Genomic DNA, 72,089 nt, shown 5'->3' with positions numbered 1-72,089 from the left:
AATGTGGATAAATGTCTGGTTATCCACTTTGGTGGCAAGAACAGGAAGGCAGATTACTACCTCAATGGTATCAAATTAGGTAAAGGGGCTGTTCAGAGAGATCTGGGTGTTCTTGTCCACCAGTCAATGAAGGCAAGCATGCAGGTACAGCAGGTCGTGAAGAAGGCTAATAGCATGCTGGCCTTCATAACAAGAGGGATTGAGTATAGAAGCAAAGGGGTGCTTCTGCAGCTGTACAGGGCCCTAGTGAGACCACACCTGGAGTACTGTGTACAGTTCTGGTCTCCAAATTTGAGGAAAAACATTCTGGCTATTGAGGGAGTGCAGCGTAGGTTCACGAGGTCAATTCCTGGAATGGCAGGATTGCCTTACACGGAAAGACTGAAGCGACTGGGCTTGTATACCCTTGAGTTTAGAAGACTGAGAGGGGATCTGATTGAAACGTATAGGCTTATGAAAGGACTGGACACTCTGGCAGGAGGGAACATATTTCCATTGATGGGGGAGTGCCGAACCAGAGGACACAACTTAAAAATACGGGGTAGACCATTTAGGACAGAGATGAGGAGAAACTACTTCACCCAGAGAGTGGTGGCTGTGTGGAATGCTCTGCCCCAGAGGGCAGTGGAGGCCCAGTCTCTGGATTCTTTTAAGAAAGAATTGGATAGAGCTCTTAAAGATAGTGGAGTCAAGGGGTATGGAGATAAGGCTGGAACAGGATACTAATTAGGAATGATCAGCCATGATCATATTGAATGGCGGTGCAGGCTCGAAGGGCAGAATGGCCTACTCCTGCATCTATTGTCTATTGTCTATTGTCTATTGTCTATAAACTTAGTCTATTGTGTATCATTCGGTGTCCCAATCTAAGAAAGAATATACTGACTACAGAGGAACTGCAAAAGGTATTCTCCAAATTAACCCCTAAGTTGGCAAGGTTGTCTGACGGGGTAACTCAGACTGTAATCTCGAGTTTCGAAACATGAGAGGCGATTGTAGTCAATTTTAGAAACATCGAAAGGACTGAATAACAGAGGGACATGAGGAAGTACAAGTAGGCGAGATCTGGGAGAATCCCACGATATTCTACATGGACAAGTAGAACAGAATAATCAGCAGTTAGTGTATATGAGAAACCAAATGGGCAATCTGAGTGTCAAGCGGGAGAACATTGATGGATTGTTACATGAGACCTTCACATCTATTTTACTTGGGAGAAGGAGGATGCAGGTACAGAATTCAAGAAGATGAACTGGAAAATTCTTGAACAGATTGATGTAAAATACAAGCAGGGATTTGAGGTTTTGTTCTGTATAAATTTGGATCAATCTCCATGTCTGAAAGAGTTGGATCACAGGCGGCTGTTGGGGTCAAGGAAGGAATGACCCTGATTGAATATTTTAATTAGAATCTGACCATAGGGGAGGTCCCAGAGAACTGGAGGACTTCTAATACGATTACACTTCACAGTAAGAGTGGGAGAGATAGCCTAGGTGAATCTCGACGAACGAGTATCGATCACTGTTCAGGAAACTACAGGATAAAATATGGAAGGAGAAAATTGAACTCCAATCAGAGTCACAAGGTTTGATTAGGGATAATTATCATGACTTTGTCAGAAGCGAGTCGCATCGAATGGATTTGATTGAATTAGTTTGAGGAGGTCGATTATTTTGTTTTGTAGGAAGGCCTTTGACAAATTTCCAGCTGGGATACTGAGAAATAATGTAAAATCTCACAGTATGAAGGATACCTTGACAGGTTACAAGGAGAATTGTCTTAGTGTCAGGAGGCAGAGGGTGGTGGGAGAAGGCTGTTTGAGCGACTGGAGACCAGTGTCCCCTCGTGTACCACAGGGATCAGTCTTGTGTCCCTTATTGTTTGTGTTATTCATAAAAAAAGATGTGAATGTGGAGGAAGCTAGGTGGAGAGTGGGGGAGGTGTGATAAGTAAGTATATGTTTGACATAAAGATTGACCGGTTGGTTCGCAGTGAGGAGGAAGGCCTTAAGTTACAGGAAGATGCAGATGATTGGTCAGATGGGCAGATCAATGGCAGATGGAATGTAACCCTGATAAATATGAGGTGATGCACTTTGGGAGAAGGAACCAGGCAGGGGAGTACTCAATGAATGGCAGCACACTGGGAAGTTCAGATTGTGCTTCTCCACACATCCCTGAATGTGACTGGACAGGTTAATGGACTCGTTAAGAATTGGACCTTGGGTGTAGCATTTCCTAATCAGGATGTAGATTATAAGAATAATACAGGGCTTTGGTGAGGCCAAAATGGAGTACTGTATGTAACGCTGGGAGCCAAATTCCAGGAAGGATGTGATTGTACTGGAGAGGGTGCAGAGGTGATTCACCAGGATGTTCCCTGGGATGGAGCATATCAGCTATGGAGAGAGGCTGGATAAGCTCGGGTTGTTTACTTTGGAGCAGAGAAATCTGAGGGGTCCGTGATTCAGGAGGATAAGGTTATGAGGGACATGGACAGGGTGGATAGACAGCAGCTGTTCCTTTTAGTCAGAGGGTCAAGAACAAATGAGCACACTTTTAAAGTGAAGAGTTTGAGGTTGAGAGAGGACTTAAATATTTTTTCACCTCGAGGATGGGGGGTTCTGGGATTACTTCCTGAGAGCGAAATTATCACGGGTAACCTCACAATCATTAAAAAGTACTTGGACGAGCACTTGGAAGTGAAATAACATTCCAGGCTATGGGCCTGGTGTAGGAATGTGGGACTAATATAGATCGTGCTGTACTTCTGTTGGCAGAGAGCCTATGCTCCTGTGAGTGTACGGTGTGGAAGGTCAATTATTGAGCAGTTCTAGGCAGGAATTGATGGCTTGGAAATATATCACCGCTCCTTCACAGTCACTGGGTCAGAATCCTGGGATTTCCTCCCTAATGGAATTGGAGGTAAACCACAGCAGGTGGACTGCAGCGTTCAACAAGGCAGCTCACCACCACCTTCTCAAGGGCAACTAGGGGCAAGCAATAAATGCTGGCCCATCCAGTGACTCCGAGATTCACGAAATAAATAAATTTAAATTAACAGAGGACGGTTGCTGAAGTGTCACAGAGATCAGTGTTTGGGGCCCAGCTGTTCACAATGCCCTTCAAACATTTGGTTGCTGGATTCAGATACTATATATCCCAGCCTGCTGACAGCACTAACGGATGTGGGACTGTGAGTGGGTGAGGAGGATGTAAAAAAGCACGGTGAAGACGAAGGTAAGTGGAGTGAATGGGTAAATACGTGACAGATGGAGAACAATGTGGATAGAGATGACGCTGAGCCCTTTGGTGGAAACTATAAATTGGCAGCCTACCAGTTGAAAGGGATTGGTTGAAAAATGTTGATTTACAAAGTGACGTATGCTCCTGTTTGTTGTTTACTTCTGCACAAACATCTGAGGCCCATGCAGTGCAGTGAGTTCTTTAACCAGAAGTTAATACTGGGCATGGAGATTGGCACGCTGCCCAGAAGTACACAGATCCACCAAGTGGGGAGCTGTAACATTGAAATGGATCTGCATCTCCTTGTACACCAGTCGCTGAAAGTAATATTGCAGGAACAGAAAACAGTGAGGAAGATAAATGGTGTGTTGACCTTCATTTCAGGGGGATTTGAGTCCAGGAAAAAAGGTGTCTTACTGCAGCTGTACAGGGCCTTGGTGAGATATCATCTTGAACATTGTGTTGTATTGTGTGCAGTCTTGGTCTCCTGACCTAATAAAGGACAAACCCGACATTGATGGAGAGCAGCGAAGGATGACCAGACTGATCTCTCGGATGACGGGCTTGTGGGAGCAGAATTTGGGGCGGCTATGCCAGTATTCCATGCTGTTTAGGAAAATGAGTGGAGATCTCAGTGAAATATATAACACTCTGACAGGGTGAGACAGATTGGAAAAAGGGGTGACAATTCCCCTGGCTGGGGCTTCTAAAACAAGGGGCCACAGTATAAGGTACAGACAGGCCATTCTTAATTGAGATGAGAATAAATGTCTGCACTCATTGACTGGGGAACCTGGGGAATTCGCTCGCACCTGGAAACCGAGACATTGATTATAGATAATGATTTAGAGACAGTAAAGGGATGGTGGGAGAGCAGGAGTACGGTATGGAAATGAAGGGCCAACCATCATTATATTGAATTGGGTAGCAAACTCGATGGACCAAACGTACTACTGCACCACCTATTTTATAGCTTCCCAAGGTTACTCACATTAACGGATATGTATATCGTGTGGGGTAAGTGCATTGAGATTTTTTTTCCATGAACTAGAATGGGGAGGCTAACTGTGTTTTCCATTCCTGATGTTTCTGTGCAGTATGTGGGAAAGCTCTGTAAATGTTGTCACAAGCTCTCAGATGTTAGGAAGCAGGTCTCGGCAGGGTCGACCAGACTGTGTTCCCATTTCCTTTTCCGACACTGATGCTGAGGCCGGGAGTTCTGTCCGGGTTTCATCCTTTCAGACCTCGGAGTAGTTTGATACAAATGAGTGCCCTTGCTTGGCCGTTTCAGAGACCATTGAAATGTTTATCACATGTCAGGGTCTTTGGAGTCAGTTTTAGGCCAGCCCAGGAAATCAGGGGAGATTCATTTCCTAAAACTACATTGGAGAAGGGAATTCTGTTTACAATCCATTTTGGCTTCAAGGTCACTGTTACTGATCCCAGATATTAGATCTCGATATTTTATTAATTGTCTTTAACTTCCACCTGCTGCCAGATCATTCATCTGGTCTGGATTAGTAATCCAGTAACATTTCCACAACAGCACCATCTCCACATGGGGACCTGTCAAAAACCACACTGAGCAGGTTATTTCTGTGCTGCTTGACAGCTCTGTCAAAAAGAACTCCCACCAATTTGACTGTCATGATTGGACTGAGGAGGTGGTAATTGGTCAGATTGTAGTTATTCCCGTTTTAGGGGACTGGAAATAGCTGAGTAATTTTCCACACTGCCAGGGAGATGTCAGAGTTGGAGCTGGAATGAAACAGCTTCCCCAGCGACACAGCTTGTTGTGCAGCACATGTCTTCAGTCCTATTGCAGGAATGGAGTCAGGGCTCATTGCCTGTGTCATATCTACTCTGTTCAGGTGTTTCTTCATGTCACGTGCAGCAATTGAAATTGGTTGAAGACTGACATCTGTGATTCTGTGAGCATCATGATGAGGGTGAGGTGTATCATCGACTCAACATTCTGGTAGAGGATGCCGCAGATGAAACAACCTTCTCTTTTACACTGATGTGCAGATCTGTTCCATTATTTAGGAGGGAATGTTTGTGGAGCCCTCTCCTCCAGTCATTTGTTTAATCGTCCATCATAATTTATGTCTGAATGTGACAGGACTGCAGTGCTTCGATCAGATCTGTTGGTCAAGTCTTGTAGCTTCAATGAGTGAGCATCAGGTCAAACTTCATGTGATTCTGACTCTGACATCTTCACCCACACTCATCACTGAGCCATAGGTGGTGTTGATGGTAATGATAGACTGAGATGTTATCGTGGCAAAAAGTTACAGGTTGTGGTTTAATGCATGTCTGCTTCTCCTGCTGCTGTGGTCAACAGCACTACATGAATACGCAGTTTTGAGCTGCAATATCTGCAATGCAATTTTGCTATCGGTTCTCCAATTCTCACTGAGACCCATTCACCCATCAGCCCTGCACTCAGTGACCCAACCTGGTTTCTGACATCGAAATACTTCCATTTTCAAACTCTCATTCTGCTGAGGGTCTCTCCCTGGGTCATGCTTCCAATCTGACACATTCCGCAAAAGAATTTAACTGATCTTAATGCGAATGTTTAATTCACCTGATTCTTTTTCCTTGAGAAATACCATATTCTGTGTTTAAAGAGAATGTTTTTCCTCTGTTTCTTTCCCTGACCATGATTAAGAGTTCTGTAGTGTCAGTGTTGCCAGCGTTATGTAATTGCAGAGCCAATGAATTCTCTGGATTCCCATTCATTCTTACCACATTGTTTATTTTCTCTTTTGGTTTGATGCCTTATCACTCATGGCTGCCTTGGCCTCCCATGAGTATGTTTCATCTTCTTGGGGTTGCATTTCTGGTATTATCTTCCGAATTATCCCCAGAACCTCCTCGCTTTGCTGCTCCATGGTCTTTCCTGTTCAGCTCCCCTTCAAATTAACTCTGGCCAGCTCCTCCCGTATGTCCTGGTAGTTACATTGCTTAATTATAATCACATAACATCTTGAAGAGAGCATTAGATATAAACTGAAAGAAGGAGTTTTGGGAGGTGGGACACGAAGAATAATTGGTGGATTTCTTAACTAGATACAAAGGGAGAACGAGAGACAGGATATCGATCTGGAGATGTGGAAAATGAGAAAACTGCATTATCGAAAGCAGTAGATGAACATCCCCCAATGTTTTGGCAATGCCTGTGTGCTGTGGTCCTTTGTACAGTGCATGTACAACAGAGTAATATGCTTAAATGCTGAGTCTGATGCCAGAATATTTATCTCCAATAATATGACAGACACTAGCTTTGGAAAGAACCCAGTAGGCCAACATATTGAAGTCCCGGTAGAAAGGGGATTAACTGAAATAAGTTGGGACACCAGAATCAAGACTTTGGAGCACACATCCTGGTAAGAATGAGAGATTAGAGTTGGGAATTCCAGAAAAGGAGGGAACCTTGAGAGGATCCAATCATGTTTTAATGTTTTATCAATTTTATACATCATATGCATCATTTTTCGTTTACTGTGTCTATGTTGTTCATTTACAATGTGTTGTGCACATATGAAAAATGCAACTTATCTGCACACACACTTTGATTAAACAGTACATATAAAATCATTTTTCCAGCATTGAAACTATCCTGTTGTCGTGTTACGAGGATACATGAACACCAACTAGCAACCAAAAGACATGACGCAGTATCACTATGTTCCATACATACAGACAAAGAAGGGCACCACTTTGACTGGGACAAAGCACACACACATACTAAAACACGCAAGGACCTTCTTAGAGGAATGGTATTCCAACCAGAAGTCCGTCAATAAACGCATCAATTTAAATCCTGTCTACATTGTCTTGTTAAAATAACCGGAAATGACATCACCCACTTTAAGAATCCAAACCCAACATATAGAAAGGCGGGACATACCACCAGCACTTCAGCAGATACTCTCATTGATGATGTCACCTAGTCATGATGACAAAACTGCTGAAAACATACCTTCAAGCTCAACGAGCTAACTTGCACACATATAAATTGTTATTTCTTGTTTATTAGTGGAATTTAGGAGTTCTCTGTCCCTTACGTTTTGACAGAATATGATGTGAGGTGAGCTTTTCTAGGTGTGTGATTTTAATTAAGAAAGGGTTTCGACATTGATGTCACAACAGTTTGGGGACTTGTCGTGTGGCACTTGGACCGACTTGAACAGATTTGAGATACAAGTCCCAGCAAATTCCAACTCATTGCAATTAGTGACTTTGATCTTCAAATAAAACCAGTGGGAAAATTCGTTTAATTTTGTTACTTGTGGTTGGTTAAATGAAAAGTGAGGGAAATGGCTTTTAACATTACTAAAGAGGTTCCCAAATTCTCCAAGGAAGTTTAGAAAGACAGAAAGAGGACATTTTTTAGAATTAGCAAATAGGTTGGAATTGGGTGTAACAGGGAGAAAAGAGAAGTAGAAATTGTAATGGAGTTAGTTAAGCACTTTGATATATCAGAGAAATAGGTAATTGCAGTAGAATTATAAAAACTTAAATTGCAAATGTGGCAACTGGAGTTAGAAGATAAATAAAGGGACGGAAACAGAGAGAGGCGAAAGAGAAAGAGAGGAAAAAGAAAGAGAGAGGGGATTTTAAATTCAGAAGTTGGGAATTAGACAAGTAAGTTAAATTAACAGGATGGAGGTGAAGGGAGAATGTAGGGATGTATACAACTAGGTTAGTAACTTGCCATACTTCGATGAGAAAAATTTCAAAACCCTTTTTATTTCATTTGAAAAAATGGCTAGGCAGATGACGTGTCCAGTGAACTTGTGGGTAATGCTAGTTCAGACTAAGCTGGTGGGCACAGATGGTGAGGTTTGTGCAGCGCTGTCAGATGAGGGATCAAGAGGTTATCAAGATGTCAAATTGGCTATAGAAGTATGTAGACAGAAGTTCAGAAAAATAGAGACGGAACCAGGTCAGACTTATATTGAGTTTGAAAGAATTAACCACAGTCATTTTAACAGGTGGGTGCTGGTCTTAAAAATGGATAAGACCTGTGAGGCTTGAAGGGAAAGTAATCTGCTGGAGAATTTAAATGAATTACTTCCCGAGATAGTAAGAATTCATGTGAATGAATAGAAAGTTCAAGAAGTGAGAAACGCGCAGAAAGGTAAATATGCATTGTGGCATGTGATGAAATTTAGTTTCTGGCAGGAATTTCATCCTGTGAGGGATAGAGATTGGGAGAAGGGACGATCACACATTACAAAGCGAACAGTAGCTCACAATAGTTTACCACAGGTGAAGAAAGAAGCCCAAGGGGGTTGAAAGGTGGTGAAAGGCCACAGGTGTTCTCACTATAAGGGAGTGGAACACAGAAAATTACAGTGTTGGTGGTTTATGAAGGGCTCAGGGAAAAAGTTGTTTTCACTGCAGTAAGCTGGGACACACCGTGCTGGCCGTTAAAGGAAGACACTTTGGGGAAAGATGTGGTAGAAGAGGCTAAGCCCAGTGTCATTAGTGAAACTGGTAAAGGAGACCCCAAGTGGAGCCGAGGAGCTGCAGGAAATTGCACAGTCTAGGCAAGGGCTGGGTATGGAGGCAGTGCCTGATCTCTCTAAAGAATTCACCTCTGTAGATAAAGTTTACTCAGAAAGAACAGGGGGAGAAGAACAAGAAATTATAATTTTGTGGGATATGGGATCTGCTCAGTCTCTAATAGTTGAGAAGTGAGGCGCCGGAAAAGCACAACAGATCAGGCAGTATCCAAATAGCAGGACAATCGAATATCAGGCAGAAACCCATCGTCAGGAATGTGGTGGGGGGACAAGGGGGCTGAAAGATAAATATGAGGGTAGTAGCTGAGCTGGTGGGAGGGTCACTGGGAAGGCAATAAGAAGATGTAAGTGGGAGTGATAGTGATATGTCGGAGGGTAGGGTGGAGTCGATATGTGGAAAGAAAGATGGCTAGTTAGGGCAGTCCAAGAGGGCAGTGCTAGATTGAAGGGTTGGATCTGGGAGAGGTTGGTGGAGGGGAGATTTGGAATTTGGTGAAGTCAACTTTGATGCTGTACAATTTGAGGGTTCGAGCTGTCCTACCACCGATAGGAGTCCTATCACCCTCCTCTCTGCCCTACCACCATCGCACCCCACTTCCATCTTGCACTCTAAGCTCCCTTCCACCCCAGCTTTAACCCCACCCTCCCATTTATTTCTCAACCTCCATCCCCCTCCCTTACCTCCCACTTTCCTGATGAAGCATTTATGCCTGAAACGACAACGCTCCTGCCCCTCGGATGCTGCCGACGTGCTGTGCTTTTCCAGCCCCACACTTTTCAACTCTCATCTCCCGCATCTGCAGCCCTCACTTTCACTCACCCTCTCATAGTAAGAGATGAAAGTTTTTTTTCACTCTTTCTGGCATGTTAATCAAGAGTGTGTTAATTTGTGGAATGGGGACACAATCTAAGCATTCCCTTGTGTAACATCAGGATGGAATGCCAAATCAAGATTAGGGAAGTAACAGTGACAGTTAGTAATAGTGTCAGTTCCAGGAATACAGTTTGTTCTTGGGCACGATTTAGCAGGACGCGAGGTGGGATAGGCACCCCTTGTGGTGGAGAAGCCAAAGGAAGACTAGGGAATTTGGTGATTTAAAAGAAAATTTCCCAGGAAGTTTTCCAGACTGTGTAGTAACAAGATTCCACTGTCATAAGTTACAGCAGGAAGGAAAAACCAACAAAAAAGACAATTGGGTTGATGCTCGGTGAACTGACACCCTGTTTGATGTAACGGTGCAGGAAAACCCTGAACAGGCAGAGGATCAGGCAGAGGTGTTTAGTCCAGAAAGGCTAATGGACTTACAACAGATATATACACACACATTCACACACACATACACATGCGCACACACAGAAAAGGAATCAGAATATATTGTTGAATGTTATTTACTTAAAGATAGAATCATAAAATTAAAATGGAGACCCCCGATAGGTGACTGCAGAAGGGAAATGGGCCGAAGTGCACCAGATTGTGTTAGCAGTAACGTACAGTGTTCTAGGTAGCTCATAAACTAACTGCAGGCGGACACTTGGGTGTACAGAAGACTCAGTCTAAGGTACAGAAGCATTTCCACTGGCCTGGAATGCACAAGGACGCTGTTAATTTTTTTTTGTACGTGACATACATACCAACTGGTAGGTAAGTCACAGGTAGTAATAAAACCAGCACCGTTCTTGCCAATTGCTGCATTTGAAGAACCTTGCACGTGGGTTATGGTTAATTGTGTAGCTCCCCTTTCTAAGGTAAAACTGGAAACCAATATTTGCTGACCATATTGGATGTGTTTACCAGATTTCTAGAGGCAATTCCATTATTGGAGTGTCAAGGCAAACATGGAGGTGAAGGAGTTGGTAGCTTTCTTTACTCGCTGTGGACTACCCAGAGAGATTCAGTCAGACCAAGGGTCTCATTTTACCGCTCAGCTGTTTAAGGAAGTCATGGATGGCTTAGGCATACAGCACTTCAAATCAAGGGCATCCCATCCTGAATCCCAGGAAGCCTTGGAAATTTAGCACCAGACGCTGAAGACTATGTTAACAGCGTACTGTCAGGGTTGGCCAAATGATTGGGATAAAGGTGCCCCATTAAATTGTTTGCCATTAGAGATGCCCCAAATAAATCTACTCACTAAACTTCCTTTGAGTTAATATTCATAGATGATCTGAGAGGTCATTTGAAATTAATTAAATATAAATTGACAGGACCGAAGTCAGAAATCTCACACCTGGATTATGTGTATGAGGTGAAGGAGAGAGTAGACGCAGTAGGTGAGTTTGCTAAACAGTATCTGAAGAGCACAGCATAGAGTGAAGCATTTGGCAGATAAAAACACTGAAACTTTGTCGATTTCCCATGGGATGACGTATTAGTATTGCCACCAGTGGTAAGAAATCTCTTCAAAGCCAGGTTTAGTGGCCCCTTTCAAATTAAAAAAAATGTGGAGTCAGTTAAACTATCTAGTAAAGATACTAGAGATGACAAAAAATTTATCGAGTATTTCATATGGATGAATAATGCACCAGCAACATTTAAGACTCAGAAACAGAGTTGTGACCATATGAAGCTTATCTGTATGATGAAGTGATTTTAGCAAGTGATTGAATGATCACATGTTACAGTTGACTGAGCATGTTGAATGATTACAAGAAGCATAATTGGCAATAAACTTAAAGAAAATAGAATTCGTGAAGGCAGTGGTGACGTTGTTGGGACATTACATTGGACATGGAAGGTTGACCCCATGGAACACAAAGGCGAAGGGCTTTGAGGAATTTCCACAACCATCCTCGAAGAAAGTGGTGCTTCAATTTTTAAAACTGAGTGGATTCTATCGGAAGATTGTTGCAAAATGCAGCAGCGTATTGGCACGACTGATGGATTTACTAAAGAAGAACACAGAATTGTGGTGGACAGAAAAATGCCAGGCGGCATTTGAGAATTTTGAGGCAGGATAAATCACCGCACCAGTTTTAGCTACACCAAATATTCTGAAACCCTTTGAAAATTGTGTTTGATGCTCGGGATATAGGGGTCGGAGATGTATTGATACAGAAAGAGGATGATGGAATTGAATGGCTAATTGGCTACTTGTCCATAAAAACTCAATATCCACCAGAATAAAAATACAAAATCTCCCTTATCGAACAAGAATGATTAAGTTTAACACTGGCCTGACAATATTTTAATGTGTATATGACAAACAAATTGTCGGATATGGTTGTGGGAGACGACAAATCTCTCGCATTTCTTGGAATATTTAAAGACCAGAATATGAGACTACTTAATTGGAGTCTTACCTCACCGACTTTAAACTCATAAAATGTACATGCTGTGGCTCCGACAATGTGATAGCAGATGTGTTTTTACGAATTTAAAGGAAAACAGTGGAGATAAGATTTGACTTATTCCAGTGTTGTATTGGTGTGCAGAATTAATATGAATGATATAACTGAGATTAATACTTATGTATTTCATATAATTGGGATTAAGAATGAGAGGAAAAGGAATGATGCCATCTTTTCATTCTGCTGGTTCATTTTATTTTCTGAAGTGGGAAGATGTTATGAAGCCAAAAACATGTATGGGCACTTTCAGACAGATCGGGTTTTGTTGAATAGACATTAAAGTCACACTATTCCACATGTCACCATTATCTGTGAAATGGATACCCGAGTTTTGGTTGCTGTTTTGACAGCCATTCAAATGCAACCAAAGAGTTTAAATAACACTCAGGATACCAGAAACCAACAGAATTTGAATATTATTGTTTGGACACCTGGACAACAATCAAATTATGAGAATTATTATATCATTGGGAGTATACAAACCCAGCATTTTGAACACTGGTGGGAGAGCTACTGCCATCCACCAGCAGAGCAACTGCTGTCGAGCAGGAGTGGTAACTGGCCATCTCAAACACTCTCTATCAAAGACACATGTTCATGTAAACCTACGTGCAATTAAAAAAAAATGACCCACGGAGATCAGCAGCTGAAAGAGTGAACACAGCGGGGAAGATAGAGACTGTATGGTCTTGAGATTTTAATGTTTCATATGTGGGTTTTTGGAACAGCATATTTTTACAGAGTTGGAGTCAGATAGTAAGTAGCTAAGAAAAGTGGGGCTTGTATTTGTGAATTGTTGTTGTTCAGTGTTCACAATTAAAGTAAAGAAACTATCTTGATAATTTTTGTTTAAATAATGGAATGTAGGAGATCTGTGTCGCTCATATTTTAACAGATTACGAGATGAGGCGAGCTATTCTGGGTGTTTGGATTTAATTAACAGAGGGGTTCGAGTCCACCTTGTAAATATCGATCCACACGAACCCCATTTCCCTGCAGTTGGCCCATATGCTTCCAGACGTTTCCTATGCACATATTTATCCAAATATTTCTGAAATGTTGTTAATGTACCCCCCCCCCCCCCCGCCCTCAACCATAACTGCTAGCAGCTCATCCACGTACCAGCCTTCTGTGTAAAGAAGTGGCCCCTCAGGTTGCCTTTTATTACTTCCCCTTTAACCTAAAACTGATCCCCTGTAATCCTCGATTCACTGCACCTTGGAAAAACACTGAGAGGAATTAACCCTATCCATACCCCTCGTGACTTTATACAGCTCTATATGGACTCCCTCAGTTTCTTACACGCTAAAGAAAAGGTCCTAGCTTGTCCACCTTCTCCCTATAACTCAGACCATTGGGTCCTGGCAACGTCTTTGTAAATTTCTTCTGCTCTCTTTCTAATTTAATAAAATCCTCCCTATAACAAGGTGACAAAACTGAACACAATACTCCAAGTGCGGCCTTACCAAAGTCCTGTGTAACTGCAACATAAATTCCCAACTTCTATACTCAATGTCCTGCCTGACGAAGGCCAATGTGCCAAACGCCTTCTTCACTCTCCTCTCTACCTGTGTCTCATGAGAACTGTGCACCTGAACACCAAGGTCCCTCTGCCCACTACACCCCTTAAGGCCCTCCCCTTCACCATGAAACTGCTACCTTGAATTGAGTTTCCAAAATTCAAGACCTCACGCTTCTATATTAAATTATATTTGCCATTTCTCGGCCCATTTCCCACCTGATTAAGGTCCTGCTGCAATTTCTGATAAACTTCCTCACTAATCATGCTCCCAATTAGATTAGATTACTTACAGTGTGGAAACAGGCCCTTCGACCCAACAAGTCCACACCACCCCGCCGAAGCGTAACCCACCCATATCCCTACATCTACATCTACCCCTTACCTAACACTACGGGCAATTTAGCATGGCCAATTCACCTGACCTGCACATCTTTGGACTGTGGGAGGAAACCGGAGCACCCGGAGGAAACCCACGCAGACACGTGTCATCTGCAAACTTACTAATCATGCCTTGTACACTCTCAACCAAATCATAGATAACAAACAGCAATAGACCAAGCCTCCAGTCTGACAACATCCTTCCACTCAACCCTCTGCCTTCTACCATCAAGCCAACTGTGTATCCAATTGGCCAGTTCCCCCCGCATTCTACGAGATGTAACCTTCCTGAGCAGCCTGCTATGTGGAACCTTATCAAAGGCTTACTGAAATCCATAGAGACTACGTCTATCACTCTGCCCTCATCAAACGTCCTGGTAACTTCATCAAAGGGCTTTAAGAAATTTGGGACGGATGATCGCCCACTCACAAGTCTATGCTGACTGCTCTGAAACAAACTCTGTGTACGTAATGGGTGCAGTCAATGGTATGCTGTCCTTCATTTTAAGATGATTCGAGTACATACGTAAAGCCATCTTCCTGCTGTTGTAGAGCCTTGCTGAGAGAGCATTTGGGGCACTCTCTGCAGATTTGATCTCCTTTGTTAGGAATGATCTCCTTACCACAAACACCGGTGATGGTAGCATGAGTATGGAATGAATAAGCTGAGTGTTTAATCTGTAGAGCTGTGAGAGACGAAGAAATGGTGATGCTGAAACACGAGGAGTGGCAGCGATCACTTATTTCCAAAACAGACATTGACAGGGACAGAAATTTCATACTTTACCCAGGATTGATTGGTTTGATTTATTGCCACGTTTACCTCAGTTCAGGGAAATACTTTATTTATGAGCAGTGGAGGCAGATCATAGTAAGCATGGCCAGACAGATCATAGGGTGGAAATAGACTTGGACAGAGTAAGGCATACAGGTTACACTGAACAGGACGTGCACTAGACAAGATCAACATGAATAAGATCAACATTATTTGAACTTAGAGAGTCAATTCATCAGTCTAACGTGACGTTCCTAATAGTTTATATGCCTAAATTAACTCTCCCCACATTATTGTGCAGTCAGTGAGTGAACCCTGTAATGAACGTCAGTTATTCACAATCCCCAACAGCAGTCACAATACCTTCCATCTGAAACAGGTAGCCATTCCGACCAGCTTCCACCCTTAATAGAGAACACCAGGCTGTCTTCTCAGAGATGGAAGATGCCTTCATGAGACTTCGCACAAGACATTTGGCTTCCCTGCTCACCACTAGAAAAGCACTTTAAAGTCCCACATGTGTATCATAAGCAACAGAGCCAAGAGGAACAACGTGGAACAGTCTGTTTGTGCAGCCTCTGCCCCACTTGTTCATCATGTTAGAGAGACACTTAAGACCGCTGATGCTGGAGATCAGACTCGAGCATCAATTGCTGGAAAAGCACAGCGGGTCAGGCAGCATCAGGAATCAGCAAAAATTACCTCATTCTGCCCCTGTGCAAGTGCATTGAGGTGGGAATGGCCTCCTGCCACTCCTGTATAAATGAGTCAAGGGAGTGATTGGTTTCAACCTCGTCCGATTGGACAGGGCCAAGGGCCTGACTGGTTACCCCTGGTTCCTGTTTGACAGCTCATTGTACTGACTAGTGTGACAATGCGGCAGCTTTAAGAGGTTATTTTGTCCGTGTTTCTTTTCAGAGAGAGATTGAACGATCATTATCAAGCTGGCTAGTTAAGACCACTCGAGTAACAGCTCGGGAGGCCTTGTGTTTATTTTCATGCAACCTGAATGGGTGTGGCCAGCTCTCACAGATTAGGATCACTGGGTTTTGGTTTCTCAGTGACATCAGAAACTATTGGCGTCTCCACAGAGTTGGAAGCTTCAGTGAATGTTTCCTGGTTGCTACTCTCTCTGAAATTTCTCTTGATGCTGTTTTTAATTCCTGGATTGGAGAAATGTTTGTGACAATCTGTGTCTGAATATCTCTTTTTGCCAAGGCCTTTGTTTATGGGATTTTCCTAAATTGGAACAGTTCATTAGCAATAGTTCCTAGATCCATTATTCTGTTAACTAGTCCAATAGAATTATGTTATTCTAAATTCCTCTTTCTTTGGTTTCATTTTCTCTTTCGTATTTAAGTAGATGGTTTTTTGCTTCACAGAGTAGTTTGACCATTCACATTGCATCTGGAACAGACACTTTACATTTCCTTTAAAATAAAAAAACCTAAAAGTCTAGGCTACTGCCTTCAAATATTTTCGAGGGCCTCTGGTGTGGCCCATCACACTAGACTCCTTCTCTTCCTGAGTAATAGGTTGGAGGCACTGAATAGGCTGTCCCTGTTCTTCTCCAATAGTGTCAATGGGCTGAATGACTTCCTCATATTCCTGTGAAACCAGCGTGAGATGCTGAATTAACTCTTGTTTTACTTTGGCAATGTGCAGTGTCAGGCAGTGCTGTTACGTGAATGTTATAGACACTTTAACAGCACAAGTCTCAATGGAGTCTGGATCCTGCTACACACGAACAAAGACCAGTTCAGGAGCTGACGGGGGACAAAATGTTTAAAACATTGTGGAAATCTCAGCGACCATCCCAACTTCTGATCTTATGGTGGGGAGGGTGGGAACGGGGAGACATTGATGAAGCAGCTGAAGATGTTTGTGAAGGGGAAGCTAAACTGATGATCTCGCACAGATGTGACCCAGAACTGAGATGATGAACATCTTCCTTTGTGCCATGTTTGATCCCAAACACTGGAGAGTCTACTCTGATTCCCATTAAGTTCAGTTTTGTTAAGCTCCTTTATGTCAACAGAAGTCAACCACTGCCTTCATATCGGGGCCAGTAATTTTTATCTGAACCTTTGTCTCAACCTCTTTTGTTCACATCAATAGGCCATGATATAGGAGCAGCAAGCGTTTTCTTCAAACAGGTGGTATCGAATGTCAGGATTTCTCTCCTCAAGGGTGTACGGGGAGCTAGATGACTGAACGTATTTGAAGAGGAGGTAGATGTACATTGACCTGTCAGAGAGTTGAGGGCTATGAAAAATTGGATATGAAAGAGGATTTGAGACGAAGAGCAGATCAGTCTTGATCTTAAAGCACGGCAAGGCAGGCTTGGGGGGTGAACAACATGCCCCTGTTTCTGATATTCTCCCATTCTGTTATTGGAAAGTTAGTGGGTGTTATTTTCTTGAATGTTCTGTTATTGAATGTTGCAGACAGGGAGACCAGAGGATTTTGTGAGCCATCCCTGAGTGAGCTATGGGGGCTGTATTCACACTGAATCTGGGTGTACAACATGACCAACAAATGAAGCACAAGTTGCAGACAGGGGAAGCTCTGTGAAGAGAGATGAGGGGCCTCTTTCGTACCCAGCCTGGGTTTTCCAATTACATTTCCCAATTCACTTCAAATCTTGTGGGACAGTACTGAGGGGCTGAATGGTCTCCTGTGTTTCTGTGCAACAGGTTATAGGAGTAAGTAGCCTCCAACTGCTCCTGTCTCGCAGGTTTGAGGGGCTGAATGAAACACAGGAACAAGGGACTGAGGAGCAGGAGTGGGTCATTAGATACTTTGAGCCTTCTCCACCAGGCACTAAAATTGTAGCTGATCAGGTTGTGGTCTCAGCCCCACTTTCCTGCCTGCGACCCATTGTGCATGACTCACTTCTGTGTCAAATATTTAACTAACGCAGCTTTCAATCAATGTGAACATAGATAACCTTCCAGTGAAGAGAATTCCGACTTGAAAGGTCCTTTCAGAATTATTCGTCATACCTCTTATAGAATCAGAATGGAAACAGACCCATTAGTCCAATCTGTTCACTCCGAGCAGATATCAAACCTGATTTAGTCCCATTTGCCAGCATTTGACCAATATTCCTCCTGTGATTGTAACCGCCTTGACCACTTCCTCTGACTGCACTTTCTGTACACACACCACTCTCTGTGTGAAATATTTAGCTTCAGGTCCCTTCTAAATCATTCGCCCTCTCCCCTTCAACCTATGCTGTCTTGTTTTGGAGCCCCCTATCCTTGGGAGCCGAACATGGCTGTACAGAATATCCATGCCCCAGATGATTTTATAAATCTCTATAATGTTGCCTCTCAACCTCTGACACTCCGGGGGCAACACCTCAATGTAATCAGTCTCTCCCTATAGCCTCACGCTTCCAGTCCAGGAACATACTTGTAAGTCATTTCCGCAGAAAACCAAGTTGTACGCAGTATTCTTAAAGTGGCCTCACCAACATCCTGTACAGATGCACCATACCACCACAACTCCTATACTCAATGCTCTGACTGATTCAGGCAAATGTGCCAAATGTGTTCAGCACCAATCTGTCTACCTGCGACTCACTGCTACATGTAATCATGCATGTAAACATCAGATGGTAGTGCTAGCGGATAGGAGGGCCAGTGATACATTGATCATTATTGGGATTAGATTGCGTTGGGAACATGAGTTTAACATGTCAGGAAGAGAAATCAAATCAATGGGTTCAGGGTGGTTAATATACGAAATAACAGAAAAAGCCCGGAGTGATTTACAGAATGGAATCTAATCGAGGGGTTCGGGTGGTTAATATACAGAATACCAGATACCCCGGAGTGAGTTACAATCTGCAATCTAATCAAGAGGTTCAGGGTGGTTTATATACGAATAACAGATACCCCGGAGCGAGTTACAGCCTAGAATCTAATCGAGGGGTTCAGGGTGGTTTATTTACAGAATAACAGATAGCCTGGAATATGTTATAGGTTGGAACCTAATCGAGGGATTTAGGATGGTTTATGTACAGAATAACAGTTGCCATGGAGTGGGTTACAGTCTGGAATCTAATCGAGGAGTTCAGGGAGGTTTAGATACAGAATAACACATAGCCTGGAGTGTGTTACAGATTGGAAACTAATCGAGGGATTTAGGATGGTTTATGTACAGAATAACAGATACCCTGGAGTTAGTTACAGCCTGGAATCTAATCGAGGGTTTCAGAGAGTTTTAGATACAGAATAAGAGATAGCCTGGAGTGTGTTGCAGACTGGAATCTAATCGAGGAGTTCAATGTGGTTTTTATACAGAATAACAGATAGCCCGGAGTGAGTTACAGCCTGGAATCTAATCGAGGGATATGTTAACCTTTTTATGTGTAATAACTTGTAACTGGGAGTGAGTCACAAAGTGTACTATTGGTCAAGTGGTTTCAAATCTTCACTACCACAAACATAATGCAGTCACAAACTACACAACTTGACTGACTCCCAACTTTCCTAGTTTGAGAACTATCCTCCTCTGTTTTCCCCTTTCACTGAAGATATTAATATACCTTTTATAATGCACTGCCATTCTGGTTACAGTGCTACCTATCTCTCACTGTCTCAGTTATCTTCAATCCTGTTGAAAGATACTTAAACCAACAGACACACAAAGTTCCAGAAAGAGCTTTGTTCAATTGCAGGTGCATTATTTCTTTTATTTGTAGATAACACACAATTTGAACCCACAGAAGGTCAGTGTGGGGTTTGAGAAACCCTTCAATTTGGATTAAGGCCTAGCCAGGCAGGATTCTGATCCAACGCTGCACATCTACAATTCAGTGGCTGAGCCCTTTCAGGTTTTGTATATTATGTTTCTCTCATATATTAGGAGCTTGGAAAGTAAGGCTGACCTTACTGGAATGTCACATTGTCTCTCTGCATTCACTGTCAACAGGTTCTGGGATTTGCATTTTACGCACCTTCAAAAAGTTGTCTCCATTTCTTATCTCTGCTAGCATCAATGAATGGAAATGGCTTTTGACACATTGCCCCCTCTCCCTTGCTGAAAGTATTTCTGACACAAATCAGTCAGGCAGACATTTTAGATTTGTCCACAGCCATCATATATCAACAAAACGATGACATTGAGATTATAAATAAGGAAAATCAAGAGAGACTGGCAACATCAATACAGTTCGAAAATATATGAAACATTGAACACGCACACAGAATCACACACACACAGAATCACATATACAGGGATGCAGACACCTCCCAGGAGCTGCCTCCATTTCCTATCTTTCAAGAGAATTCATGTTAGAATGATTCATTCATGCAGGACAGTAAACAGCTTTTGAGACTTTCCCCATTGTGATAGAAATTCAGCCCCAATCTGAAACTTTGAGATATGTAACAGAACAGAAATGAACCAGCAGCTTTCTGTGTTCCTGCTCCCAATGTAACATTTGAACATTTAGTTTATCTTGTCTTCAGTCTAACATCCAACAAGGATCACTTCACAGATCCAATAACCGATCCCCAGGAGTGAGTTCCAGACTGGAATCTAATTGAGGGGTTTAGGGTTTACATACAGCATAACAGACACCCAGGAGTGAGGGACAGAGTGGAATCTAATCGAGAGGTTTGAGGTGGTTGACATACAGAATAATAGATAACAAGTAGTGAGTCACAAAATCGCGGAGTCATGCAGTCATAGAGATGTACAGCATGGAAACAGACCCTTTGGTCCAACCCATCCATGCCGACCAGATATCCTAACCTACTCTAGTCTCTTTTTCAAGCACTTGGCCCATCTCCCTCCAAACCTTCCCTTTCATATACCCATTGGGCTGCATTTTAAATGTTGCAATTGTACCAGCCTCCACCACTTCCTCTGACAGTTCATTCCATTCATGTACCACCCTCTGAGTGAACAGTTTGCCCCTTAGGTCTCTTTCATATTACCTCTCACACTAAACATATGCCCTCTAGTTATGGACTACCCACCCCAAGGAAAATACTTTGTCTATTTATCCTATCCATGCCCGTCATGATTTTATAAACCTCGATAAGGTCACCCCTCAGCCTCTGATGCTTCAGGGAAAACAACCCAAGCTTATTCAGCCTCTTCCTGTAGCTCAAATCCTCTAACCCTGGCATCCTCCTTGTAAATCATTTCTGAACCCTTCCAAGTTTCACAACATCCTTCCGATAGGAAGGAGACCGCAATTGCATGCCATATTCTAACAGTGTCCTAGCCCATGTCCAGTCCAGCCACAACATGACCTCTCAAAGCCTATTCTCAAAACTCTGAACAATAAAGGAAAGCATACCAAACGCTGCCTTCATTATCTTATCCACCTGCCACTGTACTTTCAAGGAGCTACGAACCTGCACTTCAAAGTCCCTTTGTTCAGCAACTCTCTCTCGGACCTCACCATTAAGGTATAAGTCCTGCTCAAATTTGCTTTCCCAAAATGCAGCATCTTGTGTTTATCGAAATTAAACTCCATCAAGTGGAATAGAATTGAAGGTTTTGGGGTGTTTTTGAAACATGCCAGTCATGGAAGTGAGTTTCACGTTGGAATCTAATCGAGAGGGTTCCAGGTGATTCATATAATCCCGAAAGTGGGGAAACAAGCCCTTCAGCCCAACAAGACCACACTGACCCTCAGAAGAATAACCCATCCAGATCCATTTCCCCACATTTACCCCTGACTAATGCACCTCGCATACACATCCCTGAACACTGTGGACAATTTTAACAGGGTTTGGATTGGATCATTAATATACAGAATAACAGATACCCAGGAGTGTGATGCAGACTGGAATCTAATCAAAGGTTTCAAGTGGCTAATGTACAGAGTCTCTTAAAATTGGAAGTCAGTTACAGATTGGAATTTTATCAAGGGGATATGGGACGATTATGTGTGCAATAACAGATACCCCAGAGTGAGTTACAGACTGGAATCTAATCGAAGGTTTCAGGGTGGTTTATATGCAGAATAACAGGTAGCCCGGAGTGAGTTATGGAGTCATAGAACCATAGAGATGTACAGCATGCCAACAGACCCTTTGGTCCAACCTGTCCATGCCGACCAGATATCCTAAACTAATCTAGTTCCACCTGCCAGCATCTGGCCTATGTCCCTCCAATCCCTTCCTATTCATATACTCATCCAAATTCCTCTTAAATGTTGCAATTGTATCAGCCTCCACCACTTCCTCTGGCAGCTCACTCCACACACGTACCACCTACTGCGTGAAAACGTTGTCCCTTAGGTCTCTTTCATATCTTTCCCCTCTAGCTTTGAGCGAGTTCTTTATCTAAATGACTATTTCTCCCTGTATTCCATGAGATCTAACCTGCTAATCAGTCTCCCATGGGGAACCTTGTCGAACGCCTTACTGAAGTTCACATGGATCACATCTTCTGCACTGCCATCATTAATCTTCTTTGTTACTTCTTCAAAAAACTCAATCAAGTTTGTGAGACATGATTTCATACATACAAAGCCATGTTCACTATCCCGCATCAGTCCTTGCCTTTCCAACTTCATGTACATCCTGTCCCTCAGGATTCCCTCCAACAACTTGCCCACCACTGAGGTCAGGCTCACCGGACTATAGATCCTTGGCTTGTCTTTACCGCCCTTCTTAAACATTGGCACCACGTTTGCCAACCTCCAGTCTTCCAGCATCACACCTGTGACTATTGATGATACAAATATGTCAGCAAGAGGCCCAGCAATCACTTCTCTAGCTTCCCACAGAGTCCTCAGGTACACCTGGTCAGGTCCCGGGAATTTACCCACCTTTAACCATTTCAAGACATTTTGCAAGATGTCACCATCGATTTCCCTGCAGTCTATATCTTCCATATTCTTTTCCACAGTAAATACTGATGCAAAATATTCATTTAATATCTCCCCCATTTTCTGTGGCTACACACAAAGGCCGCTTTGCTGATCTTTGAGGGACCATATTCTCTCCCTAGTTACCCTTTGTCCTTAATATATTTGTAAAAGCACTTTGGATTCTCCTTAATTCTATTTGCCAAAGCTATCTCATATCCGCGTTTTGTCTTCCTGATTTCCCTCTTAAGTGTACTCCAACTTCCTTTATACTCGTCTAAGGATTCACTTGATCTATCCTGTCTATACCTGACATATGCTTCCTTCTTTTTCTGAACGAAACCCTCAATTTCTTTAGTCTGCCAGTATTCCCTATAACTACCAGCCTGCCATTTCAAACCTGACAGGAAGTTACTGCCTGGAATCTAATCGCAGGGTTCAGGGTGGTTTATATACAGAATAACAGATAGCCCGGAGTGAGTTACAGCCTGGAATCGAATCGAGGTGTTCAAAGTGGGTTATATACAGAATAACAGATAGACCGGAGTGAGTTACAGCCTGGAATCAAATCTAGGGGTTCAGGGTGGTTTATATACAGAATAACAGATAGCCCGAAGTGCGTTACAGCCTGGAATCTAATTGTGGGTTTCAGGGTGGTTTATATACAGAACAGCAGACACCCCGGAGTGAGTTACAGCCTGGAATCTAATCGAGGTGTTCAGGGTGGTTTATATACAGAATAACAGATAGCCCGGAGTGAGTTACAGCCTGGAATCTAATCGAGGTGTTCAGGGTGGGTTATATACAGAATAACAGATAGCCCGGAGTGAATTACAGCCTGCTATATAATCAAGGTGTTCTGGGCGACTTATATACGGAATAACAGATATTCTGGGGTGTGTTACAGCCTGGAATCTAATTGAGGGGTTCAGGGTGATTTATATGCAGAATAGCAGATAGCCCGGACTGACTTCCAGCCTGGAATGTAATCGAGCGGTTCAGGGTTGTTTATATACAGAATAACGGATACCCTGGAGTGAGTTACAGCCTGGAGTCAAATCGAAGTATTCAGGGTGGGTTATATACAGAATAACAGATAGCCCAGAGTGAGTTATAGCCTGGAATCTAATCAATATCTGTTCACTTTAAGATAGGACGGGTTTTGCTGAATCGAAAGTACAGCCACAGATGCCAGCTAAAGGCCAGACTGTTCCAAATGTAACAATTCGCTGCGAAATGGAAACCTGAGTTTTGGTTGCTGTTTTGACAACAATTAAAATGCAACCAAAGAGTTTAAATAACGCTCAGGATACCAGAAGCCAATGGAATTTGAATATTATTGTTTGTACACCTGGAAAGCAATCAAATTATGAGAATTATTGTATGATGGGAAGTATATAATCCCCGCATTTTGAACACTAGAGGGAGAGCCACTGCCATCCAACAGCAGAGTAACTGCAGTAGAGCAGGGGTGCTAACAGACCATCTCAAACACTCTCTATCAAAGACACATGTTCATGTCAAACCTACTTGAATTAAAATAAAACATGACCCAGGGAGATCAGCAGCTGAAAGAGTGAACACAGCTGGGAAGATAGAGACTGTGTGGTCTTGAGATTGTAACGTTTAATCTGTGGGTTGTTGGAACAACATATTTTTACAGAGTTGGAGTCAGATAGTAAGTAGCTAAGAAAAGAGGGGCTTGTATTTGCGAATAGGTTTTGTTTCATGTTCACTATTAAAGTTAAGAAACTAACTTGCTAATTTTTGTTTAAATAGTGGAATGTAGGATATCTGTGTCACTCGTATGTTAACAGACTACGATGTGAGGCGAGCTTTTCTGGGTGTTTGGTTTTAATTAACAAAGTGGTTCGACTGCACCTTGTAAATGTCCATTCACACTAGCCCCATTTCCCTGCAGTTGACCCATATCCTTCTAGTCCTCTCCTATCCACATATTTATCCAAATGATTTTCAAATATTGTTAATATACCCCCTCAGCTACATCTTCTGGCAGCTCATCCACGTACCAGCCATTTATATAAATAAATGGTCCCTCAGGTTCCCTTTTATTCCTTTCCCTTTAACCTTAAACTGATCCCCTCTCGTCCTCGATTCTCTAAACTTTGGAAAAGACTGAGAGCATTCACCCTATCCATATCCCTCATGATCTTATACAGCTCTATAAGGTCCCCCCCTCAGTATCCTACAGTCTAAAGAAAAGGTCCGAGCTTATCCAACCTCTCCCCATAACTCTGACCATTGGGTCCTGGCAATGTCCTTGTAAATTTCTTCTGCACTCTTTCTAATTTCATTATATCCTCACTATAACATGGTGACAAAACTGAACACTCTCCTCCAAGTGCGGCCTTACCAAAGTCCTGTTAACTGCAACATAAATTTCCAACTTCTATATGCAATGTCCTGCCTGATGAAGGCCAGTGTGCCAAAAGCATTCTTCACTGCCCTGCCTACCTGAGACTCCACTCTCAGGGAACCGTGCACCTGAACGTCAAAGGTCCCCCTGCCCACTACACCCCTTACGGCCCTCCCCTTCACCGTGAAACTCCTACCTTGATTTGAGATTCCAAGCTGCAAGACCTCACACATCTATATTAAATTACATTTGCCATTTCTCAGCCCACTTTCCCAGCTGATTAAGGTCCTGCTGCAATTTCTGATAAACTTCCTCACTGATCATGATCCCACTTATTTTAGTGTCATCTGCAAACTTACTAATCATGCTTTGTACATTCTCAACCAAATCGTAGATAACAAACAGATATGGACCCAACATCCAGTCTGACAAGCATCCTTCCACTAAACCCTCTGCTTCCTATCAACAAGCCAACTGTGTATCCAATTGGCCAGGTCCCCCAGTATTCTACGTGATGGAACCTTCCAGAGCAGCCTGCCATGTGGAACCTTATCAAAGGCCTTACTGAAATACATAGAAACTACGTTTACCGCTCTGCCCTCATTAACCTTCTTGGTCACTTCATCAAAGGACGCTAAGAAATTTGGGCAGCATGATCTTCCAATCACAAGTCTATGCTGACTGCTCCGAATCAAACTCTGTGTACGTAATGGGTGCAGTCAATGGTATGCTGTCCTTCATTTTAAGATGATTCGAGTGCATAAGTAAAGCCATCTTCCTGCTGTTGTAGAGCCTTGCTGAGAAAGCATTTGGGGCACTCTACAGATTTGATCTCCTTTGTAAGGAATGATCTCATTACCAAAGACACCGGTGATGGTAACATGAGTATAGAATGAATAAGCTGAGTGTTTAATCTGTAGAGCTGTGAGAGACGAAGAAATGGTGATGCTGAAACACGAGGAGTGGCAGCGATCACTTATTTCCAAAACAGACATTGACAGGGAGAGGAATTCCATACTTTACCCAGGATTGATTGGTTTGATTTATTGTTACGTGTACCTCAGTACAGGGAAACACCTTATTTATGAGCAGCAGATCACAGTAAACATGGCCAGACAGATCATAGGGTGGAAACAGACTTGGACAGAGTAAGGCATACAGGATACACTGAACAGGACGTGACAAGACCAACATGAGAAAGATCAGCATTATTTGATCTTGGAGGGTCCATTCATCAGTCTAATGTGACTTACCTAATAGTTTATATGCCTTAATTAATTCTCCCCATGTTATTGTGCAGTCGGCGTGTGAACTCATACTGAACGTCAGGTTGCTCACAACAGCAGCCACAATACCTTCCGTCTGAAGCAGGTATCCATTCCCACCAGCTTCCGCTCTACATAGAGAACACCAGGATGTCTTCTCGGAGATGAAAGATGCCTTCTTGAGACTTCACACAAGACATATTGCTTCCCTTTTCACCACGAAAAAACCATGTTAAAGTCCCACGTGTGTATCATGAGCAACGGAGCCAGGAGGAACAATTTGGAGCAGTCTGTCTGTGCAGCCTCTGCTCCACTTGTTCATCATGTTCGGGCATCAGTTAGGAGACAGTGAGGAATGCCCATGCTGTAGATTGGAGTGGAGTGTGGATTGATGGAAAAACACAGCAGGTCAGGCTGCATCCGAGAAGCAGGAGAATCGACGTTTCAGGCATAAGCCATTCATCAGGAATCAGCATCAATTAACTCATTCTGTCCCCTTGAAAGTGTGTTGAGGGGAGAATGTCCTCCTCCTGTTCCTGTACAAGTGACTTAAGGGGCTGAATGGCCTCATCCTGTTCCTGTGTAAGAGACTCAAGGGCTGAATGGCCTCATCCTGATCCTGTGTAAGAGACTGAAGGGGCTGAATGGAAGTGACGTAAGGGCCTAAATGGCCTCCTCCTGTTCCTGTATAAGTAACTCAAGGGAGTGATTGGCTTCAACCTCGTCCGATTGGATGGGGCCAAGGGACTGACTGGTTACCCCGGTTCCTGTTTGACAACTCATTGCACTGACGAGTGTGACAATGCTGCAGCTTTAAGAGGTTATTTTCTCCGGGTTTCTTTTAAGTGAGAGATTGAATGATCATTACCAAGCTAGCTAGTTAAGACCACTTGAGTGACAGCTAGGGAGGCCTTGTGTTTATTTTCATGCAGCCTGAATGGGTGTGGCCAGCTCTCACAGATTAGGATCACTGGGTTTTCGTTTCTCAGTGACATCAGGAACTGTTGGTGTCTCCACAGAGTTGGAAGCTTCAGTGAATGTTTCCTAGTTGCTAACTTCTCTGAAATTTCTCTTGATGCTGTTTTTAATTCCTGGATTGGAGAAATGTTTGTGACATTGTGTGTCTGAATATTCCTTTTTGACAGGGGCTGTGTTTATGGGATTTTCCTATGTTGGAACAGTTCATTAGTAATAGTTCCTAGATCCATTATTCTGTTAACTTGGCCAATAGAATTACATTATTCTAAATTCCTCTTTCTTTGGTTTCATTTTCTCTTTCGTATTTAAGTAGATGGTTTTTTGCTTCACAGCGAGTAGTTTGACCAGTCACATTGCATCTGGAACAGACACTTTACATTTCCTTTAAAATAAGAAAACATTAGAGTCTAGGCTACCGCCTTCAAATATTTTCGAGGGTCTCTGGTGTGGTCCATCACACTAGACTCCTTCTCTTCCTGAGTAATAGGCTGTAGGTACTGCATGGTCTGTCTCTGTTCTTCTCCAATAATGTCAATGGGCTGAACGACTTCCTCATATTCCTGTGAAACCAGCGTGAGGTGCTGAATGAACTCTTGTTTTACTGTGGCAATGTGCAGTGTCAGGCAGTGCTGTTACATGAATGTTATGAACCTTTTAACAGCACATTCCTCAATGGAGTCTGGGTCTTGCTGCACACGGACTAAGTCCAGTTCAGGAGCTGATGGGGGACAAAACATTCTGAACATTGTGGAATCTTCAGTGACCATCCCCACTTCTGATCTTATGGTGGGGAGGGTGGGGGCAGGGAGACATTGATGAAGCAGCTGAAGATGTTTGTGAAGAGGAAGCTACCCTGAGGATCTCCCACAGAGGTGACCCAGGACTGAGATGATGAAAATCTCCCTTTGTGACATGTTTGACTCCAAACCCTGGAGAGTTTACTCTGATTCCCATTAAGTCCAGTTTTGTTAAGCTCCTTGATGTCAACAGAAGTTAACCATTACCTTGATATCAGAGCCATTCATTTTTACCTGAACTCTTGTGTCAACCTCTTTTGTTCACTTCGATCGGCCATGATATATCGGAGCAGCAAGTGTTTTCTTCAAACAGGTGGTATTGAATGTCAGGAGTTCTCTTCTCAAGAGTGTTGGGGTAGCTAAATGTCAGAAAGTCTTTGAAAAGGATATAGATGGATATTGACCTGTCAGAGGCACAAATTGGAGAGGGGGATGCTCTGTAAAGAGAAATGAGGGGCCTCTTTCATAGCTGTGCCTAGATTTTCCAATGATATTTCCCAAATCACCTCAAAGCGTGTGTGTCAGTCTTGAGGGGCTGAATGAAACACAGAAACATGGGACTGAGGAGCAGGAGTTGGTCATTGGATACTTTAAGACTTCTCCACCAGGCACTAAGATTGTGGCTGATCAGGTTGGGGTCTCAGCCCCACTTTCCTGTCTGTGTCCCATTATCTGTGACTCACTTCCCTGTAAAATATTTAACTAATTCAGCTTTCAATCAATGTGAACATAGAGGCACGATAAACTTCCAGTGAAGAGAATTCCCACCTGAAAGGTCCTTTCAGAATTTTTCATCATTCCTCTTATAGAATCAAAGAGTCATGCAGAATGGGAACAGACCGGTTAGTCCAATCTGTTCACTCGATCAGACATCAAATCTGATCCAGTCCCATTTGCCAACATTTGGTAAATATCCCTCCTCTTTCAGATACTTTTTAAATGTGCGATTGTAACCACTTTCACCACTTCCGCTGAGAGCATTTTCTGTAGACACACCACTCTCTGTGTGAAACATTTTTCTTCAGGTCCCTTCTAAATCATTCGCCCTCCCGCCTTCAGCCTATGCCCTCTTGTTCTGGATTCCCCTATCCCGAGGAGCAGAACGTGGCTATTCAGAATATCCATGCCCCTGATGGTTTTATAAACCTCTTTTCTGTCTTACCCCAGCCTTTACCACTCCAGGGGGGAAGTACCACAACCTGATCACCCTCTCCCTAAAGCTCAAACCTCCAGTCCGGGAACAACCATGTCCATGTTTTCTGCAGACAACCAAGTTGTACACAGTATTCTTAAAGTGGCTTCACCAACATCTTGCACGGATGCAACATGCCACGTCAACTCCTACACTCAAAGCTCTGACTGATAAGGCAAATGTGCCAAATATGTTCTGTCCCACACTGTCTACCTGCGACTCCACTTTCAAGGAACTATGCACCTGCGGCCCCAGGTCCCTTTGTTCCACAACACTCCACAGGACATTACCATCAAATGTATATTTTCAGCACTATTTGACTTCCGAAAATGCAAAACCTCATATTTATTTAAATTAAACTTCAACTGTCACTCCTTGCCTCGTCTAATTATAGTCTCCTTGTACTGATTAGATTACTGTGTGGAAACAGGCCCTTCAGCCCAACGAGTCCCCACCGACCCACCAAAGCGAAACCCACCCATACCACTACATTTACCCCTTTCCTAACACTACAGGCAATTTTGCATGGCCAATTCACCTGACCTGCATATCTTTGGACTGTGGGAGGAAACCGGAGCACCTGGAGTAATCCACGCAGACACGGGGAGAACGTGCCAACTCCACAGTCAGTCGCCAGAAGCGGGAATTGCATCCGGGTCTCTGGCACTGTGAGTCAGCAGTGCTAACGACTGTGCCACCGTGCCGCCAATGTGAGATAATCTACTACACCACCTTTCTGATGTAATCTGTTAATTTACTAAATATGGCCCCGATAATCAGATCCAAATCCTTTACATAAATGATGAAATGCAGTGACCTCAGTACTGATTCTTACAGCACCCTGCTGTTCAAATGCCTCCGGTCTGAAAAATACCCCTCTTCGTTCAAGCCAATTTTGACTATCTTCCTCTGTATCCAATGTCACCAATTCTGTGCACCAATCGGAATATCATGAACACCTTGCTGAAGTCCACATGGACAATGTCTACCAAACTGCCTTCATCAATCTTCTTTGCCCCCTCTTCATAAAACTCAATCAAATTAATGAGACATGATTTCCCATGCAGAAAGCCATGTTGTCTACTCCATCAGCCCTTGACTTCCCAAATGTATGTAAATTCTGTCCCTCAGCATCCCCTCCAAAAACTTACCCACCACTGACATCAGGCTCACAGGTTTATAGTTCCCCGGCTTTTTGGGTCACTGTTTCCTTTTCTATTCCCACTCCTCCATTCTCACAACAAATGTTAAATGTAACCAGGTTGGTGATATGGCCGATCATATCAGTCACAGACTGGGTCAGGGTCAGTTTTAGGAACAAGTCAGGCTAGTTTCTTTAATCTGTTAAAACAACACGTTTATGATCCAGAGAAATGTTACTCAAACTATGGTGGAAAGATGAATGGCAAACTGTTTGGATATTGCAATTATAGAATCAATTTTTCCATTTCTAAAAACACTGACTGACACACACACATACACACACACACACACACACACACACACACGAAAATCTCTGCAATTTCAAGTTGAAAGAACTTAGTCCGGATATTTCTGTAACTCATGACAAAAGGGAAAATTGCGAGATTGTCCAAAATGTGATTCTGCTTCTGAAGATATTCTACTCACACAGCTGCGAGCAATGGGATTTCATCCTGGAACAGTTGGATTTGGCTGAATTCCCTTTGCATTAGGCAGTGAGGATAATCCAATGAATTCTGTTCAGGAATCCTCTATTAGGTAGCACAGTGGCTCAGTGATTAGCATTGCTGCCTCACAGTACCAGGGACCTGGGTTTAATTTCAGGCTCCATTTTATCGGTGTGAAGTTTCCACATTCTTCCCTTGTCTGTGTGAGATTCTCATGGGTGTTCCAGTTTCCACCCACAGTCCAAAGCTGTGCATGTTAGGTGGATTGGTCATGCTAAATTGTCCACAGTGTTTAGGGGTTTCGAGGTTAGGTGCATTAGTCAGGGTTAAATACAAGGGAATGGGCCTGGGAAGGTTAATCTTTGAAAGTTTGGCATGGACTTGTTGCGCCGAAGGGCTTGTTTCCACACTGTAGGGATTCGATAAAAATAAGAATGGTAATGATGACTGCAGGGCTCCTTTTTAGATCGCACACATTGCTGTAATGAAGAACAATGAAGGAGAGAGAGAGTGCAATAGGCAGTCCCCTCTCTGGCAGATTGCATTTTCTCCCTCTCTGAGCTGAATCACACAGTAATGTCATCCTCTCTCAAACTGGACCATGTGAGGTCTCCTTGTACATTGTCCAAGCTATGTCTTCATCACATTCCCTGTTCCATGTAGGTGCATCATTGCTGCTGTCATACACAGTGCCATACCCTTCGCATAAAATGTTCTCGCTCGATTTAATGATATGTTTATATGTCCCTGCTTTACTAAAAACATAACATGTTTAATGTATTCAGAATACCTGTGCCAAAATGAATGCATTTTTTAACAAATACAGAAATTGCTGGAAAAGCTCAGCAGGTCTGTCAGCAACGAGATGCCTTTCACATGCTGTAGTTGTACCAGCCTCCATCACTTCTCTGATATCATTCCATACGCACACCACTCTATGTGTGAAATGGTACCCCTTAGATGTCTTGAAAACCTTTCCCCTCTCACTTTCAACCAATGCCCTCTAGTTTTGGACACCCCTAACCTGGGGAAAAACCCTGACTACTCACCATACCCGTGACCATTATGATTTTATAAACCTCTACTGCTGCGAAGTGTAACTCCAATCAACACGAATGGCTGTACTTTCAGTCATCCCGGGCGTAAATTCTGAAATTCAATACTGTCACCTCTTCCTTCTCCATCAAGTCACAATTCTAAATCCATTTTAATCAGTTTGTTTAGATGCATCATGAGACACCTCTGTGGATTTTACGCCTGGACCTTTGTGCCCAGAGGTAGGGACACTAGCATCCAATCCATTAGATTGGATAGAGAATTGGTTGGCGAATAGGAAACAAAGGGTAGTGATTAACGGCTCCATTTCGGAATGGCAGGCAGTGACCAGTGGGGTACCACAGGGATCCGTGCTGGGACCGCAGCTTTTTACAATATATGTAAATGATATAGAAGATGGTATCAGCAATAACATTAGCTAATGACACAAAGCTGGGTGGTAGGGTGAAATGTGATGAGGATGTTAGGAGATTACAGGGTGACCTGGACAAGTTAGGTGAGTGGGCAGATGCATGGCAGATGCAGTTTAATGTGGATAAATGTCTGGTTATTCACTTTGGTGGAAAGAACAGGAAGGCAGATTACTACCTCAATGGTATCAAATTAGGTAAAGGGGCTGTTCAGAGAGATCTGGGTGTTCTTGTCCACCAGTCAATGAAGGCAAGCATGCGGGTACAGAAGGTCGTGAAGAAGGCTAATAACTTGCTGGCCTTCATAACAAGAGGAATTGAGTATAGAAGCAAAGAGGTGCTTCTGCAGCTGTACAGGGCCCTGGTGAGACCACACCTGGAGTACTGTGTACAGTTTTGGTCTCCAAATTTGAGGAAAGACATTCTGGCTATTGAGGGAGTGCAGCGTAGGTTCACGAGGTCAATTCCTGGAATGGCAGGATTGTCTTACACGGAAAGACTGAAGCGACTGGGCTTGTATACCCTTGAGTTTAGAAGACTGAGAGGGGATCTGATTGAAACGTATAGGATTATGAAAGGACTGGACACTCTAGCTGGAGGGAACATATTTCCGTTGATGGGGGAGTGCCAAACCAGAGGACACAACTTAAAAATACGGGGTAGACCATTTAGGACAGAGATGAGGAGAAACTACTTCACCCAGAGAGTGGTGGCTGTGTGGAATGCTCTGCCCCAGAGGGCAGTGGAGGCCCAGTCTCTGGATTCATTTAAGAAAGAATTGGATAGAGCTCTTAAAGATAGTGGAGTCAAGGGGTATGGAGATAAGGCTGGAACAGGATACTGATTAGGAATGATCAGCCATGATCATATTGAATGGCGGTGCAGGCTCGAAGGGCTGAATGGCCTACTCCTGCATCTATTGTCTATTGTCTATTGTCACTCAGCAATACCCATAAAGCTGTAACAGTATTCTCCTGTGTATTTGTTCATCAGACTGTCCTGACATGCTGGGACATACCTCTGCAACAGGCAGGACTTCAATCCAGGCCTTCCAATCCAGAGCTAGGAACACTACCACACAAGTTCAGGAATTGGAATCAAATCCAGAGTTCTGGTTCAGAAACAGGGATAATACCCACTACACTACCATACCCAGATTTTGGGTCATATTTTAAGTGCCAGCTTTCAGCTCAGTGTGGATTTATTATAATCAGGTTATCATGACTGAACTACACAAAACACTTTGTATTGTCAAACAAATGCAAGATATTTGAATCAACTGCAGGTTGTTGAGTGCACGTGCTGTGCCATTGAAATTAACTATGAACATCTTTAATCGCTGTTATCTGTAGTCTGCAATATTCGGGAAAGAAATCCTGCAGGCACACTCTGCACACTGAACGGACTCGAATTGATATTTATTACTGATCACCAGAGACGGAGAAAGACCATAATTTCTGGCCCCAAAACACCAATCAGTATTACCCAACTCTCACGTTTGTCTGCCCTCTGCCTAAAACCATGAAATGTTACCTGGCCGCTGATGACATTCCAGCCACCCTCCCCACGCCCATGACTGTCTCTGCAATCTGTCCCTCCTCCCCCTAATCACACAAGGTAAACCAAGCTCAGGTTCTTTGTTAAAATCAAGGCCAGAGTATGCAAGCTTCCTGGAGATCGGGAGGGAATTTTAAAATTGAAGGGGGAGGGTGAGGAGGCAGCAATATCACACACTGGGCTGAGGGGTGGCAGATGGAGTTTAGTTTGGATTAATGCGAGGGATTGGATTTCGTAAATCAAACAAGAGCAGGACCTATACAATTAAAAGTAGGGCCTTTGGTAGTGTTGTAGTACAGAGACCTAGGCCGTCAGGTAAAGTCCTTGAAAATTTGCATCTCAAACAGATAGTGTGGTTATGAAGGTGTTTAGCACAATTGTCTTCATTGGTCAGACCTATGTGTATCGGAATTGTGACGTCATGATGAGGTTGTACAGGATATTGGTGAGACCTCTCCTGGAACACTGTGTCCAGCCTGGTCATCCTGCCCACTCATTCCATAGGCACACCACCCTCTGGGTGAAAAAGCTGCCTTTTAGGTCACTTTTAAATGTTTGCCGTAACACCTTAAAGCTATGCCCTCTAGTTTTGGTCCCCGTACCCTTAGAAAAGGACGTGACTATTCGCTTTGATATTATTGACCTTGATATTATTAAGCTGCAGAGGGTTCAGAAGAGATTAATCTGGATGTTGCTGGGAATGGAGAGAGTGATCAATAAGGAGAGGCTGGATAGGACTGGAGAGTATGAGATTAAGGGGTAACTTTACAGAGGTTTATAAAATCATGAGGGGTACAGATAAGCTGAAGGGCTGATGTCTTTTCCAGAGAGTCGGGGTATTCAAGACTGGAGGATAGTTTAATATGCGCAGAAAAAGATTTACAAAAGATATGAGAGGTAAATATTTTAGACAGAAGCTGGCTTGTGTATGGAATGAACTTCCAGAGGAAGTGGTGAAAGCAGGGACAGTTACAACGTTTAAAGGACATTTAGATCAGTCCATGGATAATACATCAGTTTGGATGGTGCTGTGAGCAGCTGCCCTCTCCCTCCCCCTCTCTGAATGAATCTCTGTTGGTTTTCACCCTCTGCAAATGCCTGTGCAGTGGCGTGTGGAGGCCAGCAGGGGGTGGCATTGCATCACTTTAAGCACCACAGAGACTGCCAGACCTGCCCCACACAGAGACACACAGATACACCCACAGGAATGGTTAGGACATGGCGTGAAGCACATCTCGGAATTTAAACTAAATATAAAGAAATGCTCAATTCACCTCATAGAATATTAAAAAAGAGTGACAGAGAACTCCCAAATTCCACTTTTTCAATAAGAAAACATCAATTTTTTTTTACTCTGAAAGTAAACATTTTACATCAACTATTCACAACTCTGAGACCCTCTTTCTTTAAACTGCTTATTAGCCAACTCCAAGCTCTATAGCAATATACTGTTTCAATAGCTGCTTATTGAAATTGCATTAACTTAATTTCAAAACCATACAGCAGCTATTGTTTTCGACGTCTTCTTCGCTATAGATCTCCCTGGGTCATCTTCTTTCTCTTTACTGCGGCTATGTTCCATATGAAAAGATACTTTTGATGGAGAGTGTTTCCTAATCGCTCGGATCTATGTTGATGGCATTTGCTCTGTCTGCAATTTTCAAAATGCCTGCAGTTTTAATATCCACAACATTGTATTATCTCATTGGTTCGATTTTCTAAAAACAATAAATTCAAACGTGATTTGGTTTTAGTATCCTGGGGCATAATTTAAACTGATTGGTAAAATTCGAATTATTGTCCAAACAGCAACCATCTCAGGGATCTATTTCACAGCCAAATGTGATATATTTTCAGTTGTCTTTGACACTCAGGGTCTGCCATCCTTTCATACCACAGGCGCTTGGCAGCTCTCAGTTCAGAACAGCTTTCCCTCTCTCTTAAAGGTGCAGTACGCACTTTCAACTTCATAACATTAATACACTGTTGTCAATGAAGATAGGTGGAGCCTATCCGGATTTCTACGTGATTTGTCAACATTTCATTCACTCTATGTTGTTTGTGTCAGGACCTTTGTTGCTTCATTGACAGCATATCATTATTCGACTCTGTCCGTGGGAATATAGAGGTATTTCACTTACTCATACTCATGAGTGTGGCAGGATTTCATTTCTTTCATGGGGACTGTGACACGACAACAATCTCAACGTTTGCAGATGGCACCAAACGTGGACGAACTGTGAAGTTTATGGAGGACAGTGTGCAACTCAAACAGGACAATCACAAAATGGTGTAGTTTTCGGGCAGATGGGGATCAATGCAAGGCAGTGTGAGGTGATGCACTTTAGTAGGAAGGACATTGAAAAACGATATAAAACAGGCCGTACCATTATAATAGTGGTGAGGGAGCAGTGGGCCCTGGGTGTAAATGAGCACAGGTTATTGAGGATGTCAGGACAGATGAGTAGAGTAGTAAATCTCACAGATTAGTTTCAGTATCTGAGCTGTTTATAGGAAGAGGTGTAGGAGGGAGTCTCCGTGCTGCCTTCCTGGGAGGTGATGTTGACGATGTGTGGTGAGCCCACCCTCCTGCCCACCAAGACCGTGGTGATTCCAATTTGTACCAGCTCGACACAAAAGGGAGATGGTATCAGGGCCATGGCTTCTAAGTTGTGCTGGGGGGAAACTGAGCTGCCAGTGGGTTTAAAGTGAGAATTGCCCTTCACTGAACATTGCTCCTTAATCGGTCGGTGGGAAGTGGATATTTCAGAATCTCCACACGAGGTGTCCCGATCCTCTCCGGCTCCTACCAGGGTCCTCCCACTTGGAGGAGGGAGAGGGGGTGAGGGAACAGATATCAGGCACTCCACCACCTGGTTTGGCCCTTTCTGTCCTATTCCAGTCTGTTTCTCCTGGAATGGGAGAAAGGGAGGAAGGGACGGTGGGAATGGGTGGCCCAGCTGTTAGTGCTGGTGCAGGAGGGGGTGGGGGGGTGGGTTATGGTGAGGTGTACAGAGGGGGTCAGTCCACAGTGTTGTATTCATGCAGTGTTATTAGTGTGGTGGTGGTGGGGGTGGGGGAGGTGAAGTGGAGGGAGAGAGGGGGGTGAAGAGTGAGAGAGAGATAGAGAGAAGGTGCTGCATGCGGCAGTGACAGTGTTGGAGCATGAGCCTTGTTCGTGGGTAGGTGCTATAACAGATATACAGTGAGTGTGAGGGAGCAGAGACCATACAGTGAGCCTTATCCTGACAGAGTGGGGATGCTTGTCCTAAATTGCTGGGCATTTCTTCAGGCCATAGACACTGTACTGAGGTTAGCTCAGACCATGCTCGGTGGGTCTGGTGGTGTGTCCCCCTCTGGGAACAGAATGACCTTCCTCTGTACTAGCCCATCAACCAGGACGTCCGTGCCCCTGTCGACAAACTGTGGCATAATTGCCCCTTATTTGCCATGCTTGTGGTAAACTGTTCAGGGCAGCTCCAACCTCAGAAATCTCAACCGTGTGCCCACTGGCCTTTTAAAAGTGGCAGCAGTGCCAGTGATCATGGAATATCCAGGGGCATCCGGGCGATGGTGAGTACCTCCAGCCGTAATGGGTGTGAGAATCGGGCTGGTATTGAATGAGAGGGACACCATGGGGTGGGGTAGGTAGTTAATGAGGTGAGTTCAATTTGATTGCACCAGAAAATAGGTCAGCCTGGTGCGGACGATCCCTCTGTTACACTCAAGGAAATTCAAACAAAGATAAATTATTGTTAGAATTTGAACAATGAGTCATAGATTCTGTTGAAACTAATTTCAGTTACAAAAATGCAGAACAAACGCTCATCTGAACTCACACCAATATCCATTTTTCCCAACATTCCCGGGAAGACTGGTTCATGGTACAGGATGCTATCAAAGTATCTAAATTTCAGGACCCTGAAACCTGGGAACACATGCATCCAAAAAGATGTCTCTCAGTCGCACCCTGTCTGTCTATTTCCCAAACACCTCCCCTGTGGCAATATTTAAACCGATTCCCCCACCATCTCTCTCTAGCAGTGTTGTTCACACCCACAGCACCCCCTTATAATGGCAGAATGGAGATATGGAGCTGGAAATGGGTGGGAGCGGTATATCCTGTTATACCAGCATGGGCGGCAATTTTCCCCACACTGGGCAGGGTTCAAACACAGTGTTACTGAGCAACGCACTGTGGTGGTGTACACAGTCCTACATGCTGGGAGGGTAACTGCTCCTGGTTTACAGATCAATGCACTGGGATGGTGTACACAGTCCTACATGCAGGGAGGGTAACTGCTCCTGGGTTACAGATTAATTCCCGTGCGATCACTGCACATGCTGCTGTGCTGGTCAGACTATCTGCGATTTATAGAGAATGCAATAATGTGGTCAGTGCAGCTCCCCGTGCCGGATGGATATGTAGCCTTTGCACAGTACATCATGTTGGTGGGGTGGATAGGGGGGCAAGGTGATGGACAGGTCAAGGAATTCCTCGGAACATTCTGCCCCCAAAATTCTATAACTGTCATTCCCAGGAACGTTCTGTCCCTGACATTCTATAACTGACATTCCCCGGAACGTTCTGTCCCCGACATTCTATAACTGACATTCCGCGGAAAGTTTTATCCCTGACATTCTTTAACTGACATTCCCTGGAATGTTCTGTCCCTGACATTCTATAACTGACATTCCCTGGAACGTTCTGTCCCTCACATTCAATAACTGACAATTCCCGGAATGTAATGTCCCTTACATTGTTTGTGAATGGCCGGACGTCAGTGAATTGAACAAACGATAAGATCCCGAGGGAAGACATCCCGTTCCAGGGAGAAGGAGACAATGTTCCGAAGGCCCCTCAGGCAATTAAAGGGGTGAATATGTTTTCCCTGTGTTTACATTTCTTCATGACACAGGATTGATCACAATTTAGACCAAAATACAGAAATTCCTAAACTCCGTTTGTCTTCAGGAAACTGGGAGATAATCCTTCAGGACAGCAACGTTTCCACCCTCCGTATTGGGAATTGGGAAGGAGTTACCTGTGCCTGCTCTCGAGTGATTGAAAGTGTGGGAATGTTCTAGAAACCATCTGTGCTGATGGATGTGTCTCTGTGTGTTTGGGGAGGGAGGGTTTCTTATGGTTTATGTCACATTTTTGTCAGTAATTCTGACCTTCTCATTTGTTATTCCAGCTCCAATTATTTTAATAAATCCCTGAATACAGGGACACATTTGAAAATCTCACTGGGTCCCCAATCAAACGGGTCCCTTTACCTCCAGGCTGATGGATAATGGGTTTGTTTTCCTTCCTCACAGTTAACGTAGTGACTATCTACGTGCTTCTTTATAAAGATAGTGGATTGTCTCCATGTGTCAGACGTTACCTGGGGGCCATGGCAGCGGCGGATCTCCTGGTCATTATCCTCGACCTGATACTGAGACACATTCCCATTGTTTATCGGGAACAATTTTATTTCCTGAGGGATTCCGTCCCCTTGTGTAATATCCACGCCGTCCTGCTTTATGCAGCCACTGACTGCTCTGTCTGGTTCACCGTCACTTTCACCTTTGATCGGTTTGTGGCCATTTGTTGCCAGAAGCTGAAAAGTAAATATTGCACTGAGAAAACGGCGGCTGTGGTTCTGGGAGCAGTGACTGTGCTGAACTGTTTAAAGAACATTTCCTGGTATTTTATGTTCACGTCTCGGTATTGGCTGTTGAACCGCCCCTGGTTTTGTGATTTAATAAGCGATGTTTATCACTCCAAGGTCTGGACCACAATTGAGTTCCTCCACCACATTCTAACCCCGTGTGTCCCATTTCTCCTGATTGTGGTGCTCAATGTTCTCACCGTCAGACACATTTTAGTGACCAGCAGAGCCCGCAGGAGACTCCGCGCTCACACCAATGGGGACGCTCAGTCTGACACAGAAATGAGAAACCGAAAAAAATCCATCATTTTACTGTTTGTGATCTCGGCCAATTTCATCCTGTTATGGTCAACGTTGATGCTGTATTCTATATGGTACCGGATGTCGTGGATTGGGTATCAGTCTGTGTATCTGAATATCTTTGTCCAGGAATTGGGCTTCATGCTGGAGCTCCTCAGTTGCTGCACAAACACCGCGATTTATGCCGTGACCCAGACTAAGTTCAGGCAGCAGCTGAAGAATGTGCTGAAATATCCCTTCACCCAAATCCATCCATCCATCAAATTCCCTCATTAATCACACCATCCGGGATTTTCTCATTTCAGTTCAGTGTTTCAGCGATGTAGTACCCTGTCGCTATTGTAACAGACTGAGGGTAGCGCTGGTTTGTCCATCCTTATCCCACAGGGGGTTACAGGGAAACATTTTAATGTTTTTCACAACTCAGGGGCCAGTGAGAAAAGGCACATTCCACTGACTGTATCCATCACTTCCATTTGTAAACAATAAAAATGTGCATTAAAGCATGCCGAGCAGCAGAGTGACCAATGTTGTTGTGTGTCTTTGTGTTGGAGAAGCTCAGCTGGAGAGAGAAAGACTCAGCCCCAAGTCCTGGTCCTCAGGGAAGTGGAGGGGACCACGCCCTGAGCTCAGGAGCTGGGTTTAACTCCCTCTGTCCTGACTTTCCCTTCTGGGTCTCCCACTCTAACTTGGCTCTCAGCAGAATTCACCTTGCTCCCTTTGTCACTCTCCCTCCATATATCCCTCCCACTCTCACACTGCACTGCTATTTCTCTCTCCTTTTCCCATTTACACACTCAATTCCACCGCCATTGCCTTCCCCAATCTCATTCACTCTCTGTCCATCTTGCGATCATAACCTACCAATGTTATTGTCTTCCTCGAATCGTTCGGTGCTGGGGGAACAGAAGAGGGTTGTCGATCTTCAGGCCGATGTTAGGGAAGAGATTGGGAAGACATATTAGGCCATCGCCATGGCAGCAGTATGGAGCTTGGGCCAAACGCCATTGCTCAGGGACATAGTGGGTGTGAGAACACGAGCCGTTACTGGGGGTAACAGGTGGAGTGGCACCGTAGGCTGTGGCTGAGACTGGTACAACAGGATATCACAAACAGAACACATTGTGTGGGACATACTGTCTGTTACTCAGGGAATAGAATGGGAATGGGGTTAAAGGCTATTTATAGGGGATCAACTGTTTCGGTGTTCACAGGCAGGAGCTCAGTTTAATGTGTGTGAGGAGTACGATGGTGGGAGAATGTGTGGGCATGTGAGTGTGATGCTGGGGGAGTGTGCAGGGGAGTGAACGAGACAATGGGAGTGTGTGAGGGAGTGAGTCTGATGGTGGGGGAATGTGTGTGGGAGTGAGCGTGATGGTGGCGGTGGTGTGGGGCAGTGTGTGTGATGGTGGTTGAGTGCGTGGGGGTGAGCGTGACAGTGGTGACAGAATGGGACACTGCGTGAGAGGGTGGTGGAGTGTGTGGGGGTGAACGTCATGGTGAGGGTGGTGTGGGGCAGTGTGTGTGATGGTGGTGGTGTGTGGTGGTTAGCGTGTTGGTGGGGGTGGTGTGCAGCAGTGTGTGAGATGGTGGTGGAGTGTGTGGGGGTGAGTGTGACGGTGGGCGTGTTCTGGGACAGTATGTGTGAGGGTGGTGTAGTGTGTGGGTGTGAGCATGAAGGTAGGGGTGGCGTGGGACAGTGTGTGTGATGGAGGTGGAGTGTGTGGGGGTGAGCATGACGGTGACGGTGGTGTGGGGCAGTGCGTGAGCTGTTGGTGGAGAGTGTGGGGGTGAGTGTGACTGTGAGGGTGGGGTGGGCAGTGTGTGTGTGAAGGCGGTGGAGTGTCTGGGGGTGAGCGTGACAATGGGTTTAATGCAGGGCAGTGTGCGCGATGATGGTGGAGTGTGTGGGGGTGAGCATGATGGTGGGGATGGTGTATGGCAACGGGGTGATGATGGTGGAGAATGTGGGGGTGAGCGTGACGGCGGGAGTGTTCTAGGGCAGTGTGTGATGGTGGTGGAATGTGTGGGGGTGAGCATGATAGTGGGGGTATTGTGGGGTACTGTATGAGAGGGTGGAGTGTGTGGGAGTGGGCTCAACGATGGGGGTGGTGTGGGGCAGTGTGCGTGATGGTGGAGTGCGTGGTGGCGAGCGTGACGGCGACGGTGTTGTGGAGCAGTGCGTGAGATGTTTGTGGAGTGTGTGGGGGAAGAGTGTGACTGTGAGGTTGGTATGGGGCAGTGTGTGTGATGGTGGTGGAGTGTGTGGGGTTGAGCATGACAGTGGGGGTGGTGTGGCGCAGTGTGTGCAATGGTGGTGGAGTGTATGGAGGTGAGCGTGAAGGTGAGGGTGGTGTGGAGCAGTGCGTGAGGTAATGGTGGAGTGTGTGGGGGTAATCTTGAGGGTGGTTGTGTTGTGGGGCAGTGTGTGTGATGGTGGTCGTGTGAGTCGGGGTGAGCGTGACGGTGAGGGTGGTGTGGGGCAGTGTGTGTGTGAGGTTGGTGGAGTGTATGGGGGTGAGCGTGACGGTGGGCGTGTTCTGGGTCAGTATGCGTGAGGGTGGTGTAATGTGTGGGTGTGAGCATGAAGGTAGGGGTAATGTGGGGCAGTGTGTATGATGGTGGTGGAATGTGTGTGAGTGAGCGTAATAGTGGGGGTGTTGTGGGGCAGTGTGTGAGAGGGTGGTGGAGTGGGTGGGGATGAGCATGTTGGTGTGGGTGGTGTGGGGCAGTGTGTGTGAGGGAAGTGGAATGTGTGGATGTGAGCGTGACAGTGTGGGTGGTGTGGGGCAGTGTGCGTGAGGGTGAGCATGATGGTGGGGATGGTGTGGGGCAGTGTGCGTGAGGGTGAGCGTAATGGTGGGGGTGTTGTGGGGCAGTGTGTGAGAGGATAGTGGAGTGTGTGGGGATGAACGCGACAGTGAGGTTATGTGGTGCAGTGCGTGTGGTCGTTGTGGAGTGTATGGGGGTGACCATGGCAGTGAGTGTGGTATAGGGCTGTGTGTGTGACGGGGTGGAGTGTGTGGGGTTGAGCGTGATGGTGTGGGTGGTGTGGGGCAGTGTGCGTGAGGGTGAGCGTGATGGTGAGGATGGTGTGGGGCCATGTGCGTGAGGGTGAGCATGACGGTTGGGATGGTGTGGGACAGTGTGTGTGAGGAAAGTGGAATGTGTGTGTGTGAGTGTTACGGTGTGCATGTGGTGGGGCAGTGTGTGTGATGATGGTGGAGTATGTGGAGGTGAGCTTGAGGGTGTATGTGGTGTGGGGCAAGTTGTGTGAAGGTGGTGGTGCATGTTAGGGTGAGCGTGACAGTGTGGGTGGTGTGGGGTAGTGTGTGAGATGGCGGTGGAATGTGTGGGGGTGAGCTTGAGGGTGGGGGTGGTGTGGGAAGGTTTGTGAGATTGTGGTGGAGTGTGGGTGAGTGATCGTAATGGTGGGGGTGATGTGAAGCAGTGTGTGTGAGGGTGGTGGATTGTGTGGGTGTGAGTGGGAGGGTGTAGGTGGTGTGGGGCAATGTGTGAGAGGGTGGTAGAGAGTGTGGGATTGGGCGTGACATTGGGGGTGTTGTGGGGCAGCGTGTGTGTGATGGTGGTGGAGTGTGTGAGTGTGAGCGTAACGGTGTGGGTGGTGTGGGGCCAGGTGTGTGATGGTGGTGGAGTGTGTGGGGGTGAGCGTGTCGGTGAGCGTGGTGTGGAGCAGTGCGTGTGATGGTAGTGGAGTGTGTGGAGGTGAGCGTGATGGTGGGGATGGGGTGGGGCAGTGTGTGTGATGGTTGTGGAATGTGTGAGGGTGAGCGTGACAGTGTGGGTGGTGTGGGGGCAGTGTGTGTGTGATATGGTGTTGGAGTGTGTGGGAGTGGGCGTGATGGTGAGTGTGGTTTGGGGATTTGTGTGAGAGGGTTGTGGAATGTGTGGGGGTGAGCGTGACCTGGGGGTGGTGAGGGGCAATGTGTGTCATGGTGGTGGCGTGTGTGGGTGTGAGTGTGATGGTGAGGCTGCTTTGGGGCAGTGTGTGCGGTGGTGGTGGAGTGTGTGGGAGCGGGCGTGAGGTTGGGGGCGGTGTTGGGGCAGTGTGTGATTGCGGTAGAGTATGTGGGGATGAGCGTACTGGTGGGGGTGGTTTGGGTGTGAGTCTGAGGGGGTCAGGTTGATGGTGATGGAGTGAGTGTGAGGGGTGTCAGGGTTACGGTTATGGAGTGAGGGTGAGGGAGTAAGGGTGATGGAGTTGGTGTGAGCGTGAGGGGTCAGTGTGACGGAGATGGCGTGAGTGTGATTGGGTGCAGTGTGACGGCGATGGAGTGTGTGTGAGGGGGTCAGGGTGACGGCGATCGAATGAGTGTGAGGGGGTCAGGGTGACAGTGATGGAGTGAGTGTGAGGGGGTCAGTGTGACAGTGACGGAGTGTGTGTGAGGTGTACAGGGTGACGGCGATGGAGTGAGTGTGAGGGGGTCAGGTTAACAGTGATGGAGTGAGTGAGAGGGGGTCAGGGTGAGGGTGATGGAGTCAGGGCGAGGGTGTTGGAGTCAGGGCAACGATGATGGAGTGAGTGTGAGGGGGTCAGGGAGACCATGATGAAGTGAGTGTGAGGTGTACAGGGTGATGGTGATGGAGTGAGTGTGAGAGGTCAGGTTGACGGTGATGGAGTGAGTGTGATGGGGTAAGTGTGACGGTGATGGAGTGAGTGTGAGGGGTTCAGGGTGAATGTCATGGAGTGAGTGTGAGGTGGTCAGGGTGACTATGATGAAGTGAGTGTGAGGTGTACAGGGTGATGGTGATGGAGTGAGTGTGAGGGGGTTAGTGTGACGATGGAGTGAGCGTGAGGGGGTCAGGGTGACGGTGATGGAGTGAGTGTGAGGGGTTCAGGGTGAGTGTCATGGAGTGATGCTGAGGGGGTCAGGATGACGGTGATGGAGTGACTGTGAGGGGGTCAGGGTGACAGTGATGGAGTGAATGTGAGGGGTTCAGGGTAAGTGTCATGGAGTGAGGCTGAGGGGGTCAGGATGACGGTGTTGGAGTGACTGTGAGGGGGTCAGGGTGACAGTGATGGAGTGAATGTGAGGGGGTCAGGGTGACAGTGATGGAGTGAATGTGAGGGGGTCAGGGTATCAGTGATGGAGTGAGTGTGATGGGATCAAGTTGACAGTGATGGTGTGTGTGGGAGAGGGTCAGTGTGACTGATGGAGTGAGTGTGAGCAGGTCAGGTTGACGGTGGTGGAGTGAGTGTGAGGGGCTCATAGTGTCTGTGAATGGGTGAGTGTGAGGGGGTCAGGGTGAGGGGGTGGAGAGAATGTGAGGGGGTACCGTGGCGATGATGGAGTGAGTGTGAGGGGGTCAGAGTGACAGCGATGGAGTGAGTGTGAAAGGGTCAGGGTGACGGTGATGGAGTGAGTGTGAGGGGATAGGTGTGACATTGATGGAGTGATTCTGAGAGGATCATGTTGGCAGTGATAGAGTGGGAGTGAGTGTGTCAGGGTGACGGTGAGGGAGCGAGTGTGAGTGGGTCAGGGTGACGGTGATGGACTGAGTCTGAGAGGGTCATGGTGAAGGGGATGGACTGAGTCTGAGAGGGTCATGGTGAAGGGGATGGAGTGAGTGAGAGGGTCATGGTGAAGGGGATGGAGTGAGTGAGAGGGTATCAGTGTGACGGTGATGGAGTGAGTGTGAGGGATTCATGGTGATGGTGAAGGAGTGAGTGTGAGAGGGTCATGGTGACTTTCATGGAGTGAGTGTGAGGGGGTCAGTGTGAAGGGGATGGAGTGAGTGTGATGGGGACTTGGTGACTGTGACTGGGTGAGAGTGAGGGGGTCACAGTGACGGTGATAGAGTAAGTGCGAGGACGTCAATGTGACGGTAATGGAGTCAGTGTGAAAGGGTTAGGGTGACTGAGATGTAATGAGTGTGACAGAATCTGGGTGACAGTGATGGAGTCAGTGTGAGGGGTCATGGTAACGGAGACGGAGTGAATGTGAGGGGATCAGGGTGTCGGTGGTGGAGAGAACGTGAGGGGTCAGTGTGTGATGGAGTGATTGTGAGTGGGTCAGGTTGGTGGTGATGGAGTGAGTGCAAGGGGATCATGATGACATTGATGGAGTGAGTGTGACAGAATCAGTGTGACAGTGATGAAGTGAGTGTGAGGGGCTCATAGTGTCTGTGACTGGGTGAGTGTGAAGGGATCAGGGTGACAACGTTTGGAGTGAGTGTGAGGGGGGTCAGCGTGTGGGTGATGAAGTGAGTGTGAAGACGTCAGGGAGATAGTGATGGAGTGAGTGTTATGGGGACATAGTGAGTGTCACTGGTTGAGTGTGAGGGGGTCATGGCGACGGTGATGGAGTGAGTATGAGGCGGTCACGGTGACGGTGAGGGAGTGAGTGTGAGGGGGACTGTGCGATGGTATGGAGTGAGTGTGAGGGGGCAGTGCAACGGTGATGGAGTGAGTGTGACGGGATCAGGGGAACAATAATGGAATGAGTGTGAGGGTGGTCAGGGTGACGGAGATGGAGTGAGTGTGAGGGGGTCAGGGTGACGGTGATTGAGTGAGTGTGAGGGGGTCAGGGTGACGGTGATTGAGTGAGTGTGAGGGGGTCAGGGTGACTGTGACGGAGTTAGCGTGAGAGTATCAGGGTGACGGTGATGAAGTGAGTGGTAGAGTGTCAGGTTGATGATGATGGAGGGAATGTGAGGGGATCAAGTTGGCAGTGATGGTGTGAGTGTGATGGTTTCAGTGTGACGGTGATGGAGTGAGTGTGGGGGGGTCAGGGTGACAGCAAGGGAGTGAGTGTGAGTGCGTCAAGGTGAGCGTGATGGAGCGAGTGTGAGGGGGTCAGGTGACAGTGGTGGAGTGAGTGTGAGAGGGTCAGGGTGACGGAGAGGGAATGAGTGTGAGGGAGTCAGCGTGACTATGATGGAGTGAGTGTGAGGGGATCATGGTGATGGTGATGGAGTGAGTGTGAGGAGTCAGGGAGAGTGTGATGGAGTGAGTGTTAGGGGATCATTATGATGGTAATGGAATGCGTGTTAGGGTGACAGGGTGACTATGAGGAGGTCAGTGTGATGGTACTGGAGTGAGCGTGAGGGGGTCAGGGTGACAGTGATGGAGCGAGTGTGAGGGGGTCAGGGTGAGTGTGATGGAGCGAGCGTGAGGGGGTCAGGGTGACGGTGATGGAGTGACTGTGAGGGGGTCAGGGTGACAGTGATGGGGTGCGTGTGAGGGGGTCAGGGTGACGGTGATGGAGTGACTGTGAGGGGGTCAGGGTGACAGTGATGGGGTGAGTGTGAGGGGGTCAGGGTGACAGTGATGGAGTCCGTGTGAGGGGGTCAGGGTGACGGTGATGGAGTGACTGTGAGGGGGTCAGGGTGACAGTGATGGGGTGAGTGTGAGGGGGTCAGGGTGACAGTGATGGAGTGCGTGTGAGGGGGTCAGGGTGACAGTGATGGAGTGAGAGTGAGGGGGTCAGGGTGACAGTGATGGAGTGAGGGTGAGGGGGTCAGGGTGACAGTGATGGAGTGAGGGTGAGGGGGTCAGGGTGTCAGAGATGGGGTGACTGCGAGAGGTTCAGGGTGACAGTGATTGAGCCAGTCTGAGGAGGTCAGTATGAAGGTTATGGATTGAGTGTGAGTGAGTCAGGGTGACGGTGATGGAGTGAGTATGAGGGGATCATGGTGACAGCAATGGAGTGAGTGTGAGGAGGTCATAGTGACTGTGACTGGGTGAGTGCGAGGGGGTCAGTGTGGCGGTGATGAAGTGAGTGTGAAGAGGTCAGGGAGACAGTGATGGAGTGAGTGTGAGGGAATCAGGGTGACGGTGATGTTGTGAGTGTGAGGTGGTAATAGTGACTGTGATGGAGTGGGTATGAGGCGGTTACGGTGATGGTGATGGAGTGAGTATGAGGCGGGCAGGGTGACGGTGATAGAGTGAGTGTAAGAGGGTCAAGGTGACGGTGATTGAATATGTGTGACAGAATCAGGGTGACGGTGATGGAGTGAGTGTGAGGGGGTCAGTGTGACGGTGATGGAGTGAGTGTGAGGGTGTCAGGGTGACGGAGTGAGTGTGAGGGTGTCAGGGTGACTGTGATGGAGTGAGTGTGAGCGGGTCAGGTTGACGGCGAGGGAAAGAGTGTGAGGGGGTCAGGAAGACAGCGATGGAATGAGTGTGAGGGGGTCAGGGTGATGGTGATGGAGTGAGTGTGAGCGGGTCAGGTGGTGGAGTGAGTGTGAGTGCGTCAGTGTGAGTGTGATGGAGCGAGTGTGAGTGCGTCAGGGCAAACGTGATGGAGTGAGTGTGAGGATTCAGGGAGAGTGTGATGGAGAGAGTGTGAGCGGGTCAGTGTGACAGTGATGAAGTGATTGTGAGGGGGTCAGAGTGACGGCGATGGAACGAGTGTGAGGGGGTCAGGGTGACGGTGATGGAGTGAGTGTAAGGGGACCATGGTGACGGTGATGGAATGAGTGTGAAGCGGTCAGGGTGAGGGTGATGGAGTAAGTGTGAGACGGCCAGGATGATTGTGCTGGAATGAGTGTGAGGGGATCATGGGGATGGTGACTGGGTGAGAGTGAGGGGGTCATAGTGATTGTGACTGGGTGAGTGAGGGGGTCAGGGTGACGGTGATGGAGCGAGTATGAGGGGGTCAGGGTGACGGAGATGGAGTGAGTGTGAGGGGGTCTGGTTGACAGCGTTGGAGTGTGTGTGAGTGCGTCAGGGTGAGCATGATGGAGTGAGTGTGAGGGGTTCAGGGTGATGGTGATGGATTGAGTGTGAGGGTTCAGGGAGAGTGTGATGGAGTAAGTGTGACAGTGATGTCGTGAGTTTGACGGGATCATGGTGACAGTTATGGCGTGAGTGTTAGGGGCTCATTGTGTCTGTGACTGGGTGAGTGTGAGGGGGTCAGGGTGATGGTGATGGAGTGGCTGTGAGGGGGTCAGGGTGATGGTGATGGAGTGAATGTGAGGGGGTCAGCGTGCCGGTGATGAAGTGAGTGTGAAGAGGTCAGGGAGACGGTGATAGAGTGAGCATGATGGGGACATAGTAATTGTCACTGGGTGAGTGTGAGGGGATCAGGGTCACAATGATGTAGTGAGCATGTGGGGGTCATAGTCACTGTCAGTGGGTGAGTGTGAGGGTATCAGGGTGACAGCAGTGGAGTAAGCATGTTGGGGACACAGTGACTGTCACTGGTTTAGTGTGAGGGGATCAGAGTGACAGTGATGGAGTAAGCGTGTTGGGGACACAGTGACTGTCACTGGTTGAGTGTGAGGGGATCAGGGTCACAGTGATGTAGTGAGCATATGGGGGTCATACTGACTGTCACTGGGTGAGTGTGAGGGTATCAGGGTCACAGTGATGTAGTGAGCATGTGGGGGTCATACTGACTGTCACTGGGTGAGTGTGAGGGTATCAGGGTGACAGCGATGGAGTAAGCGTGTTGGGGACATAGAGACTGTCACTGGTTGAGTGTGAGGGGGTCAGGGTGATGGTGATGGAGTGAGTGCGAGGGGATCAGGGTGATGGTGATGGAGTGAGTGCGAGTGGGTCAGGGTGACGGTGATGGTGTGAGTGTGAGGGGGTAATTGTGTTGGTGATGGAGTGAGTGTGAGGGCGTCAGGGTGACGGTGATGGAGTGAGTGTGAGGGGGTCAGGGTGACGGTGATGGAATGGGTGTGAAGCGGTCAGAGTGAGGGTGATGCGGCCAGGGTGATTGTGATGGAGTGAGTGTGAGGGGATCAGTATGACAGTGATGGAATGGGTGTGACAGAATCAGGGTGACGGTGACGGAGTGAATGTGAGGGGGGCAGTGTGACGGCGATGGAGTGAGAGTGAGGGGGTCATAGTGACTGTGACTGGGTGAGTGTGAGGGCGTCAGGGTGACGGGTTTGGAGTGAGTGTGAGGGAGTCAGGTTGACAGTGATGGAGTGAGTGTGAGGGGTTCAGTGTGATGGTGATGGAGTGAGTGTGAGAAGGTCAGTGTGACGATGATGGAGTGAGTGCCGGGGGTAAGTGTAACAATGATGGAGTGAGTGTGAGGGGGTCAGTGTGACGGTGATGGAGTGAGTGTGAGGGGATCAGTGTGACAGTGATGGAGTAGGGGTGAGGGGGGTCAGGGCAACGGTGATGGAGTGAGTGAGAGCATGTCAGGGTCAGGTGATGGAGCGAGTGAGAGTGCGTCAGGGTGACGGTGATGGAGCGAGTGTGAGGGGGTCAGGGTGACTGTCATGGAGGGCGTGTGAGGGGGTCAGTGTGACAGTGATTGGGTCAGTGTAAAAGAATCAGGATGACGGTGATGGAGTGAGTGTGATGGGGTCAGTGTGACAGTGATGGAGTGAGTGTGTAAGTATCAGGGTTACGGTGATGGATTGAGTGTGAGGGGGTTATGGTGACAGCGGTGGAGTCAGTGTGAGTGCGTCAGGGTGAGCGTGATGGAGTGAGTGTGAGGGGGTCAAGGTGACTGTGATGGAGTGAGTGTGAGTCAGGGTGTCGGTGATCGAGTGAGTGTGAGGGGGTCAGGGCGACGGTGATGGAGTGTGTATGAGCGGGTCAGGTTGACCGCGATGGAGTGAGTCTGAGGGGGTCAGGGCAACTGTGGTTGAGTGAGTGTGAGGGGGTCAGGGTGATGGTGATGGAGTGAATGTGAGGGGGTCAGCGTGCCAGTGATGAAGTGAGTGTGAAGAGATTGGGGAGACGGTGAGCTTGATGGGGACATAGTGACTGTCACTGGTTGAGTGTGAGGGGATCAGGGTCACAGTGATGTAGTGAGCATGTGGGGGTCATACTGACTGTCACTGGGTGAGTGTGAGGGTATCAGGGTGACAGTGATGGAGTGAGCGTGTTGGGGACACAGTGACTGTGACTGGGGGAGTGTGAGGGGGTCAGGGTGACAGTGATGGAGTGAGTGCGAGGGGCTCTGTGTGATGGTGATGGTGTGAGTGCGAGGGGGTAAGTGTGTTGGTGATGGAGTGAGTGTGAGGGGGTCAGGGTGACGGTGATGGAGTGAGTGTGAGGGGGTCAGGGTGATGGTGATGGAGTGAGTGTATTGGGGTCAGGGTGACAGTGATGGAGTGAGTGTGAAGGGCTCAGGGTGACAGTGATGGAGTGAGTGTGAGGGGTCATAGAGACTGTGACTGGGTGAGTGTGAGGTGGTCAGGGTGACAGTGATGTAGTGAGTGAGTGAGAGGAGGTCAGAGTGTGGGTGATGAGGTGAGTGTGACGAGGTCAGATTGCTCGTGATGGAGTGAGTGTGAGGGGGTCAGGGTGACAGTGATGGAGTGAGTGTGATGGGGTCTGGGTGAGGGGGATGGAGTGTGTGTGAGAGGGTCAGGGTGACGGTGAGACAGTGAGTATGAGGTGGCCAGGGTGAGGGTGATGGAGGGAGTGTGAGAGGGTCAAGGTGGCAGTGATGGAGTTAGTGTGAGACTGTCACGGTGACGGTGATGGAGTTGGTGTGAGTAGGTCAGTGTGACGCTGATAGAGTGTGTGTGAGGTGGCCAGGGTGAGGGTGATGGAGCGAGTGTGACGGGGTCAGGGTGACGGTGATGGAGAGAATATGAGGTGTTCATGGTGACTGTGATGGAGTGAGTGTGAGGGGGTTCGGGTGATGCTGATGGAGTGTGAGGGTATCAGGGTGATGGTGATGGAGTGAGTGTGAGGGTGTCGGGGTGACTGTGATGGAGTAAGTGTGAGGGGGTTAGGGTGATGCTGATGGAGTGTGAGGGTGTTGGGGTGACGGTGATGGAGTGAGTGTGAGGATGTCGGGGTGACTGTGATGGAGTGAATGTGAGGGTGTCGGGGTGAGGGGGGTGGAGTAAGTGTGAGAAAGTCAGGGTGACGGTGATACAGTGGTGTGAGTGGGTCAGTGCGACAGTGATAGAGTGAGTGTGAGTGTGATGGAGTGAGTGTGAGGGGTCAGGATGAGGGTGAGGGAGTGAGTGTGAGGTGGCCAGGGTGTGGGTGGTGGAGTGAGGGTGAGGGGATCATGGTGACCGTGGTAGAGAGAGTATGAGGTGGTCCGGGTGAGGGTGAGGGAGTGAGTGTGAGGTAGCAAGGGTGATGGTGATGGAGCGAGTGAGAGGGTTTCAGGGTGACGGTGATGGAGTGAGTGTGAGGGGGTCAGGGTGATCCTGATGGAGTGAGTGTGAGGGGGTTAGGGTGACGCTGATGGAGTGTGAGGGTATCAGGGTGACGGTGATGGAGTGAGTGTGAGGGTGTCGGGGTGACTGTGATGGAGTGAGTGCGAGGTGGTCAGTGTGAGTGTGATGGAGTAAGTGTCAGAGGTTCAGGGTGACGGTGATGGAGTGAGTGTGAAGGGATCATGGTGACTGTCGTGGAGTGAGTGTGAGGGGGTCAGGATGACAGTGATGGAGTGAGTATGAGGGGTTCAGGATGGGGGTGATGGAGTGAGTGTGAGGGGGTCGGGGTGACGATGATGGAGTGAGTGTGAGGGGTTCAGTGTGAAGGTGATGGAGTGAATGAGTGTGAGTGGGTCATTTTGTCGATAATGGAGTGAGCGTGAGGAGGTTAGGGTGACGGTGATGGAGCTAGTGTGAGGCGGTCAGGGTGATAGTGATGGAGTGAGTGTGAGTGGGTCAGTACGACGGTGAAGGAGTGAGTGTGAGGGGCTCAGGGCGATGCTGATGGAGTGAGTGTGAGGAGATCAGTGTGACAGTGGTGGAGCGAGTGTGAGAGGGTCAGGGCAACATTGATGGTGTGAGTGTGGGAGGGCCAGGGTGATGGTGATGGAGTTAGTGTGAGTGGGTCAGGCTGACGGTGATGGTGTGAGTGTGAGGGAGTCAGCGTGATGATGATGGAGTGAGTGTGAAAGGTTTAGGGTGATGGCGATGGAGTGAGTGTGAGGGGTTCAGGGTGACAGTGAGGAAGTCAGTTTGAGGCATCAGGGTGAGGGTCATGGAGAGTGTATGAGGGGGTCAGGGCCACGCTGATGGAGTAAGTGTGAGGGTGTCGGGGTGACGGTAATGGAGTGAATGTGAGGAGGTCAGGGTAACGATGATAAAGTGAGTGTGATGGGGTCTGGATGAGGGGGGTGGAGTAAGTGTGAGAGAGTCAGGGTGACGGTGATAGAGTGAGTATGAGTTGGTCAGGGTGAGGGTGATGGAGTGAGTGTGAGAGGGTCAAGGTGACAGTGATGGAGTGTGTATGCGAGGGTCAGGATGACGGTGATTGAGTTAGTCTGAGGGTCTAAGGCTGAGGGTGATGGAGTGAGTGTGTGGGGTCAGGGTGACAGTGATGCAGTGAGCATGAGGGGGTCAGGGTGAGGGGAATGGAGTAAGTGTGAGAGAGTCAGGGTGATGGTAATACAGTGGTGTGAGTGGTTCAGTGTGACAGTGATAGAGTGAGTGTGAGTGGGTCAGTGTGAGTGTGATGGAGTGAGCGTGAGGGGTCAGGGTGAGGTTGAGGGAGTGAGTGTGATGTGGCCAGGGTGAGGGTGGTGGAGTGAGGGTGAGGAGATCATGGTGACCGTGGTGGAGTGAGTATGAGGTGGCCAGGGTGAGGGTGAGGGATTGAGTGTGAGGTAGCAAGGGTGAGGGTGGAGGAGCGAGTGTGAGTGGGTCAGTGTGACGGTGATGGAGTGAGTGTGAGGGTGTCGGGGTGACTGTGATGGAGTGAGTGTGAGGTGGTCAGTCTGAGTGTGATGGAATAAGTGTCAGAGGTTCAGGGTGACGGTGATGGAGTGAGTGAGGGGATCATGGTGACTGTCGTGGAGTGAGTGTGAGGGGGTCAGGATGACAGTGATGGAGTGAGTATGAGGGGTCAGGATGGGGTGATGGAGTGAGTGTGAATGGGTTGGGGTGACGATGATGGAGTGAGTGTGAGGGGTTCAGTGTGAATATGATGGAGTGAGTGTGGGTGAGTGGGTCATTTTGTCGATGATGGAGTGAGCGTGAGGAGGTCGGGGTGACGGTGATGGCGTGAGTGTGAGGCGGTCAGGGTAACAGTAATGGAGTGAGTGTGAGTGGGTCAGGGTAATGCTGATGGAGTGAGTGTGAGGGCGTCAGTGTGACAGTGGTGGAGCGAGTGTGAGAGGGTCAGGGCAACATTGATGGTGCGAGTGTGGGAGGGCCAGGGTGATGGTGATGGAGTGAGTTTGAGTGGGTCAGGGTGACGGTGATGGAGTGAGTGTGAGGGAGTCAGCGTGATGATGATGGAGTGAGTGTGAGGGAGTCAGCGTGACGATGATGGAGTGGGTGTGAGGCGGTCAGGGTGACGGTGATGGAGTGAGTGTGAAAGGTTTAGGGTGATGGCGATGGAGGGAGTGTGAGGGGCTCAGGGTGACAGTGAGGAAGTCAGTTTGAGGCGTCAGGGTGAGGGTCATGAAGAGAGTATGAGGGGGTCAGGGCCACGCTGATGGAGTGAGTGTGAGGGTGTCGGGGTGATGGTGATGGAGTGAGTTTAGTGGGTCTGTTTGTTGGTGATGGAGTGAGTTTGAGGGCGTTAGGGTGAGGGCGATGGAGTGAGTGTGAGGCGGTGAATGTGGGTGTGATGGTGTGAGTGTGAGAGGGTCAGGGTGACGGTAATATAGTGAGTATGATGGGGTCAGGGTGAGGGCAATGGAGTGAGTGTGAGGGGGTTAGGGCGACAGTGATGGAGTGAGTGTGATAGGTTCAGGGTGACGGTGATATAGGTGATGGTGATGTGAGGGGGTCAAGATGACGGTGATGGAGTGAGTGTGATGGGGTCTGGGAGATGGGGATGGATTCAGTGTGAGGGGGTCAGGTTGACATTGATGGATGAGTGTGAGGGGGTCAGGGTGACGATGGTGGAGTGAGTGTGAGGGGGTCAGTGTGACAGTGATGGAACGTGTGAGAGGGGGTCAGGGCAACGGTGATGCAGAGTGTGTGAAGGGGTGAGGATGACAGTGATGGAGTGATTGTGAGGGCTTCTGGGTGATGGTGATTGTGTCAGTGTGAGGGGGTCAAGGTGACGGTGATGGAGTGAGTGTGAGAGGGTCAGATTAACCAGGTTGGAATGATAGTGAGGAGTTCAGGGTGACGGGGATGGAGTGAGTATGAGGGGTCAGGGTGAGGGTAATGGAGTGGGTGTGAGGGGTTCACTGTGAAGGAGATATACGCACACAGCCTGGGACTGACTCACTGACTCACACACACACACCGCCTTGGACTGACTCACTCAAACACACACACACACACCCTGGGACTCACTCACTAAATCACACACTTTGGGTTTCCGCTAAACACTCTGGGACATTCTGTGATCCTCTCTTACACTCGTGGATGCCCTTACACACCATAGAACTCTGGAATTCTCTCACACACACTCTGGGCACTCTCACACTCTCTGGGACACTGTGATTCTCTCTCACACTCTGTGATTCCGTTACACACTCCGGGACACTATGGGATTCCGTTACACACTCTGGGACACTATGGGATTCTCTGACACAGTCTGGGACTCTCTCACACAACCGGGGACTCTCTCAGACAACCTGGGACACTGAGACCTTCTCCCACTCACTGTGGGATCCACTCCCACACACTCTGGGACACTGTTATTCCCTTACGCACACTGGGATTATCTCGCACACTCGGGGAATTTCTCACATACTCTGGGACACTCTGGGATTGTCTCACACATTCTGGGACTCCCTCACACACACTCTGGGATTCTCTCACTCACTCTAGGAATCGCTTACACACTTTGGGACACTCTAGGATTCCCTTACGCAATCTGGGACGCTAGGACCCTCGCCTACACACTCTGGGATTCCCTTACACACACTCTGGGACACAACGGGATTCTCTCATACATTCTGGGACTCTCCCACACACTCTGGGACACTGTGATTCTCTTACACTCACTGGGATTTTCTCGCAAACTCTGGCATACTTGGGGAATCTCTCTAACATTCGGGGATTCCCTTACACACTATGGGTTTCTGGGACTCTATCTCTCTCTCACTGTGGGGTTCTGTTATACACACTGGGGTTCTCTCACACATTCTAGGAATCCCTAACACACTCTGGGATTCCCGAGCGCAATCTGGGACACCGGGACTCTCTCACACACCCTGGGACACTATGGGATTCTCTCACACATTCTGGGAATCTCTCACACAACCTGGGACTCTCTCACACACTGTGGGACACTGGGACCCTCTCCCACTCACTCTGGGACACTGTGATTCTCTTACACTCACTGGGATTCTCTCGAACACTCTGGCACACACGGGGAATCTCTCTAACATTCGGGGATTCCCTTACACACCATGGGACTCTGGGATCCTCTCACTCACTCTAGGACTCTCTCTCACTCATTGTGGGATACCGTTACACACTCTGGGATTCCGTTTACACACAGGGACACTATGAGATTCTCTCTCACACTCTGGGATTCTCTCACACACTCTGGGAATCCCTAACACACTCTGTGATTCCCTTACGCAATCTGGGACACTGGGACTCTCTCACACATCCTAGGACTCCCTTACACACCCTGGGACACTGGGACCCTCGCCCAAACACTCTGGGATTCCCTTACACACTCTTGGACACTCTGGGATTCTCTCACAAGCACCCTGGGATTCTCTCACACACACCCTGGGACACTCTGGGATTCTCTCACACACACTCTGGGATTCCATTACACACTCTGGGACTCTCTCTCACACACTGGGACTCTCGGGGATTCTCTCACACACTCCGGGATACCCTCACACCCTGGGACTCTCTGGCATTCCCTCTCACACACTCTGGGATTCCCGCTCATACACTCTGAGATTCCCTCTGGCACATCTTGGGACTCTTTCACACACAACCTGGGACACTCTCACACACACCCTGGGATTCTGTTACACACTCTCGAACAAAATCAACTAGGAGGGGCGGCAGTTGGCTATGAAGAGATCGAGGGAGGGTAAGAGGCCAGTACGGGATGTCCTCTCGGACACTCTGGGATTCCGTTACACACACTGGCACACTCTGGAACATTCTGTGATTCTCTCTTACACTCGGGGATTCTCCATTACAATCAGGGATTCCCTTACACACCATGGGATTCTGGGAGTCTCTCACTCACTCTGGGATTCCGTTACAAACTCTGGGACACTGGGATTCTCTCACACACTCTGGGACTCTCTCTCACACTCGGGGATTCCCTTACACACCATGGGACTCTGGGACTTTCTCACTCACCCTGGGAGACTCTCTCACTCACTGTGGGATTCCATTTCACACTCTGGGACTTTTTGGGATTCTCTCACACATTCTCGGAATCCCTAACACACTCTGGGACACTGTGGGATTCCCTTACGCAATCTGGGACTCTCACTCTCTCACACACACTCTGGGATACTGAGACCCTCTCCCACACACTGTAGGTACACACTCTGGGATTCTCTCACATACTCTGGGACACTCTGGAATTCTTTCACACACTCTAGGAATCCCTAACACATTCTGGGACTACCTTACCTAATCTGGGACACTGGGATCCTCGCCCGCACACTCTGGGATTCCCTTACGCAATCTGGGACTCTGTGACTCACACTCTCTCACACACACTCTGGGACACTGGTACCCTCTCCCACATACTCTGGGACACTCCGGGAATCTCTCACACACACTGGGACACTCGGATTCCCTTACACACTCTGGGACTCACAAACACACTCTGGGACACTCTCTCACACTCCGGGATTCCCTTACATACGCTGGGACACTGGGACCCTCTCCCACACACTCTGGGTACACAGTCTGGGACACCCTGGGATGCTCTCTCGCGTGCGTGTGAACCCCTGGGACGCCGTGTCACGTGCACGCGCCCCCCACCCCGAGACACTCTCTCTCTCTCACGTGTGAAACCGGGCCCACCACCACAAGGGTAGCTCTCGCGCGCAACCCCCCCACCCCCACCCCAGGACGTTCTCTCGCACACACACACACTCTGGGACATTCTGTGATTGTCTCTTACACTTGGGGATTCCCTTACACACCATGGGACTCTCTCACACAATCTGGGACTCCCTGGGATCCTCCCTGTCACACTCTGGGGGCTCCCTCACACACTCTGAGGATTCCCTTAGGCACTCTGGGATTGGTGGCAATGGGTTTGGGGGCAAAGGGGTGGGACAGGGTTGGGGGGAACAGCGTCGCACAGGGTTGGGGGAACGGCATTGGACGGGATTGGGGGACGGGGTTGGGGGAACGGCATTGCATGGGGTTGGGGGGAACGGCGTCGGACGGGGTTGGGCAGAACGGCGTTACACGGGATTGGGGGACCGGCGTTATACGGGGTTGGGGGAACGGCGTTACACGGGGTTGGGGGGAACGTCATTGCACGGGGTTGGGGGGAACGTCATTGCACGGGGTTGGGGGGAACGTCATTGCACGGGGTTGGGGGGAACGTCATTGCACGGGGTTGGGGGAACGGGTTTGGGGGGAATGGGGTGGCGAGAACGGCGTTGCACGGGATTGGGGGGAATGGTGTCGGTCGGGGTAGGGGGGCGGTTTCGGACAGGCTTGATGGGAGCGGGTTTGGATGGTGTTGGGGGTGGGTGAGGGGACGGGATGCCCCTGTAAATAGAGGTACATTCCTCCCAGCGCCTCGGAGCCCCCTGTAAACACTGACACATTTTCCCATCCACCCCACTTGGAGCCCACTGTAAAAAATGACACATTCCCCATGCCTACCCCCTCGGAGCCCCCTGTAAACACTGACACATTCCCCCTGCCCAGCCCTCTTGGAGCCCCCTGTAAACACTGACACATTCCCCCACCCCCACCCCTCTCGGAGCCCCCTGTAAACACTGACACATTCCTCTGGTGTATTAATCCGTTCCTGAAAGTTTGTATAAACATCCCCACAACCACGGTAAATCAGCTTCTCTCAAGCTCCCACTCACAATGAAAGCTATAGCCCCCTCTACAACTGGGTGAAATGAACAATCCAAATTATACCCTTCGATTTCCTACATCAAAGCAGTGACTACTCTTCAAGCTGACAATCTGGGCCTCCAGTGAATCTCTCTGTTTTAGCAATTAACTGAGTAAATATTAAAGAAATATCCATTCTGATCCTGACAGACAACCTTTCAGGGACTCCCCCTGAGGGAAAATGTGGATATTGGGTATCTCTTGGATACCCAATCTGTTGCAAGGGTTCCTCCATCAAGATCCTCTGATTCAGAGTCTAGAAGCCGGGATGTGTGTAAAGACAGGACTGTGTGAGCTACTGTATACCACATCTGACTGTGTCAGTCACAAAAATAAATCTCACGGTTTGAGTCCTGTCATGGTCAGTGAGGATCAGTAATGGACGTCAGAATCCCTGCCTGGGAGAAAATCTTCCTGTTTTGCAAGATCAACATTTTAAATTGAATATTCCCATGTATCAGAACTGCCTACAGAGTCAGCGATGAACAACGGACCCTAATTTACACCCAGACATCAATGAGACCCAGAAAGAGTCCTTGCTGTTTCAATAGCGCAATCACAGCGCCACAGTCAAGCAAATGAGGGGATTGTCTCTCCAAAAAAACCTTCAACCACACAGACAGAACAATACCATTTATCCCCAGGAGTCTAACCATAGCTTAATAACATTCTTTGTTCTGCTTAAAAGTTACATCAAATGCAAAACATTAACTCTGCTTCTCTCTCTCTACAGTTGCGGCCAGTCTGTTTCCAGCAGCCACAGCATTTGTATTCATTTTAGTAACATCATTGTCAACTTTTCAGAACTCACCCAGTTTCTGCAACATCTTTTGATCCACTTAGTATTATCCAAATGCAAATTATTCTCTGGAATGTAGTCAGTGATTCCGTTCTTGAGGTGGAAATGATCACAGATTCCCAGATGTTTGAGTGAAGTCATTTCTCCTTATCTCAGTCACTCAGGCTGCCATCCATTCCTGAGACTGGGACCCATTGTAGATTCCTATCAGCAGAGACAGCTGCCATCATCAATCCTGCCAATCTCTTTGATCATAATATCCAGTTCAATGAAAACACCTCTTATTCACCTGCAGTACTCACCCACTTAGTCCCACTTTGTAAACAACCTCCAGTCCCAGGAATGAGTCAGTGCCCTTCTGTTACAAACAATCTGATGGCAGTGTGTGCTTCCTTCAGGAAAGAAAACAAATTTGCACCCATCTGTGTCCATCTGTCTGCCTGAGGTTCCACTAAGTGCATTAATGGAAATCACAGTGGAAAACCAAACCCCTTTCCTGGTGTTTAAATCACTTCGTGCAGAATTTACAGACTAAGGAAATCTGAGTTATCGGAGGCATAATCTTATTAGTGACAGTCTGTTGCACACAGCAACATGATCCTCTCACAAACACAAGCCAATTTTTTATGTTGAAATTGAAATATTAAGCCAACAAGGTCTAGTAAACAATCTGGTGCTTGTCACTTTAATAAATGAACTTGCTGATAAGATAATGCTCAAAGTGTTGTAAAAATGAAGCTGAGAAAGAGAGAGAGAGACCTGAGTTGGTTGCTGTTTTGACAATAATTGAAATTTAACCTATCAGTTTAAATTATACCCACGATTCCAAAACTCAATCGAGTTTGAATTTATTGTTTTGCCAGCATCAAGCCAATGAGATGTTCTAATGGGGGCAATTAAATTGTAGACATTTTAAAAACTGGTCAGAAAGTAACTGCTGTCTGGGAGAGTTACATCTTGCTCGACAAGAAATTAGGAAAGTCTCTCAATCAAAGGGTACCTTTTCATAAGAAACATACTCAGAGTAAATGAAGACGACGACCCAGGGAGATCCTCCGCCAGAAGCAGAAGGACACAAAATTCACGAGTCACTGTGTGGGTTTGAAATTAATTTGATGTTATTTTAATAAGTGTCTTATTGACATAACGTATAGTTATAGTGCTGGAGGCAGATAATAAGCTGTGAAGAAAAGGGAGAGCTTAGATTTATGAATAGTTGTTTAATATTCACATTTCGAGTTCAAAATAAATTGATGCTATTTTCTTTAAATAGTGGAATTTGTGAGTTCTCGGTCACTCAGACTTTAACAGGTTATGTGGTGAGGTGAACTTTTCTGGGTGTTTGTTTTAATTAACAGAGGGGTTCACCGTCATGTTGTAACAAAAGAAACATAAGAAAGAACAGTACAGCACAGGAACGGGCCCTTCAGCCCATAACGTTGTGCTGAACGTGACACCAAATTAAACTCATCCTTTCTGCCTATCTTTGTTCCATATCCTTGCATATTCACATACTCACCCAAAAACCCCTTAAACACCCCTCTCATATCTGCCTCCTCCACCATCCCTGGCATTCCAGATTCCGAACACACTCTGTGGAAAACATATTACCCCTCACAACTCCTTTGAGCTCTCCCGCTCTCACCTTAAATGCACATTCTCTAGTAAAGATATTTCAACTCTGGGTAAAACATTTTGACCGTCAACGCTGCGCTGACTGTCCCTAATTAGGTCATTCTTTACCAAATGCGCATAAATCCTATCCGTAAGAATTCTGTCCAAAGCTTCCCAACCACTGAGGTGAGACTCACCAGACTATAATTTTCTGGATAGCCCCTATTTCCCTTCTTGAAGAGAGGAAAACCATAAGCTACTCACCAGTCCGCTGTGACCTTTCCAATGACTAGCGAGGGTTCAAAAATCATGGCCAAGACCCCAAAAACCACCTGTCTTTCCTTTCTCAAATAACCTGGGGTAGCTACCATCGGGTCCTCGAGATTAATCCACTTTAATGCTCTTCAAGAAATCTAACGCTTCTTTCTCGACCTCAAAAATGCCCGAGCACATTAGCATGCTCCACACAAATCTCATTATCCTCTATATCCTTTTCCTGGGTGAATGCCGATGCAAAGTGATTATTTAGGATCTCGTCCACTTCCACTGACTTCAAGCACAATTTCCTTCCTTTAGTCTTGACTGGCCCGACTTCTTTACTAGTTATGTGGAAGCTGTGGAAAGGGTACAGAGGAGATTTACTGGGATATGGCCAGGTATGAAAGGAAGGTCTGACAAGGAAAGGCTGAGGGAATGGAGGCTGTTTTAGTTGGAGAGAAGAAGTTCGAGAGGTGACTTAATTGCCTGCAATAGTAGTAGAATCGCTGACACAAAGGGCATTTAAATGGGCATTGGACATACATATGGGTAATATTGGAAGGGTGGAGGTTAGATAGGCATCAGATTTTTTTCACATGTCGGTGCAACATTAAGGTGCCAAAAGGCCTGTACTGTGTTGTAACGATCCATGTCCATATCCTCTTGTGGGTAATTATCTCCAGAACAATTTAGGATTCACTTTAACCCTACTTGCGAAGGGCAAGCTCCTCCTTGCTCTGCTCATTCCCTGTTCAGGTTCCTTACAGCTTTTGTTATTTTACATTCCTCACATGCCATGTCCAATTCTAGCTTCACAAACCTGCAAAGGCTTGTCTTTTTCCCTTTTGACTAAATTCCCAGCCTCCCTTGTTATCCAAGGGGCCCTTACATTGCCAGCCTCATCCTTCCTCCTTACTGGAACATGCTGGCCGTGAACTCTGATCAGCAAGCCTTTTGCTAACTCCCATGTGCCCAATGCGACATTGTCTGATGACAGCTCCTCCCAATTAACACTGCCTAGCTCCTTCCTAATACTGACAACATTTGCAATCCCACAATTTAGAAACATGCCATTTATTCGTAGCTGCCTTAAAAATAAACTTAAGTTGCGATCACTGTTTCCAAAATGGTCTCCCACTGATAGGTCTGTCACCTGGCCAGGCTAATTCAGCAATATAAGGTCCACTATGGCCCCTGCCCCTCCTTTACATTACAATTTCAAGAAACCCTCTTTGATACACGTAACAAACTCTGCACCGTCTCAGCCCCTTGCTCTAAATTTGTGCCAGCAAAGGGTGGGGAAGTTAAAGTTACTCTGAGAACTCTGTTGTTATTGCCTCTTTCCATAATCTGCCGAGATATTTGTATTTCGAGGTATCGTTGGCAGATTGAGGGTCTTATAGTATAATCCCATTAACTGCATCCTTCTTATCCACGTTGCCTCAGTGGGCGAACCACTCCAGTATGTCCTGAGTGCAGATGTAACATTCACCCGATTGGTAATGCAACTCCTCCACCTATTTTACCCTCTTCTCCATCTCATCTGGAACAATGAAACCCTGGAATATTGAGCAGCCAGTCCTGTTCTTCTCCGAACCAAATGTCTGGAATGGCCACAATATCGGTTCTGAGCTTAACTACCTTAGCTATGTTGCGCCTTGTGTTGAAATTAACACAATCAGCCCATTCATACTATAGTGTTCATTTCTCTGTATTTCCGTTCTGATTGACTCGTATACATCTTCCGAACTTCCTTACCCCCCACGTGCTGCCCTTCTGCTGTGATTCCCAGGACCTTGCCAGTCTAGGTTAAACCCTTCCCTGGTAGCAGGAGCAAGCCTCCCTGTGAGGTTATCAGTTCCCCTCTAGTTCAGGTCACCCCTGCTCCAGGAGAGGTCCCAATGATTCAAGATCCTGAAACTCTCCCACTGTACCAGCTCTTCAGCCATGCATTCATCTCTGCTATCTTTCAATTCCTTATCTCACAAGCACATGGGACTGGTGATAATGCAGTGATGACTACCCTCCTGCTTTTCAGTCATTCCCTACTTCCTGTGCTTACTCCTCAGGATCTCATCCCTCTTTCTACCCGTTTCGTTGGTAGCAATGTGCACCATGACCTCTGGCCTCCCATTCTCCCAATTCAGAATTTCAAGCAAATGCTCAGAGATGTCCTTTACCCAGACACTAGGGATACAACACCCCATCCTTGAGTCTCGGACGCAGCCACAGTAAGACCTGTCTATTCCCCCCAACTTGTGGCTCTCCTCCCATTTTCGCTCCCGTGGATTTTGCCCGACCTTGTTCTACAGCAGAGTCAGTTATAGATTCATTGAGTCCTACAGCACAGAGAGAGGCCCTAGGGGCCAGACTGATCCCTGGCAACCATAATGTCCATCCATGGCTAACCCATTTCCCTGCCCATGCTCCATATCCTTCTAATCCTTTCCTATCCATGTATTTGTCCAAATGCTTTTTAAATGTTGTAAATGTACCTGCCTCAGTTACTTCCACTGACAGCTCATTCCGTATGAGAATCAGCATCTGTGTTAAAAAGTTGCTGCTAACGTTCCCTTTTATTCTTTCCCCTCTAACTTTAAACTGATGCCCTCTAGTCCTCGATTCTTCATCCCTGGGTAAAAGACTGAATGCATTCACACTATCCATGCCTCTCATGATCATATACATTTCTATAAGATCTCCCTTATGTCTTTTGTGCTCTGAAGAAAAATGTCCTAGCTTGTCCAAACTCTCCCGATAACTCAGGCCACTGAGTTGTGGTGCTATAGACCTGGCTACCGCTGTGCTACTCCCCTGAGAAGCTACCCCCAACAATACACCAGCTCTCTCTCCTTAAACATCCCGCATCCAATCCCATCTTTGTCCCCTGTACGATCCTCAGTGTCCTGCTGCTGCTCCAACCCAACCACGCGGACACCACCTACCTGATTGAACCCGGATGTTTGTTTAGGACAAGAGCATAGGTGTTTCTAAACGCAATGAATGGAATTCTGAAATTACATTTGTACTGAATGTAATGTAGAGCAGCGTGAAATGGAGGTGGATGACGTACGTGACTTGCTGTAAGGACACTGAGAGTAGAGTCTGAGGTGATCATGAGTATATGGAGTTAGAATGTGGGAGACAAGCTGGGACTGTATTGGAGTAGTCATGGTGAGAGGGAACAAATGCTGGATGGAGGGTTTCAGCAGCTGATGGCCTGACACTGAGCTGATCCATCGGAAACTGAGCAAGTGGCCACCATCTAATAGGACAGAGAAACTGATCCATCAGCCTGAAACTGACTGACGTGGCTGTCAGTGAATCCAATACAAGTGATTGGAAACATTGCTCAGAGCCTGTTTCTGTAACATTCAACACAACCAGGAAATGGAAAGTGAATAATGAGCTGAAAACAAGGCCACTGCTCTGATAGAGTCAAAATCATTCAATATTCAGTCACTGAATATTCTAACCTGCAGAAAGGAATCTCCCAGAATCACAGCAGAAGGAGAAAACAAGCTTGGCAGAGACAGAATAAAGCCACCGCCTGCATCAAAACAGCTCAGAACAAAGAGACTGAATTCTCAACCAACTGACAAGCAATTCAGATACTGTCAGAGTTACAGATCGAGTTCAGAATTATTCAGGAAACAGACTTATCAGATACACTGGCCGGTGGTGTGTGCCAGAAATCCATGAAATAGCTTTGTGATGTGCCGTTTTTTCGTTGAGAAATGTTTCTTTGTTTTCGCTAAGAAAAGAAGATGCATAGTTCGCTGAACTCTAGATTTACAGACAAAAGAAACCTGATCAAGGACTCACAGGTCAATTACACTGGTAGTGACAGTCCATCGCACACAACAACAGCCTGTTACACAGAGAACAGAACAGATTCTAGTTTAACAGAGACACTCTCACAATGAACATCTGCTGCTTTAATAAAAATGTTACCTGTTTGAAGAAAAAGGAACACATCACCAATACAGCGAGACTTTTAAACTGCCCAATGTAACTGTGGAGTTTTTAACCAATTCAGCGATCACTGTTTCTATGTATTTTGAAGTATTTTGAGCAGGGTATGTATCGTGAATCGGTGTGGACTTGCTGGACTAAGGGCCTGTTTCCACACTGGAGGGATACTATTCAATACAATTGTCAACCTGTCCCACAGCAGGATGGGTAAGGCCCGCGGGGACTTTGTAATGGGCAGGGGTTGTGTCCCACAGCAGGATGGGGAAGGCCCGAGGGGAGTCTGTATTGGGGATGGGTCGTGTCCCACTACAGGATGGTTAAGGCTAGAGGGTAATCTGTACCGGGGAGGGTATGAGTCCAAAGTAGGATGGGTAAGGCTCAAGGGTAGACTGTACCTGGAGGAGTTCGGTCCCACAGCAAGATGCATCAGGCCTGAGGACAGTCTATACTGGGGATGGGTCAGAGGGAAAACTGTACCCAAGTGGGGTTGTGTAAACAGCAAGGTTGGGCAAGGCTCAACATTAGACTTTACCAAGGAGGAGTTCAGTCCGACAGCAGGATGGGTAAGGCCCGAGGGCCATCTGTACCGGTGAGGGATTGTGTCCCACTTCAGGATGGTTAAGGCCTAAAGGGAAGTGTGTACCGGGGAGGTGTTGTGTCCCACTTCAGGATGGGTAAGGCCCAAATGATTCAGTACTGGAGCGGTATTGTGTCCCACAGCAGGATGGGTAATGTCTGAGGGGAGTCTATGTTGGGGAGGGGTGTGTCCCACAGCAGAATGGGGGTAAGTCCTGAGGAGTGACCGAGAGGAAAGATTTACTTAGGGAGCTGAGGGGCAACATTTTCCACAGAGGACGGTTCATGTACGGAATGGACTGCCAGTGGCACATGGGAGAAACAAGAACAATTACAACATGGAAAATACATTTGGGCAGGAATATGGAGGGGAGAAGTTTTGAAGGGCCATGGGCTGAACGCAGGGAAATGCAACTCATTCAGTTCAGGAAACCTGGTTAGCATTGATGACTTCGGCCAGAGAGTCATGCAGCACAGAAACAGATCCTAAGTCTTGGGTCATTGGGGGAGTGGACTATCGTGACAAGGCATGTTGTTGAGACTGAAGTAAGGTAGAGAGATATGGATGGTCGTCTGGACTGGAGCAGGTTTCAAAAGTATGAAGTGATTGGTGAGAGGGGAGGAAAGCACAAAGATATGAACTGTTTTTGGCATTAGAATGATTGAAGCCACTGATCCACAAGACAAGCCATAGATACAGTGTGGGAGAGGGAACACAGAATGTAACATTCCCAGACAGCATTCCCACCCTCTCGTGGAAGGCCTGCTTTCCCCTCTTTTGTACTGATGCTCACTAAGACAGCACAGGCTTGGATTGATAACTGTGACACTCCTGATGTTGTCTTAGTACAACAAGACTTGCAGTAAAGGCGGTGACTGAACCTCGGGTGTGTCTGTACTGTGCTCCCCCTCCAGCACTATAGCTATGTCATGTCCTGATAGTTGATGTTTGTAGCCCTCTCATTTCTCTCTGCTCTGTGCACTGCGAGTGATCTTACCTCACTGCAGAATTTGTTGAAGGCTCCAGATCTCCCTGCCCTGTGTCTCTCTGGCTGACAAACCATCTTCAATGAGGGATGGATGAGACACCCAGCAGCTGAATCTATTAGGTCAGGACCTTCCTAAGTACCTACATACAGATAAACAGAATGGGAAATTAGACTGATGCAGTGAGTCAAATGTCAAATGGCACTGAGTCCCACAGAAATCTGGAACATCCCAGTCTCCATCGTCTATCTGGAGTGGAGAATTCTGCTTGCTCAGGATCTGGAGTAGCTGCAAGAGCGAGGGACACTAACAGAGACAACAATTAGGCCTACACAGTGAGGGATACCACATGGAGAGTTACTACGTAATATCACCAGAGTGCAAGATCAAACAATTGTGCGGGAAGAAAGGGTTTTGATTCATGTTGCACTGGGATGCACAACCTGCGAGCAGGCGAAGTGATGGCCGAGTGGAATTATTTTGAGACAACTTATCCAGAAACTTAGCAAATGTCCTCTGGACACAGGTTCAAATCCCGTCATTGTAAATGATTGAATGTGAATTAAATGCTTCAAAAAAGATGTAATCAAAAACCTGTAATTTAGTATTAAACAATTGCTGATGTTAAGAAAAATACATTGGGTGCATTTATGTCTTTAGTGAAGTAATCTAAGGAGGGTCTTTCCTCCGATTGTCCTTGACCACGATAGCACCGCCCTCCTGCACATTGACCTTCTCAAGATGGCGGCTCTGAGGCCCGCGCTCCCTCTTCCCTCAAACAAATGGCGGCCGTGACCCTGGGCCGCTTTCCCGACAGAGACCACCTTATCCGGGCCTGGAGGGTCTTTTTCGGGTTTTTTCACCCAAATCCGCGGCTTGTGAATTCTCTCCGCTCCTTTCTCCCAGTAAGTCTCCCACACGCCGGTCTCTGAAGCCGATCGTAGCCGCACCCGGAGAAAGCTGCTCCATGTCGCGCCGTGTCCTGGTTAATGTGACACTGCGCATGCACTTCATACAAACCAAACTGCGCGTGCGTCGGAGGTTATCAGTGAGTTTATAGAGAATATACATATCTGCAGAGATTCACGGGAGAAGTATTAGACATTAACAATTGCTCTGTCGAGTTACAGTCACTGAGATGGTACATATACAAATAGATTTTTCGGTCCAACTTAACCATCCGGGCAGGTATGTAAATTACCAATCGTTCTGGGAGCTTGAAAATAAATTTGTTACTTGAGTTGTGTAAATCGATTGGAAATATGTACATTGTCAGATTTACATCTTAACTATGTTGTCAGATTTACATCTTAACGATTTCTTTAAAACCTTACATTGTTTTATGAGAGGAGATAATGCTCCACTATGTCGTGAGAATGATCAATCCTGCAAAACAGTTTACATTCTGACCAATCCTGAAGCGTTCACTCCCGTGAATGCATTGGTCCCAATCCTCACTCTGGTTGGAGGACCGGTTGCTGCTCTGTCCTCCGGTTCCGCCCCTTCCTCCCAATTGCAGTGTTGATTGAGGCGCGACTCAGCAGCTCAGCAACAGAAACATTAAGGGACAAGGGAAGTTGGAGTCGACGCCTTGTGATGCGGTGAAAATATCCCAAATCTTGGACCGAGAGACCTGGGTTCAATTCACAGATGGTGCAGGTGTGTGTAAAACCAATTTTGAACAGGTTAATGAGGGAAAACAAGGGAAGTCAGGAACCGAGTAAAAACAATAGAAAACGCATACAATGTGGTGGGGATCTCAATACTCAGATGAATTTAGTCTTTACCAAGTGTTTCAGGGTCCCAATACAGTCTGTTTCACTCTTCCTTGTGCCCAGCCATATACCACGATTGTGGGATAAAGTGTTGTGGTGGGATATAAAGGTGCTTTTCTGGAACTCCCTCAGGTTTGGAGGTGAAAATTGGTGAGAAGGAGTAGGGTTTTGTATGGAGTTACCTGTTCCCCCCCTGTTGCAGCATCTTATTATTGCCCTGACTCTACCTCGTACATGTTTGGTAGAGATCAGTGACATTTCATAAGCCCACAATACAACATTCGTCACTCTGTTTAAGACAGCAGAAATCTCCTTTCGCACTATAGTCATGACATGCATGGAACTGATGCAGTGCTTCAAAGTCCATGAGGCAGCCGTACTCTCTATGATAGACAGACTGAGTTTGGAACCTCCTCTGTCCTTAAGACTTTATGCACTGCTTGCGCTCTTCCATTTCCCCTTTGCACGTCCCCTTTCCAACCAACCCCACCTGCATCACTCCACAGTTGGAGCTGTCAAGGGCAGAAGTCTGTGGAATAGCCTCCCTAAACTTCTCTCTCCTCCTTTTAAGATGTATTTTAAAATCATTCTCTTTAATCAACGTTTTGATCATCCATGAAGCACCTTAGGAGATTTGCCATTGTGAAAGTTCCATACAATGCAAGTAGTTGTTGTTATTGCCATATATTAGGAGAAACAGGAATGATGCAGTCAAAATTCTAACAAGAAAGTCACTGATAGGCGTAGTGTATAGGCCACCAAATGATTTCATTATATTGGCATGGGCAATAAACAAATACATAACTAATGCCTCTACAAATGGTACAGCTATTATCGTGGGTGATTTTAATCTATATGTAGATTGGTCAAATCTCCTCATTCAAGGTAGCCTTGAAGAGTTCATTAAGTGTATTCATGATAGTTTTCTTGAACAGTATGAAATGGAATTGACAAGGGAGCAAGCTATCCAAGACCTGGCCCTGTGCAATGAGGCAGGAATAATTAATGACTTCAGAGTTAGGGATCCCCTGGGAAGAAGCGATCACCATATGGTTGAATTAGAATACATATGGAGAGTATGAAGATAAAATCTAATAACTGGGTCGTGTGCTTGAACGCTGGGAACTAGATTTGAATGAGAGAATCTGGATAAAGTAGACTGGAAACAAAAATTTTATGGTGGAAAGTTGATGAGCAGTGGAAGATTTTCAAAAATATTTTACAAAGGTCTATTCCAGTGAAAAGGAAAGACTGTATGAAAAGGCATACTTGGCAATGAGTATCTGAGGAAAGTGTTCAAATTAGACCATAAGACCAGAAGACATAGCAGTGGAAGTAAGGCCATTCGGCCCATCGAGTCCACTCCGCTATTTAATCATTGCTGATGGGCATTTCAACTTCACTTACCCGCATTTTCTGTAGCCCTTAATTCCTTGTGAAATCAAGAATTTATCAATCTCTGCATTGAAGACAGTTTGCGTCCCAGCCTCCACTGCACTCCGTGACAATGAATTCTACAGGCCCACCACTCTCTGGCTGAAGAACTGTTTCCGCATTTCTGTTCTGAATTGATCTCCTCTAATTCTAAGGCTGTGCCCACCGCTCCTAGTCTCCTCATCTAACGGAAACAATTTCCTCGTGTCCATCCTTTCCTAGCCATGTTTTACCTTGTAAGTTTCTATTAGATCTCCCCTTAACCTTCTAAACTCCAATGAATACAATCCCAGGATCCTCAGCCATTCCTCATATGTTAGACCTACCATTCCAGGGATCATCCGTGTGAATCTCCGCTGGACACGCTCCAGTGCAAGTATGTCCTTCCTGAGGTGTGGGGACCAAAACTGGACTCAGCACTCCAAATGGGGCCTAACCAGAGCTAATTAAAGTCTCAGGAGCAGGTCGCTGCTTTTATATTCCAACCCTCTTGAGAAAAAGACAACATCGCATTCGCTTTCTTAATCACGGATTGAACCTGCATGTTTACCTTTAGAGAATCCTCAACTAGCACTCCCAGATCCCTTTGTACTTTGGCTTTATTAATTTTCTCACGGTTTAGAATGTAGTCCATGCTTGTATTCTTTTTTCCAAATTGCAAGACCTCGTGTTTGCTCACATTGAATTCCATCAGCCATTTCCTGGATCACTCTTCCAAACTGTCTAGATCCTTCTGCAGCCTCCCCATATCCTCAATAGTACCTGCCTGTCCACCTAACTTCGTATCATCAGCAAACTGCGTTAGAATGCCCCCAGTCCCTTCATCAAGATCATTAATATATAATGTGACCATGCAGATAACCATGACTGGGATCCAATCAACAACAAGTCCAGCAGTAACTTTCGTGCAATTGCCGAATGGGCAGACTGTTGAAGTCCAAGGAGTTATCCAAGCAGCTCAGTCCTCAGTCATACAGTCCCCTCAAGTTCAGACTGTTCAGATTTCTACTATACTTGAAAATGGGGACTCCCAGAAATCTGTGGATAGCATGACTGACTCCCAGAAACGTAGAGAAACTCTATTGAGACGGCCTTCATTCAGGAAAATCCTGAATGAACTTTCTTCTGCTCCCCCCAGTGTGCCAAGAAAGCGATGAGGAGAAATCAGAAGAAAGGTCTGTCTCAACCATTACCACAATGACAATGCAGACACCCATCTATCAGACTAGCAGTGGACAATAGCAGTGGACTAGCAGTATTACACAGAGGGGAGCAATTCAGCTGGCCAACAATGGTACAGATGGAGTGCAAGGACTCTAGACAATAACAATGACCAACGCAGTTACAGCCAAGGTTGGAGCAGCCATTATACGGTATGCACAGAACCCTGATGGACAGCAAATCTTTGTGCCGGGCAGAATCCTGATAGAAATTGTCCCATTGTACAGACACAGCATGGGTTCATGAAGGGCAGGTCATGCTTGATCAATCTTTTGGAATTCTATGAAGACATTTCAAGCAAGGTGGACAACGGGGACCCAGTGGATGTGGTGTAGCTGTATTTCCAAAACAAACATCAACAAGACGCTGTGCAAGAGGCTGTTGCATAATATAAGGGTGCATGGTGTAAGGGGTAGAAGATTGGTTGACTAATAGGAAGCAAAGTGTAGGGATAAATATGTATTATTCTGGCTGGCAATCGTTGACAAGTAGTGTGCCTCAAGGATCAGTGTTGGGACTGCAATTATTTACAATTGATACAGATGATTTGGAGTTGGAATCAAATGTAGGGTGTCAAAGTTTGCATGTGACACTAAGATGATTAGCGGAACAAAGTGAGTGGAGGACTGTGAAACTTTGCAGAGGAACATAGATACATTGAGTGAGTGGGTAATGG

The sequence above is a fragment of the Chiloscyllium punctatum genome, chromosome 42 (assembly GCF_047496795.1).
Source record: "Chiloscyllium punctatum isolate Juve2018m chromosome 42, sChiPun1.3, whole genome shotgun sequence".
NCBI lineage: Eukaryota > Metazoa > Chordata > Chondrichthyes > Orectolobiformes > Hemiscylliidae > Chiloscyllium > Chiloscyllium punctatum.
The sequence above is the reverse complement of the archived record's forward strand: the minus strand, read 5'-3'. Positions refer to the sequence as shown.